Source organism: Miscanthus floridulus, chromosome 11 (genome assembly GCF_019320115.1).
Source record: "Miscanthus floridulus cultivar M001 chromosome 11, ASM1932011v1, whole genome shotgun sequence".
NCBI classification, from domain to species: Eukaryota; Viridiplantae; Streptophyta; class Magnoliopsida; order Poales; family Poaceae; genus Miscanthus; species Miscanthus floridulus.
The window spans coordinates 79073842-79145930 of record NC_089590.1 but is presented as its reverse complement, the minus strand read 5'-3'; the positions used below and the strand labels follow the sequence as shown (position 1 = coordinate 79145930).

The window sequence follows — 72089 nt, the reverse complement described above, 5'->3', positions numbered from 1 at the left end:
CACAAAAATTCCTACAAATATTAAGCTAAATAATGCTAAATTTTCTAAATGAATTAATGAATCTATCATTATCACAGATAACTATAAACTAACTACACCAACAGATAGATCACATTTTTGTGAACCTAACAAATTTTGTTTCACTATTTTTAGGACACCTATAGAATTTACTATACTTTTCCAAAGATCATCTCAAAACTAAATTAGAAAAGCGTTTACTAATTCCCCTAGAAAAAGGAAAACCGAATTCAACCCGCGCGGCCCACTAACAAGCGGCGCGGCCCTCACGCGCGCAGCGCATGTGCACTCTCGGCCCTCGGGTGCGGCCCACGCGGGACGCGGCCCATCCGAGTGGAAATGGCCCGCGACTGGGAGGCCCACGCCCGCCGACATCTTTTGCGAAAACACCCTTGAGCTACCTGGTGATTCACCTCGAAGTATGCAACACTATTCCTACGGTCTGCGCTTATACAGATAAGCCCCTCCCTATTTGCTTCTTTACCACGGGTGGGTCCTCCGACCACCCCCATGCACACCAGCGTGGCAGCGATGGCACTGGACCACCACGTCGGCCATCCAAGACAATGATTTAGACAGGTTCGGGCCATCTGATCAACGTAATACCCTACGTCCTGTGACACAAGACGTAGAGACAGCGATTTAGACGGGTTCGGGCTGTCTGATCGACGTAATACCCTACAGCGATTTAGACAGTTAGCGCGCTAGGTAGGGGTGTGCGCTTGACCCATGGCGAGCCAGATGGACCTCAAATCAACTAGCGCGTTCTCAGTCAACAATCCCATAGAGATCCATGTCGGTCCACGACGATGATTCATCACTGGCTACACTAGCCCCCGTGACAGTAGATCCGATCTCGGAACCACCTCCGAGGTCGCCTTCACCAACAACTCACTGCCCGCCAGGAGCTCATCGTCAATGCCGACCTAGACTTTCTGTCTAAAGCTAAGTCACGTTTTAATATTCTTCTAAATGTTCTCCAATCTCCGTATATCGCCATAATATTTCTCCGAACTGTTTTCTCCATGTTTGCTCTCCAAATGATTTTCCGAACCTCCGAACAGTCCTGTTGATGCTCGGACGCCTCCAGAGACGGCCTATCTCTGGCTCCTCCCTACACATGCACGAGCGTCTACCCTCTACGTTATGGGTGGTCGGCAGCGGCTCCTTAGCGATGCTTGTTCCTCCTACACGTGCACGGGCTCTGCGCTTTGCGTTATGGTGAACAGGCTAGCTAGGGCTGGAGACTCAGCTACACACTAACTAGTTCGGGTGGTTTATATTAAATACATCTTCGCTCCTAACTGATCGCCAAGCTACTATACGCTATTTTTTCTCCAGAGTTCATATATCTTTACATCATGTACTACCCGTTCTACATGTTTGTATTGTAGGATCATCGTCTAGGTGATTGGATCACCTGGTGCTCGGACTTCTCCACCGATCAACTGGTCAGACCGCTTGGTTCATGGACTCCGTCGCCGACCAGTTGATCAGACTATTCAGCGGTCGCTTCTACTCAATGCTCACTTCGCCGCCAACTAATTAACCAGACTGTTTGTCGCTCGTGCTTCATCGCCAGCTACGCCGGTTACTCCTCAACGCATGGATACTCTGTGCTCGAGGACTAAGTGGGCACACTTCACCACATGGGCATCGTCAGCTACATCGGTGCTTGGACCTCGCCAACTTCGCCGGGAACTCCTCGGTGCTTGGACATCACCGCCTACGCTAGGGACTCCTCGGTGCTCGGTGCTCGGACATCGCTAGCAATGCCGGGGACTCCTTGCTCCTTGGTGCTTGGACATCGCTAGCGACGCTAGGGACTCCTCGCTCCCCGATGCTGTCTCAATGCTCACTTCGCCACTGACTAGTTGACTAGACTGTTCATCGCTCATGCTTCATCACCTGCTATGCCAGTTACTCCTCGACGCATGGATACTTCACACTTGAGGACTAAGTGGGCACACTTTACCGCATGGGCGTTGTCACCTATGTCGGTGCTCGGACCTTGACAGCTTCGCCTAGGACTCCTTGGTGCTCGAACATCGCCACCTATGTCGGGGACTCCTTGCTCCTCGGTGCTCGAACATCGCCAGCGACGCCGGGGACTCCTCGCTCCTCGGTGCTCGGACATCGCCAGCGACGCTAGGGACTCCTCGCTCCTCGGTGCTCGGACATCGCCAGCGATGTCGGGGACTCCTCGCTCCTCGATGCTCAGACATCGCCAACGACGTCGGGGACTCCTTGCTCCTCGGTGCTCGAACATCGCCAGCGACGCCGAGGACTCCTCGCTCCTCAGTGCTTGGACATCGCTAGCGACACCGGTAATTCCTCGCTCCTCGATGCTCAGTCATCGCCAGCGACGCCGAGTACTCCTTGCTCCTCAGTGCTTAGACATTGCCAATGACGCCGGGGACTCCTCACTCCTTGGTGCTCGATCATCGCCAGCGACGCCGTGGACTCCTTCGCTCCTTGGTGCTCGGTCATCGCCAGCGATGCCGGGGACTCCTCGCTCCTCAGTGCTCGGTCATCGCCAACGACGCCGGGGACTCCTCGCTCCTCGGTGCTCGGACATCGCCAGCGACGCCAGGGACTCCTCCCTCCTCGGTGCTCGGACATCGCCCACAACGCCGGGGACTCCTCGCTCCTCGATGCTTGGTCATCACCAGCGACGCCGGGGACTCCTCGCTCCTCGGTGCTCGGTCATCGCCAGCGACGCCGGGGACTCCTCGCTCCTCGGTGCTCGAACATCGCCAGCGACGCCGGGGACTCCTCGCTCCTCGGTGCTTGGTCATCGCCAGCGATGCCAAGGACTCCTCGCTCCTCAGTGCTCGGTCATCGCCAGCGATGCTGGGGACTCCTCACTCCTCGGTGCTCGGTCATCGCCAGCGATGCCGGGGACTCCTCGCTCCTCGATGCTCGAACATCGCCAGCGATGCCAGGGACTCCTCCCTCCTTAGTGCTTGGACATCGCCCACGATGTTGGGGACTCCTCGCTCCTCCATGCTCGATCATCGCCAACGACGCCGGGGACTCCTCGCTCCTCCCTTGGTGGTCAGACATCACCAGCGACGCCGGGGACTCCTCGCTCCTCGGTGCTCGGTCATCGCCAGCGACGCCGGGGACCCCGCGCTCCTCGGTGCTCGATCATCGCCAGCGACACCGGGGACTCCTCGCTCCTCGGTGCTCGGACATCACCAGTGACGTCGGGGACTCCTCACTCCTTGGTGCTCGGTCATCGCCAGCGACACCGAGGACTCCTCGCTCCTTAGTGCTCGGACATCACCAGTGACTCCTGGGACTCCTCGCTCCTTGGTGCTCGGTCATCGCCAGCGACGTTGGGGACTCCTCGCTCCTCGGTGCTCGATCATCGCCAGAGACATCGGGGACTCCTCGGTGCTCCCTTGGTGGTCGCATCTTGCTATGTCTCGTCAGGGTGCTATCAAGCTGCTCCATGCTGTTAGGATCAGGGTGCTGATCTTGGGCAGCACGTCTGGGGTCTGGATACGCGCATGTCAGACGACGTTAGTAAGCTTTTAGACTTCTTTTTCTTTGACCCTGCTACAAGATTCATTCTTCATCTTCTAGTAGGCTCGGGGACTAAGTGGGCACACTTCACCTTGCGGTGAATGTGCTTGTTCTCATCTCGAGGCTACGCTCGGGGACTGGCTGCCTGCTCGGCTAGTCTTCTACTTTCTGACCCTGGCACCACGTGACTATGTCACCTACTGTTAGGCTCGGGGACTAGCTGTGGGGGTATGGCCCCCGGTATCCACAAGACAAGACATGGGCCACACCATCAGAGGTGGCCTAGCCCACAAGATCAAGGCGTGCACGGTGCTGCTCGGTGTGCACCGCAAGCTATTGTATAGTACCAAATAGGATACTTTCCTTATAACCCTGCCCCTCTAGACTATAAGGAGAGGTAGGGGTCCCCTAGCGGATAGATCTATCTACTACATCTCAATATAATACACCAAAGACACAGGACGTAGGGTATTACATCGATCAGACGGCCTGGACCTGTCTAAATCATTGTCTCTATGCCTTGTGTCACCATCCGGTTCCTGATTACGCGCACCCCCACCGACAAATCTACCATCGTGGGATACCCCTCGGTGGACTGTCGACGATATTCTGTTGACACCGATGCTACAATGCTGAGTGCCCGAGGCACGGTGACCGCGCCCATGCGATGAAACCGGCCGAGAGCATGCCGCGCACAATTTTTAAAGCATTCTAAAAATCTAACCCTTTCATCCAATCACCAAACCACCTTTTCTATACTTAAGAGGGCATGTCAGGCTACTAAAACAAGCCATAAAACAACACCACTCCTTAACCAAATTACTCTACAAAAATTTGCAAACATAGCTTTGTCAAACCATTTTTCAGCCTTAGAAATTCGACTAAGTCTTGATCGGATTCGCGTCAAATTCGATTTCCAAGATATTAGACCAGTTAGCTAGTGAATTCATTTTTTGACCGTAGGTATTTCATCGTCATCTACAAAGTTTGTACTTCTCACTTTATTAAAGTTCTGTATATACATTCTATAGTGTTTTCGTTCAATAAAAATTCATGAACATCCTTACTTGATAATTTCATAAGTCACGAACAACCTTTCATTTTAAGTTTTTACGGTTCGTTTTGAGTTACAAAACTTGATCTACACTCCATATTTCATGTACCAACACACAAAACTTGATGCTCATGCAGTGTTTTAGTAAACGATTTACGGTGTAACACCAAGGGTGTTACAAATCTACCACCCTAAAACAAAATCTCGTCCCAAAATTTCATGTGACTAGAGTGGTAAAAGAGATAAGAAATACATTCCGATTTTTAAACAATTACCTTGGTTAACTAGAAAGAAGGTGGGGATAATGCTTCAAGTTATAGCTTTCTTGTTCCCACGTTGCTTCGTCCTCCGAGTGATTTTGCCACTGAACTTTATAGAATTTCAGCACACTGTTTCTAGTCATTCTTTCTTTCTCATCTAAGATCTTGATAGGATACTCAATATACGTCAAGTCAGGCTGGAGGGGAAGTCCTTCAATTTCCATAGCTTCTTTAGGGACCCACAAACATTTCTTCAACTAAGATACGTGAAACATATTGTGTACCGTCGATAAAATATCTAGAAACTGGAGATAATAAGCAACCGAACCACACTGCTCTAAAACCTTGTAAGGGCCCACATATCGAGAGGCTAGCTTGCCATGGACACCAAATCGACGCACCCCTCTCATAGGAGATACCTTGAGGTACACATGATCCCCAACTGCAAAGGCCTTCTTCGCTTGTCCGCATAAACTTTCTGTTGGCTCTGAGCTGTCTTCAAATGACTCTGAATAATACTGACTTTCTCTCGAGCTTCTTTGATAAAATCAGGCCCAAAATATCCATGGTCTCCCACTTCAACCCAGTTAAGTGGTGTCCTATATTTCTTTGCATACAGAGCTTCAAAGGGTGCCATACAAATGCTTTCTTGGTAGCTATTATTGTAAGAAAACTCAGCTAAGTTCAAGCATTCATCCCACTTCTTAGGAAAGGAAATGGCTCAAGCTCTCAATATATCTTCGAGTACCTAGTTTACCCTTTCTGTTTGGGTGTCAGTCTGTGGATGATAGGCTGAACTTCAGAGGAGACTAGTACCAAGACATTCCTAGAGTTGCTCCCAAAAATGAGAGACAAAGACTGACCCTCTATCAGAGACGATAGTAAGAGGAACTCCATGCTGGGTCACAATCCGATCAAAATACAACTTGGCATACTTTTTGGCTGAATATCTGGTATCCACCGGGAGAAAATGGGTGGACTTGGTAAGGCGATCCATAATGACTCAAATAGAGTTATAGCCCTTGGAAGTGCGGGGTAAACCCACAATGAAGTCCATGGAAATATCTTCCTATTTCTAAACAGGAATAGGCAAAGGCTGCAAATATCCTGGGATACGCATATGGTCTGCCTTAACTCTGCCACAAGTATCACACTACGCAACATACTTGGTGATATCCTGCTTCATATTGGACCATCAATACAAGTCACGCAAATCATGGTACATCTTGTTACTGCCAGGATGGATGGACAACTTGGAATGATGAGCTTCATCCAAAATCTTTCTTCTAATCTCCTCATTTGTCGGAACCACCAATCTGTTCTTGAACCTTACTACACCCTGCTCATCAATACTAAACTGAGGACCACGCCCTTCAGCAATTAATTTCTTGATGTGAGGAATTTTTGAAGTGTCTTGCCTTTGCTCTATGATAATCTGCTCCAGTAAATCTAAGACTAAGGCAATGTGAGCTAGCACCTCAGCATGGTTGAGAGACAAAGGTGTTTCTTCAATCTGATATGACTTCCGGCTCAAAGCATCAGCTACCACATTAGCTTTTTCGGGGTGATAATGAACCTCCAAGTTATAATTCTTGATTAATTCCAACCATCTCATTTGCCTCATATTTAACTCAGACTGAGTGAAAATATATTTGAGGCTCTTCTGATCCGTAAAAATGTGTGCTTTATTTCCCAACAGATAATGCCTCCAAATTTTTAGAGCGTGCACCACAGCAGCCAACTCTAAATCATGGGTGGGATAATTCACCTCGTGCTTTTTAGCTCACGTGAAGCATAAGCTATCACACGCCCATCCTGCATAAGCACATATCCCAACCCTATCTTCGAGGCATCACAATATACATCAATAGGTCTATCAATATCTGGTTGTGCAAGAATAGAAGCAGTGGTAAGAAATTTCTTCAAAGCTTGGAAAGCTTCTTCACAAGCCAGGTTCCAAACAAACTTGGCATCTTTCTAGAGCAGCTTGGTCATCGGCTGAGCTATTTTGGAGAAGTCAAGAATGAAACACCGATAGTATCTAGCATGACCAAGGAACTAATGAATCTGATGCACTGACTTGGGAGACTTCCAATTTAACACATCATGCACCTTGCTTGGGTCTACAGAGATACCATCAGGGGTAAGAACATGTCCCAAAAACTGCACTCGATCTAACCAAAACTCACACTTGCTGAATTTGGCATACAACTTGTGCTTCCTTAATCGAGTTAGTACTATCTGAAGGTGTTGGGCATGCTCTTCCTTGTTCTTGCAATATATCAAGATATCATCAATGAACACCACTACAAACTTATCCAACTCTAACATAAAGACTGAATTCATGAGATACATGAAGAATGCAGGAGCATTGGTGAGACCAAAAGACATGACTAGGTATTCATGTAGCCCATACCTAGTAGAAAAAGTTGTCTTTGGTATATCTTGTGGTCTAATCTTAATCTGATGATAACATGAACGAAGGTCAATCTTGGAGAACACCTTGGCACCCCACTAACTAATCGAACAAAGTATCAATACGAGGTAAAGGATACTTGTTCTTAATGGTTATCGCATTGAGAGGGCAGTAATCTACACACATCCGAAGAGTGTCATCCTTCTTCTTTACAAAAATGGCTGGACAACCCTATGGTGAAGAGTTAGGACGGATGAATCCCTTTTTCCAATAATTCCTCTAACTACTTTTCATTGCAGCCAATTCCTTTGGGACCATGCAGTACTGGTGCCGAGAGATAGGAGCAGTGCCAGGTTCAAACTCAATGGAGAACTCCACATCTCTATCCTGGTGGCAACCCAGGTAGATCTATAGGAAAGACATCCGTGAACTCACATACCATAGGAATAGAAGCAAGATCAGGAGAAGCTTCAGCATGAGCAGCAATAGGAAAGGCTGGATCTGAGGGCATAAGAAGAGGCATCCTATCCTCAGAAGAAGGAAGCCGTAACTCAACAACTCTCTACTTTAGATCCAAGACTACCTCATATACACGCAACCAGTTCATTCCTAGAATTGCATCAATGCCTTGCACAGGCAGCACCATGAACTGGAGATGGTAAGTGTGAGTGGCTAACACTAATCCAACTGTGTCTGTCCGAGTATTAATGCACAACTACGCACCTAGAGTACTGATTCTATAGGCAATAGGTATAGCCATATGAGGTATATTATGTCTGTGTGCAAATCCCATGCTCATGAATGAATGTGATGCACCAGAATCAAACAACACATACGTTGGGTGGGAATCAATGGTAAACATACCATCCATCATTGGTTCATTCTGTAAGATTTCTTCAGCCTCTGTGAAATTAACTTGCCCAGAACAGCTTACTGGCACTTTCTTCTTGATAATTGTTTGCTTGATTAGACGGGAGTTGGCTGAGGGCTGAGCAGACTGGGTAGGTAGGTTTTGCGGACACTCCTGGGCATAGTGGCCTTCCTTGCCACATTTGAAACAAGCACTAGGCTTGTTCCCCTATCCTTGATGAGGTGGGACCTGCTGTCTCTGGGGCTGCTATTGTTGCACCTGCTGAGTAGGTGCATAGTACTAGGTGGAAGGTGCCTGGTAGGTCTGTTGAGGCTATCGAAATGAATGCCCACCCAAAGACTGATAGGGCACCCGCCTGACAACTTGTACTTTCTGAGCCTGGGGGTGACTAGAAGACCTAGTAGTCACCTGCTTGCACTTCCACTTAGCCTGAGAGTCATGCTGCAGTCCCTCCATGGCAATAGCAGCATTCATGATATCACCAAACGTCTTGTAGTTTCCTATGTATAACTCTTTCTATAGACTGCAAGAGAGGTTGCGATAGAAACGGTCCCTCTTCTTCTCATTAGTATCAACGTTAGTCCTAGCATACTATGATAAATGGTTGAACTTGTTTACATAGTCTATCATAGACATGCTCCCTTGCCTCAGGTCCAGGAACTCTGTCAACTTTCTGTTTAGAACACCAGTTGGAATGTAATATTCTCTGAAAGCTGCAGTAAACTCCTTCCAAGTCACACGGTGATCCACCAGCTACATGGCATTGAAGGTGTCCCACCATGCACTAGAAGAACCCAACAGTTGTTGTGCTGCAAAGCGCACCTTCTATTCCTTAGTTACAGTGAGCAGCATAAACTTCTGCTCCAGAACACGAAGCCAATGCTCCACATCTAGAGGCTCAGTGGTCGACGTGAACATGGGTGGGTGTGTCTTCAAGAAATCCTGATAAGAGTAGGGTCCCTCAGGACCGTGGACACCACCCCATTCCTACCATTTCCTCTGTGGCCTCCATGGTTGAAGCCACTGATAGCCTATGCTAATAGCTCTATGGCACAGGCTAACTCGCGATGAGCAGCCAATATCTCCACCATTATCTCCGCATGAGTCATCGGAGGCGGCGGTGGTAGAGCAGGAGGAGCTAGAAGTGGGGCCACATGGCTCTCCCCATTGTCGTTCTCATTGCCCTAGCCACTTTCACCTTGGCCTTCGCCAAGACCATGGCTCGCTCTGGCACTGTTGCTCCTGCGACCGGATCTCAAGTTCATCTAAAAATAGATAAGAGCCAACCATTTAGGACAACCCTCTAGATCAAGAACAAGAGATTAGAGAAATGATAAGACGTTTATTAAAGCATTCTTTTAAATTATCCTATCAATTCACTAGTCCAATTTATACGTGTAGGGGGAAAATTTAGTTTACACGAGATTCTCTTTTCATGATGCATGCGTCGGCCTACCCGTTCACTCAAGCCAGAATATAGCGGCATTCACAAAAATTTTCGGTGCATCGCACACTCACTTTTCGTACGTCAAACAATTCTTATGCAGCGTAAGTTAGTGTATCTGTAGAAAACTGATTAGATAAAACTAGTGCTGCTATCCTAGATAGACCATATTACTAGGGCTTATACATAATTTTATCGCATCCTACTTTTCACAAAACTTTTCTTGGTCAAATTTTAGATATTGAAAAGAGTTATGAAACTCGTAGACTCATTATTATCTCTGATACCACCTGTGGTAGAACTGCCCGAAATAACACACCTTCGGAGGCGCTCGTCTTCCACCAGACACTAAGCACCCCGAAAGCAAGCTACATCGGGTGGATTCCGTCGAGCACACCCCAAGGGAGATAACTGTAAACTAACTACACTAACAGATAGATCACATTTTTGTGAACCTAATAAATTTTGTTTCACTATTTTTGGACACCTACAGAATTTACTATAATTTTCTAAAGATCAGCTCAAAACTAAATTGCAAAAGCGTTTACTAATTCCCTGGAAAAAGGAAAACCAAATTCAACCCACGTGGCCTACTAATGAGCGGTGCGGCCCTCACGTGCACAATGCGCGCACATGCTCGGCCCACGGGCCTAGCCCATGCGGGACGTGGCCCATCCGCGTGGAAATAGACCGTGACTAGGAGGCCCGCGCGTGCCGACATCTTTTGTGAAAATACCTTTGAGCTACCGGTGATTCACCCCGAGGTCCATAACACTATTCCTATAGTCTGTGCTTATACAGATAAGCCCCTCCCCATTTGCTTCTTTACCACGGGCAGGTCCTCCGGCCACCCCCGTGCACACCGATGCGGCGGTGATGGCACTGGACCACCACGCCGGCCATCCGAGACCCACCCCGACCCTGATAGTGAGCCAAACAACAACTACAACCCTAGCGCCTACCCTAGCCGAAGTTACTGGGGTGGTGGACCTCAAGGAAGTGGTGGCCATGGCGCGTGGCCATGCACGACGACAGCACGACCACGCCAGCCACCCTAAGCCACCATGAGGAGAGCTAGCTAACTCTAAAGCACCACTATCGTACCCTGGTTACTTCTGTGGTGATAGTTTGTCCGAGGATTCCCTGAACCAAGCTAGCCACGTGTGATGGTGGAATGTGGTGGCGCACTATGTTGACATTGTCGCGCCAACGACCAAAGCGGGCTAGTAGTAGCTAGGCTGAGGTGTGCAGGGTGAAGGAAGGATCTAAGCGAAGGTAGTGCTGTAGCTAATTGGGCAGTGGGCGATAGGCGAGTGAGTTGTCCGCACCCACGGCCAAGCGTGGCCTTAATGACTCGCCGAGGTGGAAACGCTAAATTAGCGCCCGGCCGACCATCATCAAGGTTGCGGGTGGCATAGGCGGTGAGAGGACAAGAGAGCATAGGTGCGGTCGAGGCAAATTAAATAGCAGTGACTCCTCCTAGGAGCACTCATGGCCGCAAGGCGACGGCGACAGCAGAGAGAAAGCACGGGAACGTGGGCGGACGAGACAACAGCGGGGCTCAGTCAGACTTCGATTGAGACGCGTCTTGGTGGGGTGTGGGTGCCGTGGCTGAGTGACCCTCATCCCAAAAGTAGTGGACGAGCGAGTGCGTCGGCAATAGGCCGTGGCCCACGCGTTGCGGCACCATTAATGGCGTATTGACGGTGTGGATGGCCACGTGCGGAAGGCATCCGCCCCGTCAGAGAGGAACAGCTCAGCGCAATGCAGACACGACACGATGCAACGCAAGGGCAGCGACACGGCAAGGCAGAGCGGCCAGGCGGCAGCGTACCGAATAGGGCTTCAGGCCCACGATGTCAATGGCAGTGACACGGCAGGGCAGAGCGGCCAGGCCAACTGGCCTCAGCGTCCCACCATGCATGGCGGTGCGTGTGTGTGCATGCATGCGTGCGTCGGACTGCCAACGCTGCAACGCCGAGTGCCCGAGGCACGGTGACCGTGCCCATGCGATGAAACCGGCCGAGAGCATGCTGCGCATGATTTTTAAAGCATTCTATAAATCTAACCCTTTGATCCAATCACCAAACCACCTTTTCTATACTTAAGAGGGCATATCAAGCTACTAAAATAAGCCATAAAAGCACACCACTCCTTAACCCAATTACTCTACAAAAATTGTCAAACATAGCTTTGTCAAACCATTTTTCAGCCTTAGAAATTCGACTAAGTCTTGATCGGATTCGCGTCAAATTCGATTTCCAAGCTATTAGACCAGTTAGCTAGTGAATTCATTTTTCGACCGTAGGTATTTCATCGTCATCTACAAAGTTTGTACTTCTAACTTTATTAAAGTTCCGCATATATGTTCTATAGTGTTTTTGTTCACTAAAAATTTGCGAACATCCTTACTTGATAATTTCATAAGTCGCGAACAACCTTTCGTTTTAAGTTTTTATGGTTCATTTTGCGTTACGAAACTTGATCTACACTCCATATTTCATGCACCAACACACAAAATATGATGCTCATGCAGTGTTTTAGTAAACGATTTATGGTGTAACACCGAGGGTGTTACAGTCTTGCTTGTGCCTGGGGTACAGGCGAGGCATGTGTTTCGGGATAACTAGCTGGGATACATTAGTTCACGAATCATCGTGTGATACGGTATGGCTTGGCTATGACCTAGCACCATAGTAAGAACTGGAAGATGAAAGAGAGTGAATAGATCTGATTGCTCAACTCTTGCTTGAAAGTAGAATAGGTGCTTACATAGAATGGTTAGCTATAAACTAATCATGACTGCTAATAAAATACATACATAAGGATTCACTATTAGTAATGCTTTTCGCAAAAAGGAAACCCAACAAACCATAAAGCTTACCATATCCTTTGGAGTCGAGAAACTATTCCCACTAGTCGGATAAGTCTTACGAGTACATTGTGTACTTAGGATTTATTTACCCCTGTTGCAGGTGCAGCTTGAGGAGTGACTGTTGTGTGGAGGATTCTTCTGGTGGGCACAGATGAATTCTTATATCTTATCGTTAGATGTTTATTTCAATTTTGCTATTTAAATTCCGCACTATGAACTTGGTATTGTAATAATGTATTTCTGAGAACTCTTGTTGTATAAAATAGACTAAGTATTATAAACTTGTTCTCATTATTAGATCCTGGATGAAAAATATGGATTGTTCGAGTTCTCCCTTGGGGTGTGCTCGATGGAACTGTCTGATGTAGCTTACTTTTGGGATGCTTAGTGTCTAGTGAAAGACGAGCGCCTCCGGAAGCGTGCTATTTCGGGCGGTTCTACCACTATGTAGCTCTGAATTTCTTTTTTATGATTATAACACATGTATACTTCCTCCATTTGAAATTACAAGGCTCATTTTGTTTTGAACATAGGCCAAAAAAATATTAAAGATGACTACACTACCCATGCTTTGCTTTATAAAAAATACTATAGTTGCATCATGCAAGCATGATAATCAAGAAGTGAAGTAATCACTATGAGTCAGGGAAGATCTCACACATTTTCTTAAAAAGTATGAAAGTATATATTTGATACTCCTTCAATTCACAAAGCGATGCTCTAGCTTTGTCCCGAGTCAAACATTTATGGCCATTAATATCTATAAATATGAATGGTCTAACAACATAAGGATTATATTATGAAAATATTTTTCATGATGAATAAAAAACTTAAATACTATGATGTTAAACTATACATATTTCTAGAAATTTATGGTCAAATATAGAAATCTTTGACTTTGACAAAAATAAAACTGCAACCTTTTTAAAATGGAGGGAGTATTATACTGTAAGCTTTACATCGATGAATAAAATATTCTCTCCATCTAGTTGTGTATAAGTCAAACCCCTTTTTTCAAATTTTACCAAAAGGGCATTGGCATTTATGACATCAGATATGTATACTATGAAAATACATTTTGTAATAGTTATAATGATACTTATTTATATATCATAAATATTGGTATCTTATGTATAAAGTTGGTCTAATTTAGGATTATTATTTACTTATGCTAAAAATACAATGACATTCGTTTTAGTAGTCATGAAAATAGGATGGATATTTATCAATATTCGTCTGTCTAAAAATATTCAAATACTAAATGAATAATTTGTATATAAATTTAGACATTTAATATCCATATTATATCCAAATTTGATACTAAGTCAAATTTCTAATATGCATGTTGGATGGGTATGAATATCCTACACTATCCTCATCTGACTTTAAATCCTAGAAAGAAACAAATACCCATATTCGTATATGTGGTCGTATTTAATCTCGTTCCGTCCTAGCATTTTAGGACGGAGGGAGTTTCATATTTTTCAAAAGATGGTAGCAGTAACTAATGCCCATTATACAATTTTTTGTCCCCAAAAGTATCTCAAGTGGAATAACTAAAGGTATATTAGTTTTTTACCCAATTTCTACCCTCTAGTCCATTTATATTCAGATCAACTTAACCATTTCTTATCCCTATAAAACCCATGAATCTTCTCTTTTATCGGTTCTCACCACAACCGCCATATGATAACAAGAATAGTCATGGACATTATAATATATAATATCTCCATTGAAATATCAAGTCTAAGACCATGCTTGGTCAAACCTTACCTTAAAGAAAAAAAAATGAGAGTACAAGCACATTTTATCTCTTGCACATGGACCAAAAAACTATTAAAGATGGCTACAATATCCCTCCTTTATACTATTTAAAAACACTATATCTAGAGCATGCATGCAAAGTATAAAAAATGAAATAATCATTGCGAGTATATATATACAAAAATTGTATCTAATACATGGATGCAAAGTATAGAAGTGAAGTAATTATTATCAGGATATATGGAAGATCTCACACATCTGTGTTGATTCTATGATGTAAGTTTCTATTGATGAATAAAAATGTGTCTTGTGTTTGCAGTAATAGCAGGAGTAGTAGCAATTGTCCACGATGACCCTATTTTTGGGATGTGGTTTTAGTAGAGATTTTTCTGAGAAGCTATCTATCTAGAGAATCCGTTGGCTAGACAATCTCAGTGTATTGGCGATCCTAATTTTCTATTTAGGAGATTGTCTGTGCTAAGTATGAAATGACCTAAATGTCCTAGAGTTGATGATGTCTTACTTTGCTAATGAATAAGCATATATTGCATTTTTGGACTATGTTTTTAGGTTGTATAAGGGTTATATCATTTTTCCTTTAAGAAAATGATAGGTCTCCACATTCATAAGTGTGTGCAAAACAAGTTGGTCCACAATAATAAGTTTGCAACATTCAATACTATGCTACCAAAGTTGTTGCAATATAATCTTGCAAAGTTCCAATATCCATGTCGTCAACTAAACAAACATCCAATATCTTGTGTAGCTTGGCCAGCTTGATCCCCATCTCTGACACATCTTTCAAAATTTGCATCATGCATGGCACCGTCTCTAATAAAGTTGTGAGGAGCCATATAGGTAATTATATTTGTTTCTTGCTTCTCTATTGGATAAGCAAACAATTTTAAGAGAATACACCACTTCATTTAAAAATGAAACTTCAAAAGAACTCGGTCACATTTTGAAGTGACAAATGTGCATGTTAAACACTTTCTTTGCTCCCATTGGATGATATCCATGATGGCCATGTTGCCATTCACTAATATGCATCCACAAGACAATTCATGCACCAATCTATAAAATGCTTCCTCTTATTCTTCTCCTTAGGGGTGTCATGTCAAAGCACCCTTTTCTCCTTCACACGGTCAGGACCAATGGGTGAGATATCCTCATCCAAATCATCAGGCTCAGGAGTTGTGTTACCTCTATTAACCACCAGAACAACTGCGTTTGATTTGTAATTGGTGAAAAATATTCTTAGGTCTCCGTCATTTTTCATGCAGTTTAGTTTTAAGCATTGTACACCCAGGCATAGTCTCAATAAAGAGACAAAACAACATATGTTTGAGAAATACATATCTAGATAAATTCGTATGTAAAAAGGTACAAAGAATTACAACTTGCCATATTTTGTTCATCCCTGCCATTCACCGCCAACACTCATACTATAGACAATCAAGTGGACTACATATAAACAAGATGCAAGCGATTGGGTGCACATGGGCTGAATATAAATATTTTTCCAAATGGCCCAAGAGGGGTGGGGAGGGGTGAATTGGGGTCTAAAAATTAAGTGCAAACAAACCTTGGCCTATGCAAGTCTACTGAACCACTTGCACGGAGACTCCTAGGACTATAAAAGATCAGACTAATGAGAAGTCCTTAGGGTCATGAAGCTAATCATGTCCTTAGTAAGGTTCACACTAAGAATAAGGTCCTTAGTTGTGGAAGATAAACCTAAAGCTAAGTGCAATCTATCTTGGAATCCTAGTTTTCACACAATTAAACTTGCACAAAACAAAACTAAAGCACAAAGCTAAGACATGAAAGTAATGCAGGAGTGAAAGGAAGGTAAAGTGACAACCAAATTTTGCGCCCCTCCTATCCACATTGAAGCACATAATCCACAACCCCCTAATCTATGTTGGAGCACCGAAGAGTCACCAAAAATTAGTTTTGTCCCCTCATTGAGTCAAAGCCTTAAAACTCCACTAGTGAATGCCCCTTCTCCACTCTGGAATGGTGGGTCAAATCATGAACACCAATCGGAGCCTCCCCGTAAGAAACTTCATAGGGAATGTCACATAATCCTTCGTTAGGCTGTCTAGGTGCTAGAAAACACCAAGAGTGACAAACCTCCAATATCTTCTTGATGAAAATCTAAGTCGAGAAGACTAGGTAAACACTAAGAACACTCTCCCATCTTGCATTTTAGGCTTGGATGGCCCTCACAGACTTCACAAGTCCCTCTATATGTGCCACCATATGATTCATCGGTGAACACATCCATGCTCCAATGTGGTGGACCTGGTGGTTTTGATGATTGATTAACACAAGTGTTGTGAAAAATAACATGTGCTTTGCTGCAGGATACACATTTGAGTTCGCAAGCAACAAGTGTCTTAGGCCCAAAGATTTGGATTGATGATTGAGGTATGGCACAAAGGATATTCTTGAGGACTAAGCACACTATAAAGCGAATGTAGACCAAAACATGTGTTGAGACATTCATTGTAATGTGCATTAGAATTTTTTTGGTCGTACTATATTAAGGTGTTCTAATGCATTCATCTTGATGGAGTCGAAGAAAGATCACGTGAATGATGATGATGGACGATGACAGAACCCTATAGACATTCACACTATACATAGTAAGGTAGGCTGAGTTCGACTGCACTTTAAGTCGGCTTGTTCGGCTTATTTTTCAGCTGGAACAGTGTTTTTCTCTCACAACATTTCAGCATAAAAACAGTGTTTTCCAGCATGAACATTAAATAATCCAGCTCAGTCGAACACTCCCGTAGTGTTTGGTACAGGGGGGCTTTGGCTCTGCAAATGTAGCATTACTGTAGTGCAACAGCAGCGGAGCCAGGAGGACCCTTCAAACTGCGGCTCCTCTAGCTCCTCTTTTGCCTGTGCCGGAGCCGGAGCTCTTTTTTTTATCCGCTACGGTAATGTCGGTAATGTAAGGACAACACAATGCTCATTAGTGATGAAGGAGCCGAGGCCGGAGCTTGTTTGAAGGCAAACAAACGGCCACAAAGTGTGATCTCGACAAAAAAAAAGTAAAAAATAATCCCAATAGTACGTGCACCCACTATATGAACTTCATTTCGGATTATGGATTCGCCACTGCTCCCATATAACAAGAGCCGACGATTACTCGAATTTTCGTGGTGACTATGTGCCTGTTTAGTTTCTAAAATTTTACAAAATTTTTCAAGATTTTTCATCACATCGAATCTTTGGAAGTATGCATGAAGCATTAAATATAAATAAAAAATAAAACTAATTACACAGTTTAGACGAAATTCACGAGACAAATCTTTTAAGCCTAATTAGACTATGATTGGACACTAATTGCCGAATAACAACGAAAGTGCTACAGTACCATTTCTTAAAAAAATTCGCCAACTAAATGAGGCCTATCTGATGAGCTGGTTAACAGAGCACCAAAATGGTCTCCACTGTATATACGCTCTCGAATACTCCGTCAAACAAAATGGCGTGCATAAAAGGAAAACAAATGCCTGGCTTTTTTTTTTACCAACAAAACCGGGAATAGCTGATTAGCTGTGTCCTGCAAAAGAAAAACCGCGTAGTACGTCGCAAATGGGGCAACGAAATACCCAAATTCCAGCAAAATTCAGGCTCCAATCCACACGAGCACCAAATCTTCCGTTTCTTTAGTTCAATTACCAAATCTCCGCTTCGATTTGTTTTTACCAAATCTTCACAGCCCAGGTTAATAACGAGACCAGTTACATCCTCTCCCTTCTCTTCACACACGCATGGTTCAGTGAATGCTGGATGCGACCAAACTTAGGCCTCGTTTAGATTGCGAAAAAATTTCAACCTGATGAATAGTACCACTTTCGTTTTATTTGACAAATATTGTCCAATCGTGGACCAACTAGGCTCAAAAGATTCATCTCGTGATTTCCAACTAAACTGTGTAATTAGTTATTTTTTTTACCTACATTTAATACTCCATGCAAGCGGCTAAAAATTAATGTGATGGAGAGAGTGAAAAAACTTGGAATTTGGGTGGCATCTAAACAAGGCCTTAGGCTCCGTTTAGTTCCATCCAAAAACCAAAAATTTTTGCGTAGTATCCGTCATATCGAATCTTGCGGCACATGCATAGAGTACTAAATGTAGACGAAAAAAAAAACTAATTGCACAGTTAGATGAGAAATCGCGAGACGAAACTTTCGAACCTAATTAGTCTATAATTAGACACTAATTGCCAAATAAAAACGAAAGTGCTACAGTACCCCAAACCCAAAAATTTTTTGATCTAAACACGCCCTTAACGATACCAGCGTCAGCAGCAAATCTCCAGGCCGCGCTAATAAATACTCTCTCGCCATTAGTATTAAGCAGCAGCAGCAGCAGGCATGCAACAGCTGCAGCGGCACGGGGAGAAAAAGGTGGGCAAAAGCGGGCACGAAACCGAAGCGCTCGCCGACCCACCCACCGCTCCGATCCCCCACCCAAATCGCCGACCGAGAGGAGACAACCCGAGCTGAGGAGAGAGAGGGCAGCAGGCGGCGGCGCGGAGCAACATGTGGAGGGGAATGCGCGACCCGTGTGAGCCTCTCGCCCCCGCGAAATCCCACCGGTTCTGATTCCGCCGGCGAAATCGGGCGCCTCGCGGCCCGGCCGGCCAACGGGCAAGTAAGTGGTGGACGGCGGCGTCGAGGGGTTCGTTCGAGACGGTGACGGTGAGGCCGTGAGGAGCAGCAGCCACGGCGACGGGGATGGTGAAGGGAGGGGGCGGGAAGGAGACGCTCACCGCCTCCTTCCTCCGCTTCCTCTTCCTGCTCCTCCTCCCCCTCACCGCCCTCTACTTCTTCTACACGCTGCACCTCCTCACCTCCGCGACGTCGGCCGCCTCCAACTGCGCGCCTGACGCCGCGTCGGTCTCCCGGGTGTCCGCCAACCTCACGGCGGCGGCGGCGGCGACGGCGGCGGAGAAGCAGCTTCCCCCTTCCGCCGCGGCTGTGTCCACGGCGACGACGCTGCAGCACGTGGTGTTCGGCATCGCGGCGTCGTCGCGGTTCTGGGACAAGCGTAAAGAGTACATCAAGGTGTGGTGGCGCCCGCGCGGCGCCATGCGCGGCTACGTGTGGCTGGACCGCGAGGTGCGCGAGTCCAACATGTCCACGGCGCGCACGGGGCTCCCGGCCATCAGGATCTCGTCCGACACCTCGGCGTTCCCCTACACGCACCGCCGCGGCCACCGCTCCGCTATCCGCATCTCCCGCATCGTCTCCGAGACGTTCCGCCTCGGCCTCCCCGGCGTGCGCTGGTTCGTCATGGGCGACGACGACACCGTCTTCTTCCCGGACAACCTCCTCACCGTGCTCAACAAGTTCGACCACCGCCAGCCCTACTACATCGGCTCCCTCTCCGAGAGCCACCTGCAGAATATCTACTTTTCCTACGGGATGGCGTACGGCGGCGGCGGCTTCGCCATCAGCCGCCCGCTGGCCGAGGCGCTCGCGCGGATGCAGGACGGCTGCCTCCGCCGGTACCCGGCGCTGTACGGCAGCGATGACCGGATCCAGGCGTGCATGGCGGAGCTGGGCGTGCCGCTCACCAAGCACCCGGGGTTCCACCAGTACGACGTGTACGGCGACCTCCTGGGCCTCCTCGCGTCCCACCCGGTTGCGCCGATCGTGACGCTGCACCACCTCGACGTCGTGAAGCCGTTGTTCCCGGACGCGAGGTGGCGCCCCGCGGCGGTGCGGCGGCTGTTCGACGGACCGGTGAAGCTGGACACGGCGGGGCTGATGCAGCAGTCCATCTGCTACGACGGCGCCAACCGTTGGACGGTGTCCGTGGCGTGGGGGTTCACGGTGCTGGTGGCTAGGGGCATAATGTCGCCTCGGGAGATGGAGATGCCGGCGCGCACGTTCCTCAACTGGTACCGCCGCGCCGACTACACGGCGTACGCGTTCAACACGAGGCCCCTGGCGCGCAGCCCGTGCCAGAAGCCCGCCGTGTACTACCTGTCGTCGGCGCGGCGCCAGGCCGGGCGCGGCGGCGGGGAGACCACGGTAACGCGGTACGAGCGGTGGCGCCACCCGAACGAGACGCGGCCCGCGTGCCGGTGGGACATAGCCGACCCGGACGCGCATCTCGATCACATCGTCGTCCTGAAGAAGCCTGACCCCGGGCTCTGGGACAGGGTAATCTTTCGTGCCACATCATTCCTTCTCTTGCATAGCATCCAAATAACTACAACACATGATGCATTGCCATTTTTAGAGAGGACAGACAACTGGCCAATGCACAAACTGGCTGTGGCATTGCTGGACATAGCCAAACTCTTTTAAAGCACGGAATCACCAAAACTGTGCCGTAGACCATTAGGTTGCTCCGTAAGAGGCAATCTCGGTGTTTGGATAAACTTCAGTCGTCTTTGACACCTGGAGTATCGAATATTGACTAATTACGAAACTAAATGCACAAATTTAAATAGTTTTGCGAGACGAATTTTTTAAGCCTAATTAATTCATGATTTGACAACGTGGTGCTATAGTAAATATATGCTAATGGTTGATTAATTAGGCTTAATAAATTCGTCCGGTGGATTACCGACGGATTCTGTAATTTGGTTTTTTATTAGTATCCGAACATCCCATGCGATACCCACACGATACCCTCTAAACTTTAGTCACTGGATTCAAACATTAGAATGCAATTTCGGGACAGTATCATGTTTTAGTATATCACCTAAATATTTATGATATAAAATAAATACCATTAGATTAATTACAAAATGTATATTTAGGGTGTGTTTAGTTCGCGAAATGAAAATTTTTGGATGTCACATCGGATGTTTTGGGATGTCGGAAGGGGTTTTCGGATACTAATAAAAAAACTAATTACATAGCTCCTCTGAAAACTACGAGACGAATTTATTAAGCCTAATTAATCCAGCCGAACGGGGCCAGGCAACTCCGATGTTTCATCTCTAAATAAATGGGTCACTGATTCGATGTAACATGATTTGCAGTCCCCCAGGCGAAATTGCTGCAGAGTGGTGTCTTCGCCCAAGGATGGGGAGAACGGAGAGAAGACGATGACCATCGATGTAGGCGTATGCAGGGAAGGCGAGTTCAGCCAAGTAGCAGGAGCATGAGCTTTCATTAGAGACAGATGAAGCTAGGAAGATTCAGATTCTTCTTCTTTTCTTGTACGAATCCATTCTTCTTCTTGGAGGACATGAACTAGTCTCGTTTCAGACATCTCTTCTCCATCGCGCTTTGCGCCTCACGGGCGTGTAAAGTGTAACTACAGCTCGCAAAGCGACAGAAGACCAGGACTCGAAGTTTTGGCCGGGCGTTCCGCCATGGCGACGAGTCATCCCGCTGCCCCCACGCCCAACGGCTACGGTGGTGGTCTACGCATTGCTGTTAGACTTGACGGAGACGTGGCACGGGCGCACGGCACCGGCACGGGGTCAGGTCAGTGAGACAGCGTCACTGTGAGCCTGTGTCGCAGCCTCGCAGCACTGCAGTGGGGCTACTGTCGAAGCGTGGCTCGGCATCCGCGCGAGCAGGGCGGCCATCACTCATCATCTTTCTCAGGACATGCCCGGTTCGGTGGCTTTTTCGACGTTCTGGCGAAATGGGCGACCGCGTTTATCGGCTAGATGCTTCATTTCATTAATCAGGGTTCTCTTTTTAGTACACTATAGTAATGATCATTGACAGCCCCGAACCGTCAGTAGCAGGGTTGTAAATGCTCATTGATGGCAACCTCAACAGGTGGCAGCGTTACAACGCGACATGCGACGGTCTGTTCGCCGCATGCCGCGCAGGTTGCAGGCACTAGGGCCATGTTTAGTTCCTCCGTTTTCCAGAATTAATCAGGGTTCTCTTTTATCAGGGTTCTCTTTTATGTGTTGGTTTCCGAAAGCAAAGCTGGATTCAGCATATGCACATGCACATGGGCAGGAAAAGGATGTTTCCATGCTGACGTCCTAATCTCGTATTAGAGCAAGTATAATAGCAGGCTGTAAGCCGACTAAATATTAAGGTGGAGAAGAGGGGAGGAGAGAGAGGAGAAGCGGGCTGTAAGCTTACAGTCGGCTTGGGCACAAGAACCAAAAAAAGTCTGTGAGAGAGACAAGTGGGCCATGTATTAACTGTAAAGAGCTAACTACTGTATGAGTGGGCTGAGAGAAGGCTGCAAGAAACCTTACAGCCAGCAAGCCGACTGTATTATTAGCCTTGCTCTTACGTGATAGCAAAAAAAACTACCTAGCTGATAAAGTACCATTACTAATTTATTTTAAGAGAAAAATATTATTCGTTGCCTAAAAAAATTAGGCTCGTAAGCAAGCTAACAGGACGATATAGCCTCACCGACTACTTTACGCTGACGGGCATGTGTCAATTTCAGTATTCCTGCCGTTGCGCTTGCGGGCATGCAAACCCAGAAGCCTCCATGCTGCCGTACGTATGAGTGCGTGTTTAGTTCAAATTTTGGAATTTGGGGCTAACGTAGCACTTTTGTTTTTATTTGATAAATAATGTTTAATCATGGACTAATTAGGCTTAAAATGTTCGTCTCGTAATTTTCAACCAAACTGTGCAATTAGTTTTTTTTCGTCTACATTTAATGCTCCATGCACGTATCGCAAAATTCGATGTGATGAATACTGTAACACTTTTTGAGATTTTGGGGTGGAAACTAAACATGCGCTGAATCTATGAGACTGACATTGGTTTCAAACTGTCCGCCAAAGAATACAATAATAAGGAGTATGCCATGTCCGAGAAAAAATACAAATATAGCTATCCTATGTACTAGTAGCTTAACTTAGGAGAATGTTTGTTACATGGACTAAAGTTTAAAAGATGACATATTAGATGTCACATGAGATGTCGTGTGGGGCATTTGCATACTAATAAAAAAAACAAATTATAGATTCCAGTTGTACTACATGAGACAAATTAATTAAACATAATTAATCTATCATTAGCACATGTTAATATAGCACCACATTATTAAATCTTAGACTAATTAGACTTAAAATTTTCATCTTATAAATTAATCTCAATCTGTACATTTAGTTTTATAATTAATCTATATTTAATACTCTATACATGTATTAAATATTTGATGCGATATGAGCTAAACTTTAACAGCCGTAACCAAACACCCTTACCCATTTAGTTGCCAAAAAATTTTGCATAGTAACTATCACATCGAATCTTGCGGCACATGCATGGAGTACTAAATATAGATGAAAAAAAACTAATTACACAGTTGGTCGAGAAATCGCGAGACGAAACTTTTAAACCTAATTAGTCCATAATTAAACACTAATTACCAAATACAAACGAAATGCTACAGTGAGCCAAAATTCAAAATTTTTTAGATCTAAACGCACCCTTAGTATGCATGCTGTCCATTCACGTAAGGATTGATTAAAATATTGCTAGTGTGTGGCTGATATGCAAGGGACTGCATGGCTGTGCATTAAATTGTTGCTAGTGTGTGCTTTGGTACTGGTAAGGCTATCTCCACCCGTCGCGGAATTCCCCGTTTGGTATAGATTCAGCCGGATCCGGCTCCTTCTGACACAAGCTTGCAGGAATACTGTGCGAGCACTGTACACGAAATCCGTTTTTCTCTCTCATCTCCCTCGCTCTCACTGACACACGTAGAGCTGCGGGAGCCAAAATTTCCTGCTTCACCGCTGGCTGTGACGGTCTATGAGAGGGAGAGGGAAGGAGAGAAAACCGGCTCTAGCTACAGTAAATGAACAGTGAAATTGCAGCAGGAGCCAGAGCTGTCTGGAGCCGTGCCAAACGGGCTGGGTCTATGACTCAGCGTGTTTGGCTCGGCTAGTCTCAATTTATTTCAGCTTATTCTCTCTCACAGAACACTATTGAATCAGCCAAAACCAGCCGGAACAAACTAGTACACAGTAGTCTTGTGTGTCAGCCGAACGAGCTGAATATCTATAGCCTTTAATAGAGTACCTATATGGAAGACATGTTTTAGATGTTAGAAGAAATATAACATAAATCTGAGTATTCTCTTTTCTTAAAACCCATTTATAAAAAGGGTTATTTTTAGGTTCTTCTTGTTGGAGAAGACCAAAATAGGTAGTAAACCCTTTGTCTATAGCGCCAATGGGTCTTATATTTTGGATCACGGTTCCTAAAGACAGTCATTTTCATGTCTGACGGTGCCTGCTACAGTGTGCACTGAAGCGAATGTAGCAACGGCACATGCATCATTTCTCGGTTCCACTAATTCTTCCTCGGGAAACTAGGGCTCGTTCGCTTCGTCGAAAAAACAAGCTGAAATACCGTTCCGACTGATTTGTTGTGAGAGAAAAATATCGTTCCGGCTAAAAAAATAAGCCGAAAAATACGAATTATAAGACAAGCAAACAGCACGTAGGATTGCATTGTTATGCTGACGGAGGGAGTACATCTTGCACTCGTATCTATCAACCTCGGTTTGAAAGATGAACCACTCTTTGTTAGCTCATGGAAACGATATGAAGAGAAGCAGGCAAATGCCACTAGGCAAGCGATCCCAGGCCGGACGCTGCCTGGTGCCAGAGCTTCCTGGGAGGCAGCATGTAAACAGGTTTGTTTGAACTGGATCCCTTTATTCCTTTATGCAGGCAATGCCACTACCAGTCTACCACTAGTTCCCAGAAGTTTGAACTAGATCCTTTTATTCCTTAATTTCTCAATCTAGACAGAGTTCTCCTTTATTTCTCAATCTAGACCGAGTTCTAGATGCGTGTGCTCGGGGTATTTCGGGATACTTGCAGACAGAATCAATTCCCCAAATAACCGTACTTGGCTTTACTCACCAAACCTCTTGGCTTCATTGGTTTGTCACTAATAGTAGCTGAAAATATTCTACCACGTTTTTTTTGTCAACCAAAACAGAGTATTGCATGTAAACAATCACGGTAAGAAGCGTGTCCCGCATTATCTACGACAGACTTTGAGGAGCACTGCGACCACGCCACATTTTTTGTGAATTAAGGTGATATACGTGCCGGCATAGTGAGTTCCGAGAATTAAAGAAAAGGTGAAAGTAGAACAGTTGAAACATGCTGATCATGGCAGGCAGCAGTACTCTACGTTCAGCATGGTAAAACAGCGTGAAATCTATCCTGTGGCATGCAAGTCCTCAGAAATGGGCTGTCAAACATCAATTGCTTCGAGATGGTCGACTATGAAGCTAGACAGTTTGAGTACTATGTCAAACACTTAAAATTCGAGGTTAAAACCCAATATTTCACAGAAATGAGCAATAATCCTCTCACGGCTCATCCACACGGCCCGCGGAGCAAACGTTCACCAGTGTACATTGGATAACGAAGCTCCCCAGAAACGGATCCAAGCACCAACCAAAACGGTAGTTCCAAAGGAAAAGGCAGTAACAAAACAGTATTGGTAGTGGGTGTCGATGGTCTGTGAAGACATAAAACACTGATGTCTTTACCTTTGCACCCCGTAAGCAAAACTCCTAGGTGTCGTCTGTATGTATAGTTCTAGACTTCTGCAGGCTAAAGGTATTTACCTGCGAATAAATGCAATCCCTCTTCAAAAAAGTGAGAAAGTGGAGATATACACGAAAAGTTGGTACTGATAAATCAAAGCTTCGAGACGAATATGCCTAACATGCAATGAAGTCTTTAGCATGCAGGTTACAATGAACCAACAAGCAAACTGTTCAATAGCAGTTGCAGAAGTTTGTGAGAATTAGGAAAACCATAAACCATACGATGTTCTCATGGTTCGGCATAAACTTAATAACTGAAAAAAAGTACTTAACCCAGGGGCCAAAGAAGAAACGTTACATGTAACTTAACTTGATACAGCTTACAGCTTCATGGATTTTAGCATAGCAGTCATGCATCTACAAGTTAAAAGAGCCAAATATTGATGTACTTACCCTACTTAAAAGTCCCGGATGCTAGAATTAACAACACTGCATTGTGCTTCCCAATTCAATGCCATGTGACTTGATAATCCTGGCAGCTCCCAAAAGAATTTCTTGTTGGGCAGATAGCCACTCATCTTTTCTCTGTAAAACATACAGAATATTGTGTCAGGCTTCAAAGACGAAAGGACTATTCCAAACTTGCAGTGAGTTAATAGTAACAAGCTAGCATAGTTTTATGCACAAGACTACCATTGTCATGATAACCAACAGTGACAAGTCATACTCCCTATGATGCAAAACAAGCGTGTTCCAAGAACGTGTTTAGTTAAACAATTTTAACTTCAAACATAATTATTTTTATGAGAACAACATACTAAAGTGACATGTGTAATAATACTTTCATATTGTCTTACTAAACTTTTGACACGTGCTTAAGGAGGTAAGATGACAGACCATAAACCCATGCTAATGCGGCACTAAGCGGCATAACTTTAGAATAAATCAAACATACCATGTTTTTTAGGTTGCATCCAATGGTGAGCTCTCCATATGAACTTTCCAATCTCGAGAGATAGCAGTAAGGAACATCACTATCAAAGGACACATTTTGATTAGACCTTAACATATTCTTTATCTCCTCTGATGCAGAAGGAATCTTCTCAATATCCTCGATTCGTATAGGAATCTTTGTCACACTAGCTCGCCAATTAGCTCGTGATCTGTTAACTATCATCTGCAAGTTATTTAGAATACCGTGTCATTATACAAGGTATGCCCCCCTAGGCCCCTACCAATCATGCCAAAGAACAAGGGACACAGCAGAACAAATCCTCATGGCATCATTCCGAATATATTACAACTGAATGAATTTTCAGAAATTTTTCAATCAACAGAAAAGCATTTGACGCAATATTTATGTTTCCTCAAACTTCCACTAGAAAAAATCTTTCCAAATATTTCAAAGAATATAAAATCATAAATCATACAAAATTCATATGCTGTTGTGCATTCCAATTTGGAGTGGCTTTAGCAGTCGTGCATTCCAAGTTTCCAACTAGAAGTCTAAAATCAGTTTCCAAAAAAAAAATCTAAATTCAAATTTAACTAGGAAAAAGAATGTGAGTAGCTTTTGCAGTTAAAACGCATTTCTGGGTCAACAGTGATTCATGAACCATGGCTGGTAGAGCAAATCATTAAACAGATGCATATGCTAGAGTAAGGACCTGTTTGCTTGGTTCCTAACCAGCACTGCCTGGTCCAGGCAGTTCGCTCAAGCGTTAGATTTTGAATGCCTGCAGCTGGGTCTGCTGCCTGGCCGGAGTTGCCTGGCTCAGGTTCTGATCCAAACATGCCCTAAAAGTGTGCACATTTGGGGTCCCGTTTGTTGTCCTATAGTGATTACTGCATTAACTCAATATAAATTCAGGGGCCAATAACCCAAGTAGGGTAAGTCCATGTTTTCTTCATTGCATGATATATTATATATACAAGATAATGCACACAGCAAAATTAGGATATGAAAATGCACGCATGTAAAAATGGCGTAACAAATGTGTTACTGTATATTCCATAACTTGTAAGCCACCATGTAGGCACAACACAAAGGACTAATTTGTAGATGACAGCATGTGCAATGATGGGCATCTTTGTCCACACACTTGTTAGTTTAAGAAATATCCACAGAAACTGTTACCATACCTGACTGGAGAACAAAGAGTTGGGTACTATGACAGGGAGCTTCTCTGGATTGATCAATGAAGTAGAAGTGAGTCCAATTTCAACCACCTTACCTTCTATTGGCCCCGCCTAAAATGTAAAACTCCTATTAGCAAATGCGATACTGCAACTTCAGAACATAGTGAGAACATAAAAAGGGATGGAAGATAAGCATCACCAGCCCAAATTGACCATTTATTATTGTTTGCAAACACAAGAGGGAAGGTTGGTGTTTCTTGAAATTTCTCGTGCATATCGACTAACATGTGAAGGGCGGGCCTGGTGCAAGCGGTAGAGTCTTACCGCCTATGACCGGAAGGTCCCGGGATCGAGTCGCGGTCTCCTCACATTGCACAGGCGAGGGTAAGGCTTGCCACTGACACCCTTCCCCAGACCCCGCACAGAGCGGGAGCTCTCTGCACTGGGTACTCCCTTTTTATATAGACTAACATGCGCTCACAGCATAAACACATGAGAAGCATTAATCAAACTAGCAATTTAGGAAAAGCATACGGCATCCTGTATGAAGGGCGGGCCTGGTGCAAGCGGTAGAGTCTTACCGCCTGTGACCGGAAGGTCCCGGGTTCGAGTCGCGGTCTCCTCACATTGCACAGGCGAGGGTAAGGCTTGCCACTGACACCCTTCCCCAGACCCCGCACAGAGCGGGAGCTCTCTGCACTGGGTACGCCCTTTATACGGTATCCTGTATGCCCACAATTATATGGACAGTTCCCCACATCTATGTTTTCTTCTTATAAAGCTCCTTAATAACCATCAGTGGCATCCATTAGGTTGAGACATCTTTATGAATTTTCAGTTTGGATGCTTACTAACTGTGCTTTATCTCAGTACAAACCAAATTATAGTTTACATAATCCTCCAAGCAAAGTATGTATTAAGATGGCCACATCCTAGCAACGAGCAATGGCTTACCCTGAAATCAGGATATCATTCCGTTGACTAGTAATGTTCCTTCTTTTCTCATCCATTACAAATTAGAAATTACAACACGTCTTTTTACTCCACTATCCCACAAGTAATTGCTTGAGAATCTCACAGTACTTGCGAGTCACAGCACAAATTATCATCTATCATGAAACAAGAATTTAATATTTTATCCATAGTTACATAGTGTCCACAAGTGAAATGAATGAAATTTAGAACTCATGAATCCATCATTTCAGCAAGTGTCAAATAAAAAACATCAAATAAATATGAAGGCACCTTTATGTAGTCGTTAACTGAGAATGGCTTAGAAAATTGCAAGGAGAACCCACTCAGAATGTTACCAAGGACATCTCTAGCAGCAAAAGCAGTAGCAACACCTAGAGTATAAGAAACACAAGATAATTTCAGTACTGTTAAAAATATAAAAGTATTATCTACTTCAGTAAAAAAGTAATAGGTATAATTATACAGAGCAGTCAGCGTACATATAATATTACTTGCAGGCTACTGAACAAAAAAATTCAAACCACTATTTTTGCATTTTGCCCATATAGCTATATAGGAGTCAAAACTCAGTCCACACAACTACTACTGTTTTCCTTCTGCAGTAACTAATTGAAATACTGTAATAGGGAAGAAAACAAAAGGATCATTTGCTTAAAAATGTACTGTACTCGAGTAAGAGATTCTTTCAGAAACAAGGGCAACACAAGTACAATATTTCCCTGAGCACAACGTTTTTTTTCTCGACTAATGCAGGAGAGTTGCGTGTCATTTCAACAACAATAACATAGCCTTTAGTTGCGTGTCGTTTCATTAAGAAAAAAAAAATAGTACGAGAGACCAAGAGGCCTCTCCATGACCCAACCCCTTACAATACATTAGCACCTATTACAAAAATGAAATATAAAACGACCTCAGCCAAAAGACATCTCAGGACAGAAGGTCCGGGGGAGCAACCTAGAGAGGAGTTCGCTGAGAGCCGAGGCTCCAGCAGAGCACCAAAGGACACATTCATCTCCCACTTCGTGCAACGCACCGCGTGGACACGAGCTAGCTCCTTCAAAGACACAAGAATTCCTATGTTCCCAAATTTCCCACGCTACCATAATGATCAAAGTATTGAGTCTTTTTCTCAAGACTCTAGGTAGCCCCATGATAGCATTGCACCACCAACTAGAGAAACAAGAGACATAAGGTTCAGGCGCTAAAGCAATTAGACCCAGCCTCTGGAAGATGACTGCCCAAACCTGCCTTCAAAGAATGCAAAGAGACGAGCGTGTGCTGAATTGTTTCATCCATTTGATCACAGAGGAAGCAGGCTGCCAGATGTGGTAGCCCTCTCTTAGCAAGGCAATCAGCTGTCCAACATCTGTTGTCAATAGCAAGCCAAATGAAGAACTTGCAGCGCAGCGGGTACCAACTTTTCCAGATGTGTTTCCAAGGTGCAAATCTGATAGTCCCCATGCACAACATTAACGTATCGAGCTATTTACATTTCATGTGTTCTAAGTTGAAAAGATCTAGGAATTATTTAGTGTAACAAAATCCTGAATTCTTGATTTACCAATGCAGGCAGTGAAATGGGCACACTTTTGGTTGGAAGAGCAGAGATATAGCTAAATTCCAGCGGTAAATAAGGAATTTACTTGTGAAAGTTAGTATATTACCTCCCACACCACCAACAGTTAATATTGATTGAACAGCTACACCACAAGCTTCAGCAAGACCCATTACTCCTAGTCCAATCAGTCCCAATGAAGAAACCTTATCAAATGCAGAAATCCTATCGCGGTCAACACTTGAGGCATCTGGTTTAGCCATAGCTTTAGCAATGAAGTTGGTTTTCCACCTCTGAAGGAACCATACAAAAGACAGGACAAATGCACCCCTCCATGCCTGCGGAAGATAAGTTGATATGCTTGGTGCAATAAGTGTGGCCCTATGGAAGAGAACCACCACAAATATAAGCATCCAGAATACAACATTATATGTGACACTTTTTCACCAGACCATAATTACTAACACCATGGTAGAGAAAAAAAAAAGCATTTTGTCCTCCGGCATGGCAGCATTAATAAACAAACAAGAATCAACAACATAAAAAAAAGCAATGTATATTGTGATGGAACTTAGACAACATTGAAGAAACATCGATATTTGAAATGCTTATTCTAGTAAGTAGTAGTTGCATATCTCTAGTTTCTTCAGAAAAGAACAAAATGACTGCAGCACTACTGAAACCACTATAAGTTTTTTTTCTAAAATAAGATATGAGACATTCAACTAGCTCTAAAAAGCTAATGTCTGAAGAAAATATCTTTAGCACAGAACACAACTATCAGAAGTTCAGGACACAGAAAAGATAAATTTCTTTCATAAAGTTAAGTAGAAACCTACATTTCTGAAAATGCCATGAATGTGATCAGATACTTTGCAGGATCCTCTAATGCACACCAGAGACTAGTTTGGTATGAAACATCATTCTTGGTTGAGTTCCCCAGAAGTGCTGCTATAGGACGTTGTGATGCATACTTGTGAAGCCTCCTTAGAATGATAGGCATGACCAACCATGCCATCATTGTACCACATAGTGTTCCGCCAAGTGGAAGAACTACCTTTTCAAGATTTGGATATGTATCAAATAGCTGCTGAACATGAGGTGCAACTGCATCAGTCAGCTCCTTGACTTTCTTGCCTGCCTCAGTGGTAGCATCTACAGTAGACTTGCGAGCATTATCCAAGATCTCAATCCATGAACCCCCACCACCACCTGCAGTGCCAACCTCAGAGCTTTCTGTAGAAGGAAGATTAGAGACAGCACTCTGTGAAGCTTCTGGCTTGATTCCAGTATCTGAGGAGTATCCACGATGGAAGCTTGAAACACCTAAGAATCCTGGCAATGCACCATGTCTGGACTTTGAAGCAATCAACCAATTAGTGTCCATACGGCGTGAAAGGGGCAACCTTCTGATCTTTGACACATCATTAACTGCAGAATACCAATCCACCACCTTAATCTGGTTAGCAACAGAAAAGTCAGGTTTTCTTGAGTGCTTAGCGCCACTGCTGAACCACCTCACAGCACCAGAAGATACAGACGGGCCAAAATATGTCTCCATTAGAGTCTGACTAGCAGCTGATTGACATGACCGACGCCAAATTGTTGCGATCCCTGACATAGTACTTTAGTACCAACTTGACACAAATACTTCTGGAAAAAAAAAGATGCCAGAAAATTCTTTTCCTGAAATGTGAAATCAAATTAATATGCAAGTTTCATAGGCCCATATAACAAAAGCGTTAATATGGTTCAGATGTTTTTCTTTTCGTACAAATGAAATTTATGCTAGAAAATGAGGATAATATCAAAATTGTTAGCAATGATGACAAACAAAGGATGAACCATATCTCCTTATCACTTAAATTTTCACTATCCTTATAAATACCTATAGAAGCATACACCTGAAATTTCCTCTAATGGCAATTGCTCTTGAGCACTTCCATGGATCCAAGGACGCCAAGCTGATAAACTAAGGGATGCAAAATCTGGCTACACAAATTTCAAATCAAATGTTCCTCCATCTGCTTCAGGAAATAACCAGGGTGTCAACTACTGCAATATAACAACAGATTCTGTGGTTGGCATCCTAAAACTGGATTTGAACTTCTACTGAGCTAACACCAAAAATAACTACCACACCAAGTGCCTGGACACAAAACTACAAAAGGAAACCGCCACAATTCCATTCAGCTGCAAAACGAAAACATCACCCAAAAGTTTATAGGTTCAAACAGCATACCCATCACGCCCAGCATACAGAACAGCGACCGCTCCAGCTGCTAAGGAGCAAGGACTAGTGCCGCCAGCCCGCCACCCCAGCCACACAGGGGCGGACCCAGTAAAGCGACATTGATGTGTACACCCGATAGTTTTTGCACAAAGTTCTACGCTAGTAGGGATCATCAATCAAAGGAAATAGCCAAATAGCTTTTAAGTTAGGGTTTGGGTGCTCGGTTTCGCACGCAGGAAGGGAGTAGAAGGGGTGGGAATACCTGGTGAGTGCTCGTCGCCGGTGAAAAGACCGACGAAGGCCTCGCCACCTGGCGTAGGGCGGTGGCCGGAGGCGGCGCAGGCCCAGAGAGAGGGGGTGGGTGGCGGAAGAGAGAGAGAGAGAGAGCGCACGCAGGTCGCGGCCTCGCTGGATAAACCCAACCGTGACTCCGTGAACGCATCCGTGTGTAGTCGTGGCCTCGTGGGGAGAGACACAGCGCACGCGGGCCTGCGGCGGACGGCGGTAGCCCAGTCCGGCGTTGTTCGGTCCAGGACTCCAGGGAGAGAGGCAGCCGCACGGGCCTTTTCACGCATTTCTTTTGTAATTTTTCGCAAAAGAAAAGGTCCATTCTACCTCATTAAATATTTAAACTATCATTGTAATCTAAACTTCTTCGGCTGCTTACCGAACGGATCCCTGTAAGTCGCCCACTCGCTTTGAGCATCGCCCGCTTTGCCCCCGCCAGTGCCGTGTGCTCGCTCAGCGTGTTGCTTGCCTCTGCTCCGGGATGGACCCTACCCTTGCCGCGCCGCCCAGCCTAGACCCACATCTCCCATCGCGGCCGTGCTCTATCCACCTGTCTTTGTCGAGGTCTGTGTCACTGACAAGCTCTACACCGACGAGCCTCCACTTATCAAGCATCAAGCAGATGCTACGCTGAAATCGTACGTTGTAATAGTATGTTTTCAGTGTTTCAGATGTTTCAATGATATGTTGCAAGTGTTGTATATTGATGTTGTAAAATTATATCGGGATGTTGCGCATGTTGTAATGGCTATACACGTATGTTTAAAGTGTATATTCCAAGTGTTTCATCTGTTTGATACAAATGTTGCAAGTGTTTTATCTAGATGTTGTATATACACGCATGTTGCAAGCATATGTTTTAAGTGTTTTCAGGTGTTTCATATGTATGTGTTGTGAGTGTCTCATTTTGATGTTGCATATGTTTGCAACAATTTTCAAATGTTTTTTCAAGCGCTTTTGCAAGTGTTTCAGCCACTTGTTAAATGTTTCATTTGTCTTCTTTTGTATGTTGCAACTCTTGCATCCGGATATTTTAAAAGTAGATCAAGTTTGCATATGGGAAGCGCGTGGAAAGCGGCCGATGACGCGGACGACGTTCAGAGCGGTGTGGGCGACGTCCAGGCCCATTGCTGGTGCGCTCTCTTGCTCTACACAACAGCGCCCGGACGCTAGCAAGTCTGAAACTTTTTCCTCGACCCAAAAACCACACATATGAGCTCCTAAACTTCTCTCTATTTATGAGTTTTCAATGTGGTTTTGCCCTTTTTATTAAAAAAAATCTAGTAAATACTTGATTTTTATATCACAAAAATGCCTCTAAAATTCTAAAAAATCTGATAAAATCCTAGAAATAGATTGGAATATGTTAAACTCAAATAGAATATTTAAATGTAAAAAAAATCTTTATGAGCCTCAAAAAGTTAGATTTAGCACTAAAAATAGAAAAAACTAAAAAAACTTAAAAATTCCTAGAACATTATGATCGATGCATAAACATGTTTTAGAAGCTTTTCATAGCAAACTAAAAGATTGTAGGGTCGAGATGATAGACTAGCGGAGAGTGAATAGTTCTTTCTAAAATTAATTATGTCGGCTAACTGTAACAAATGCGGAATTAAAAACTATCGGTCTAGCCAAGACTATACCCCTCTATCTAAATTACAAGCACCTTACAAAGATTCAAATTAGACAACAAAGGTGTCGGTCTAGCTAGAACTCACCTAATCAATTCTAGAGTAAGCTCACACAAACCTATGCACTAGTACTTTAGCAACCGAGAGCTCATACACAAACTAGTAAGTAAAAGCACAAAGCCACCTAAGCTCACTAGCAATGCTCAATAACAAGGGTACACAAAGTTAAATTATAGAGCATAAAATACTTAACTACACAAACTAAACAATGTGACTAATAAGGTTACTTAAACCAAATTAGTCACGTAAGAGAGCAACTTCTAGGCTACACAAGCAATAAGGTAACTAGCAAGCTACACAAGCTAACTAATTACAAAAGCAACTACACAAGCATAATATAAATGAAGTAAATACAAGCTTATGTAACGAGGATGCAAACCAACGGGAAGACAAGGATGACACGATAATTTTTATCCCAAGGTTCACTTGGTTGCCACCAAGCTAGTTCCCGTTGAGACAAGCTCCAAGGTTGATGCTGGTCCTCTTGCTAGTGGTGACCCACAAGTCACACTCTCCCACGTGGAGTGCTTATCACAAGCTCTAGCACTTGACATGGCCAGACCACTTGTTGCCCTTCGCGTCTCGCTCTACTAGAGTTGCTCTTTGTGGCTCCCATAGGGTGAGCACAATCCCCCTCACAATCACTTCTTCAAAGTACCACATAATCTTCTTTGTGTGCTTTGACAGAGACCACCACCAAGCCATCTAGGAGGTGACAACCTCCAAGAGTAACAAGCATCGCCGGCTTGTAACTCGATCACCTAGTGCCACTCGATACAAGCTCATAATGCAACGCACTAGAATCACTCACTCAAAATAGATTCGAACTTCTCGCAAGCACAAGTGAGTTAGAGGCTTATCAAACCAAGCACACACAAGGGCAACATATCCCAAATGTGCTCAACCAGCCAAATGCCCGAGCTCCACCTTTATTTATAGCCCCCAAGCCAAATAGAGCTGTTGGAGTAAAGCTGCACTTTTTGCGAGGGCACCGGACACGACGGTGTGGTCATCGGACATGGGGTGGCGGTGCCCCCTAATGGTCGAATCCAATGGCTAGTTTGACTAGCCATGGTCACCGGATAGGCGGCGGCGGCACCGGACATGGGATGGCGGTGCCACCCCGGCCAACAATCCGAAAACCCTTCTCTCTAGAAAAATAGGGCGGTGCACCGCCATCACCATGGCGATGACCGTGGCGGTGACCCCCTCGCCTCAGCATCGAACTCACCACCCTCGGGGAAAAAGTGGTGGTGCCACCGAACAACACCTGGCGGTGCATCATCACGTCCGGTGATAGCCCTTCTGCTGCTGCTCGAAACCAAGTCCAGGTGGGTATCTCCCTAAGGGTGGCGGTGCCACTGGACAAGGTATGGTGGTGCTAGCTCTAACCCCTTCTCTTGACCTCGACCAGCCGGTCACCGCCACTAGGTGGCGGTGCACCGGACAGGGGTTGACGGTGCCCCTAGGACATCATCCTTAGCATCATGAGTAGCTAGACAACAAGAACATTAGAAACCTCGTGAGATCAACATTATAAGTAAGGTTCTAGTACCACGTGTAGAAATACAAGTCTAGCTACCAACCTATACATGCTAGTTATCATATCATCAATCAAATTCTACAACAAGCATACACCACACAAGCATGCATTTCAAGTTTAAAGACTTATGCTAATGTAAGCAAGCACATGAATATGCACATATCAAATGCAACCAATCAAAGTTCATAAGCTTGCTCCCCCAATGTGGTAGAACCGCCTGAAATTTAGAGTGCGGAATATTAAACAGCGGAATGAAAATAAACACCAAGTAAACATCTATCGATAATAAGCAAGGATCCGTCTGCGCCCACCAGAAGAATCCTCCATACAACAGCTACGTCTCAAGCAGTACCTACAATAGGGGTAAGTAAACTCTGAATACACAATGTACTCGCAAGACTTATCCGACTAGTGGGAATAATTTCCCGACTCCAAAGAATATGATAAGCTTTATGGTTTGCTGGTTTCCTTTTTGTAGAAAGCAATACTAATAGTGAATCCTTATTTCTGTTATTATTAGCAGTCATGATTCTTTCATTACATAACCATTCTATGTAAGCACCTGTTCTACTTTCAAGCAAGAGTTGAGCAAATAGTTCCATTTTATCATCTTTCATCTTTCAGTTCTTACTACGGTGCTAGAGTTTAGATAAGCCATACCAGATTGCCCAGCGATTCATGAATCAATGTACCCAGCTGGGTATCCCAAAACACACGCCCTGCTTGTACCCTAGGCACAAGTAGGACCAACCCATCACTCTCCTATCACGGGGTCCAGGTCCTCGTCCAAACTTGGACTCCAAGCCCCCGCTCCTGAGTCCCGGACTCAGTGCGATGCTTAGACCTCCACCATTCCGGCCTCTAATCAGTCAGTCCAAAAAGAGCCGAAAGCCACGATAAGAGAGCAATAAGCCTTCCCTGCGCCCATACCCAAGTATGTGCTCGGGATAATAAATCTGTGACTTGCCTAGCATCCATTGCAATGGCCGGTCCTTAACCGACACAGACAGAGAAAAAGTGTAACCAAGCTATGCCCCATTGGCCGTAGGACACAACCTCTTACACCCACCAATACCCAAACCATATCCCTGCTCGGTCTCTATTTTCCTTTCCACAATTTTATCATGAGTGATAATAATCACCTATTGTGAGTAACGATAGGTTACTCATGCTATCGAAATCCTGAGCATAGCAGCTACTCGACCTATACTAGTAGGACTCATACGTAGATATATTTATGCATGTAGTTTCCACTCAATAGACGAGGACAAGGTCACACACAGGAGCTACACGTGCGTGTATGGAGTCAACATGGTTTGTGCAGCCGTAGCGCCTTAATTTGCAAGCCGACGGCGACACGACCATGTGTCGGTGTCGCAGGCGTGCGCAACAGCGGCAGTGGCGATGCGACGCAGCAGTGCGGGTGCACGCGAAGCGACAACATGACACAGAGGAAACATGCGTGCTGACGAGGACGGTTGTGGCCCTACGATGCCACACACCCAAGCGGATGGCGATGGTGACTAGTAGAGCAGGACAGGCAATAGGGCGACTTAGGCAGATCTAGAGCACCAACAGTGGCGATAGCATGCATCACGGCGGTGAGGCGGGCCCGCTACCAGCTAGGGCTGTCAGCCACCGCAGCCAGCCGAGCACGAATGGCACGCACGCGTGCAGCCGACGTGCCGATGATGGCACCAGAGCACGGTGACCACATCTAGACACTGGCACCGGCCATAAACGTGCCATGCAAGCAATTTAAAGCGCCCCAAAAATCAAACTCATTACTTTAGGCGCCAAACCACCTTTTCTATCCTTCAAGAGGGTATGTTAAACTACTAAAACAAGCCCTAATACCCAACCATTATTTAACCCAAATCTCCTACAAATATTGCCAAACTTGACCTCGTCGAACCAATTTCTGACTTAAGAAATTTGACTAAGTTTTGCCCGGATTCGCGTCAACCTCGATTTCCAAGCTACCAACCATGCTAGCTAGGGAATTCATTTCTCGATCGCAGGTATTTCATCGTCACCTATGAACTTTGTACTACAAACTTTATTAAAGTTTCATCTATGCGTTTTATAGCATTTCCGTTCAATAAAAATTCATTTACAACCCTAAGTGATATAACACGACATTGAAAGTAACTTTTGTTTTGCGTTTTTTATGAACGTTTCGGATCACAGAATTTGATTTACACACTATTACATACACTATCACATAAACATGATGCCCATATAGTGTTTTAGCAAAAGATTTACAGTGTAACGCCGAGGGTGTTACAAATCTACCCCCCTAAAATAAAATCTCATCCCGAGATTTTTTGTGCCTAGTGTGGGAAAGGAGATAGGGATACACTTCAATGTAAGCAACTAGCTCAATGAACCAGAAAGAAGATGGGGATAATGCTTCAAGATATAGCTCTCCTACTCCCACGTGGCTTCATCCTCTAAGTGGTTTTGTCACTGAACTTTGTAGAACTTCACCACATTGTTCCTTGTCACTCTTTCCTTTTCATCCAAAATCTTGATAGGATGCTCAATATACGTCAAGTCAGGCTAGAGAGGAAGCCCTTTAATTTCCACAGCTTCATCAGCCACCCGCAAACATTTCTTCAACTAAGATACATGGAACACATCATGTACCGCCCATAAAATATCTAGAAGTTGGAGATGATAAGCAACTAGGCTACACTGCTTCAAAATTTTGTAAGGACCCACGTATCGAGGAGCTAGCTTGCCGTGGACACCAAACTGATGCACCCCTCTCATAGGAGACACCTTGAGGTACACATAATTCCTAACTGCAAACTGTAAAGGCCTTCTTCGCTTGTCCATATAAGCTTTTGTCGACTCTGAGTTGCCTTCAAATGAGTCTGAATAATGCTGACTTGCTCTCGAGCTTCTTTGATGAAGTCAGACCCAGAGTATCCACGGTCTCCCACTTCAATCTAGTTCAGTGGTGTCCTATATTTCTTTCCATACAGAGCTTCAAATGGTGTCATACGAATGCTCTCTTAATAGCTATTATTGTAAAAGAACTCAGCTAACTTTAGGCATTCATCCCACCTTTCAGGGAAAGAAATGGCACAAGCTCTCAATATATCCTCGAGCACCTAGTTCACCCTTTTAGTTTGGCCATCAGTTTATGGATGATAAGCTGAGCTTCTGAGGAGACGGGTACCAAGACATTGTTGTAGTTGCTCCCAGAAATGAGAGACAAAAATTGACCCTTTATCTGAGATGATAGTAAGGGGAACTCCGTGTAGATGAAAGCTCTAGTTTGGTTTTGTTAAATTGATGAAACCCTAAGTGCTAACCTAGTTTATCAAAGTGATTATGAGATAGGTAGCACATTCCAAGTGGTGAAGCAAATGAAGATCATGACATGATGATGGTAATGCCATGGTGATGGTCAAGTGCTTGGACTTGAAAAGAAGAAAGAGAAAAATAAAAGGCTTAAGGCAAAGGTATAAATGGTAGGAGCTATTTTGTTTTGGTGATCAAGATACTTAGAGAGTGTGATCACATTTAGGTTTGATAGTTGTACTATTAAGAGAGGTAAAACTCGTATCGAAATACGGTTATCAAAGTACCACTAGATGCTCTAACTTATTGCATATGCATTTAGGATCTAGTGGAGTGCTAACACCCTTGAAAATATTTGTGAAAATATGCTAACACATGTGCACATGGTTGTACACTTGGTGGTTGGCACATTTGAGCAAGGGTTAGGAACTTCACCGATGGAGTGTCCGCCCATAGAGTGTGGACAGTCCAACGGTGCCACCGACGCCCTAGATAGAAAAGATGGAGGTCACTGTAAGTGACCGGACGCTGGTCTCGGTTGGACCGGCGTGTCCGGTCAGTGGTAGTAGAGGGAGCACAGCGTCGGTCTCTGACCGGATGCTAGGTCACTCAGTGACCGGACGCTGACAGGGTGCGTCTAGTCTTGCTGACATGGCAACGCATAGGGGAGTCGCCGTGTGACCGGATGCTGGGTGTGTCCGGTCGAGCATGACCAGACACGTCTAGTCATGAAAAGTCATCTCTGGATGCTTACTGGAAATGACCGGACGCTAGGGTTTAGAGTCCGGTCACTTTGAGCTGCTGCGTTCGATCGTCACTTGACCGTTGAGATTGGGCAATCAACATTTAAAGAGAGGGGACACGTGGCACGCATCATGTGACCAGATGCTGAGGTCCAGCGTTCGGTCAATATGACCAGAGCATCCGGTCACCCCGTGTTGTGCCTAGTGAAGGGGTACAACGGCTCTATTTTGTGGGGGCTTCTATTTAAGCCCCATAGCCAGCTCAAGCTCACTCTCTTGGCCATTTGCATTGACATAGCAACTTTGTGAGCTTAGCCAAAGCCCTTCCACTCATCTCCATCATTGATTCATCATCTTTGTAAGATTGGGAGAGAATCCAAGCGCATTGCTTGAGTGTTTACATCTAGAGACACTTGGTGTTCGTGTTTCGTTGCTGGATTCACTTGTTACTCTTGGTGGTTGCCACCACCTAGACAGCTTGGAGCAGCGAGGATCATCGAGCAGAGGGTGGTGATTGTCTCTGACTCCGATCGTGGTGATTATGAGGGGTTCTTGACCTTTCCTCGGCGGAGAGCCAAAAGGTACTCTAGTGAATTGCTCATGGCTTGTGCGATCATCATCTTATGTTGGTTGTACGGCACCCTATTGAGGGTTTGGCATGTGATGCCAATTAGCGCATGAACCTCTAAGTGAGTGAATCGCCACAACGAGGAGTAACTTGCTGGCAAGCAAGTGAACCTCGGTAAAAAAACATTGTGTTCATCATTTGATTTTGAGGTGATTGGTCTTTATTTGTATTCATTCTTGTGATTGATTGGCTCCTTCCTTGACACGGCGGTATAAACAAAATGCTCACTCTGTTTACATTACTGCAAACTAGTTGTCAAGCTCTTTAGTGTAGCTAGTTGTGAGAGCTTGTTAGTTTGGTTAGTGTGGCTCTTTAGTTAGCCTTTGAGAGCATACTAACTTAGTGTAGTGACATAGCTATTGTGTGGATAGAAACTATATAAACTAGAATTGTGGTAGGTGGCTTGTTATTTTAGTGGGCTAGTGCAACACTTGTTTCGCCTCATAATTGTCTAACCGGTTTGTTAAGTGTTGTTGTAGAATTTTTTAATAGGCTATTCACCCTCTTTCTAGCCATTAGGACCTTTTAGTAGGGTCACAACCCGGCCAAAATATATCTGGGCATACTTCTTGGCTGTATACCTAGTGTCCACTGGAAGAAAATGAGCAGACTTAGTGAGACGGTCCACAATGACCCAAATAGAGTCATAGCCCTTGGATGTTCGGGGTAAACCCACAATGAATTCCATGGAAATATCTTCCCATTTCCAAACAGGAATGGGCAAGGGCTGCAAATATCCTAGTGTACGCATGTGGTCTGCCTTAACTCTCCCACAAGTGTCATACTCCACGATGTACTTGGTGATGTCCTATTTCATGTTGGACCACCAATACAAGTGGCGTAATTCATGGTACATCTTGTTACTGCCAGGATGAATAGACAATTTGGAATGGTGAGCTTCATTCAAAATCTTCCTTCTCAGCTCCTCATTTGATGGAACCACCAATCTATCCTTATACCTCACTACACCTTGCTCATCAACACTAAACTGAGGGCCACGCCCTTCAGCAATTAATCTCTTAATGTGAGGAATTTCTAAAGTGTCTTGCCTTTGCTCCATAATAATCTGCTCAAGTAATTATGAGACTAAGGCAATATGGGCCAGCACCTCTGCATGGTTGAGAGACAAAGGTGTTTCTTCAACCTGATATGACTTCTGGCTCAATGCATCAGCTACCACATTGGCCTTTCCTAGGTGGTAATGTACCTCCAAGTTATAATCATTGATCAATTCCAACCATCTCCTTTGCCTCATATTTAACTCAGAGTGAGTAAAAATATATTTGAGGCTTTTATGATCTGTAAAAACATGTACTTTATTGCCCAACAAAAAATGCTTCCAAATTTTTAGAGCGTGGACAACAGCAGCCAGCTCTAAATCATGGGTGGGGTAATTCACTTCGTGCTTTTTTAGTTGGCGTGAAGCATAAGCTATCACACGCCCCTCCTGCATAAGCACACATCCCAACCTCATCTTTGAGGCATCACAATATGCATCAAAAGGTCTATCAATATCTGGTTGGGCCAAGACAGGAGCAGTGGTAAGAAGGTTCTTCAAAGCTTAGAAGGCTTCTTCACAAGCCGGGCTCCATGAGATACATGAAAAATGCAGTAGCATTCGTGAGACCAAAAGATATGACTTGGTATTCATACAGCCCATACCTAGTAGAAAAAAGTTGCCTTTGGTATATCTTATGGTCTAATCTTGATTTGATGATAGCCTGAATGGAGATCAATCTTAGAGAACACTTTGACACCAGCTAGTTGATCGAACAAAGTATCAATACGAGTTAAAGGATACTTGTTCTTAATGGTTACCGCATTGAGAGGGTGGTAATCCACACACATCCGAAGAGTGTCATCCTTCTTCTTCACAAAAATGGCTGGACAACCCCATGGTGAAGAGCTAGGATGGATGAATCCTTTTTCCAATAACTCTTCTAACTATTTTTTCATTTTAGCCAATTCCTTCAGGGCCATGCGATACGGCGTCGAGAGATAGGAGCAGTGCCAGGCTCTAACTCAATGGAGAATTCCACATCTCTCTCCGGTGGCAACCCAGGTAGATCTCCAGAAAAGACATCCGGGAACTCATAGACCATAGGAATAGAGGCAAGATCAGGACAGGCTTCAGCATGAGCAGCAACAGGTAAGACTAGATCTAAGGGCATAAGAAGAGACATCCTATCCTTAGAAGAAGTAAGCCATAACTCCACAACTCTCTGCTTCAGATCCAAAACTACCCCATATACGCGCAACCAGTTCATTCCTAGAATTACATCAATGCCTTGCCCAAGCAGCACCATGAACTAGAGACAGTAAGTGTGAGTGGCTAATACTAAGCCCACTGTGTCCATCCGAGTATTAACGCACAACTACACACCTGGAGTACTGATTCTATAGGCAAAAGGTATAGCCATAAGAGGTATATTATGCCCGTGTGCAAATCCCATGCTCATGAATGAATGTGATGCACTAGAATAAAACAACACATAAGCTGGATGGGAATCAATGGTGAACATACCAGCCATGACCGGTTCATTATGCAATATTTCCTCAGCCTTCGTGAAATTAACCTGTCCAGATCGGCTCACTGGCACTTTCTTCTTGATAACTGTCTGCTTGATTAGCCTAGAGTTAGCTGAAGGCTGAGCAGACTGGGTCGGCTGGTTTTGCAGACACTATCGGGCATAGTGGCCTTCCTTGCCACACTTGAAACAAGCACCAGGCTTGTCCCCAATCCCAGATGAGGTGAGACCTATTGTCCTTAGGGCTGCTGGTGTTGCACCTGCTGGGTAGGATGCATGATACTGAGTGGAGGGAACCTGAAAGGTCTGCTAAGGCTATCGAAACAAATGCCCACCTGAGGGCTGGTAGGGCACCCACCTGACAACCTATACCTTCTATGCCTAGGGATGACTAGAAGACCTAGTATCCACCCGCTTGCGCTTCCATTCTGCCTGAGAGTCACGCTGCAAGCCCTCCATGGCAATAGCAGCGTTCATCATCGCCCCAAAGGTCTGATAGTTCCCTGTATATAACTCCTTCTGTAGGATGCAAGAGAGGCCGTAATAGAAGTGATCCCTCTTCTTCTCATATGTATCAACATGAGTCCCAGCATACTACGAGAAGTGATTGAACTTATTGACATAGTTCATCATGGACATACTCCCTTGTCGTAGATCTAGGAACTCCATCAACTTCCTATTTAAAACACCAGCAGGAATATAATACTCACTGAAGGCTGCAGTGAACTCCTGCCAGGTCACACGGTGATGCACCGGCTGCATGGCATTAAATGTATCCCACCATGCACTAGCAGATCCCAACAGCTGTTGCGCCGCAAAGCGCACTCTCTGTCCATCAGTTATGGTGAGCAGCAGAAACTTTTGCTCCAGAATACAAAGCCAATGCTCCGCATCTAGAGGCTCAGCCATGGGCGTGAACATGGATGGGTGCATCTTCAAGAAATCCTGATAAGAGCAGGGTCCCTCAAGACCGTGGCCACCACCCCCATTCCCACCATTGCCCCATGGCCCCCACGAGCGAAGCCACCGATAGCCTGTGCCAGCAGCACCATGGCACGGGCTGACTCACGATGAGCAGCCAACATTTTTGCCATCATCTCCGCATGAGTCATCGGAGGTGGCGGTGGTGGAGGAGGAGCTAGATGTGGAGCTTCATGGCTCTCCCCATTGCCGCTCCCATTGCCCCAACCACTTTCATCTTGGCCTTCGCCAAGACCATGGCCTGCCCCCGCACTAGTGCTCCCGTGATCGGACCTTAGGTTCATCTATAATAGATAGGAACCAACCACTTAGGACAAACCTCCAGATCAGAAACAAGGGATTAGAGAAATGATAAGATGTTTATTAAGCATTCTTTTAATTTATCCTATCAATTTACTAATCCAATTTATACGTGTTGGGGGAATTTAGTTTTAGCAATATTCTCTTATCATGATGCATGCATCGGCCTATACGTTTACTCAAGTCGGAATATAGCGGCATTCGCAAGAATTTTTTGGCACATCGCACACTCACTTTTTGTATGCTAAATGATCCTTACGCAGCATAAGTTAGTGTACCTGCAGAAAACTGATTAGATAAAACCAGTGTCGCTATCCTAGATAGACCATATTGCTAGGGCTTATACTTATTTAGATAATTTTATCGCATCCTACTTTTCGCAAACTTTTGTTGGTCAAATTTTTAGGTTTTGTAAAAGAGTGATAAAACTCGTAGACTCATTATTGGCTCGGGTACTAACTGTGGCAGAACCGCTTAAAATAACACACTTATGGAGGCGCTTGTCTTCCACTGACACTAAGCGCCCCGAGAGCAAGCTACATCGGGCGGGTTCCGTCGAGCACACCCCAAGAGAGAGCCCGAATAATCCACATTTTCCCATAGGATCCAATAATGAGAATGAGCTTACATTGCTTAGTCCATTTCATACATCCAGAGTTCTTAAAAATGGTATTATTACATTACCAAATTCAGAGTGATGAATATTAAATAGCGGAATGAAAATAAACAGCAAGTAAACATCTATCAATAATAAGCAAGGATCCATGTGCGCCCACCAAAAGAATCCTTCACACAATGGCTACATCTCAAGCAGTACCTGTAATAGGGGTAAATAAACCCTGAGTACACAATGTACTCGCAAGACTTATCCGACTAGTGGGAATAATTTCCAGACTCCAAGGAATATGATAAGCTTTATGGTTTGCTGGTTTCCTTTTTGTAGAAAACAATACTAATAGTAAATCCTTATTTCTGTTATTATTAGCAATCATGATTCTTTCATTACCTAGCCATTCTATGTAAGCACATGTTCTACTTTCAAGCAAGAGTTGAGCAAACAGTTCTATTTCATCATCTTTCATCTTTTAGTTCTTACTATGGTGCTAGAGTTTAGACAAGCTATACTGGATTGCCCAGTGATTCACGAATCAATGTGCCCAGCTGGGTACCCCAAAACACACGCCCCGCTTGTACCCCAGGCATAAGTAGGGCCAACCCTTCACTCTTCTATCATGGGGGTCTAGGTCCTCGTCCAAACTTGGACTCCAAGCCCGCGCTCCTGAGTCCCAGACTCAGTGCGGTGCTTAGATCTCCACCATCCCTGCCTCCGATCAGTCAGTCTGGAAAGAGCCAGAACCCATGACAAGAGAGCAACAAGCCTTCCTTAACCGACACAGACAGGGAAAAAGTGTAACCAAGCTATGCTCCATTGGCCGCAGGACACAACCTCTTACACTCACCAATACCCAAACCATATCCCTACCCGATCTCTATTTTTCTTTCCACCATTTTATCATGAGTGATAATAATCACATATTGTGAGAAACGACAGGTTACTCACGCTACCGAAATCCTGAGCATAGGAGCTACTCGACATATACTAGTAGGACTCATAGGTAGATATATTTATACATGCAGTTTCCATAAAATGCCTATAACATAAATGCACATCATATATATCCAGCGATCATTCAAAATAAGTGTTATGCACCGGGGCTTGCCTTGGGCAGGCGGTGTGTCAACAAAGTCAGCAATTGATGCCTTTGGGGCTCCCTCCTGAATGAGAATCTCCTCATACTCTTCAATGATCTCCTTGAAGTCCTATTCGTCCATAGGCACGAACTCTACCAACTCATTACCTACATGTATGAAATGATGATGCAACACTTAGTAATACGGCAACAGCAACTCTTAAAATACGAACACACCTATCAAGTTACTAGGCTAGTTCTACCAACTGAGGTGCTAAGTTACCTATTGTTACCACTAACAAGTATGAAACATGGCATGTACTATCTTAGCAACTAAAGGCATTCTTACTCTTAATATTGATTTACTATATGTATACTAAAACAAGGAGTACTAGCTACTCTATTTATCAACCTACTCAAGGGCTACAAAAATTACAGTGAGCACATAATAATCTAATGAACTTACTGTAAAAAAGTTCATGGCTAACGCTATCACCAATTTGTCACAAAAAATCCTATAAATATTAAGCTAAATAATACTAAGCTCTCCTAAATGAATTAATGAGTCTTTCCTTATCACAGATAACTGTAAACTAACTACACCAACATCTAGATAGCATTTTTGTGAACCTAACAAATTGTGTTTCACTATTTGTGGACATCTATAGAATTTACTATAATTTTTCAAAATTCAGCTCAAAACTAAATTGAATAAACCTTTACAAATTCACTGGAAAATGAAAAACTGAAATCCATCGCGCGGCCCACGAGCGAACAGTGCGGCCCACTCCCGCATATCGCACGCGCACTCGACCGACCAGCGTGGCCCACGTGGACACGGCCCAACCACGCGACGACGGCCCATGATGGGGAGGCCCGCGCACATCGATCACAATTGCGAAAACATCCTCAAATTACCGGTGATTCACCGTGAGGTTTGAAGTACTATTCCCACAGTCAGCGTTTACGCAAACAAGCCCTCGGAGAAAACCGTCTTTACCATGGCCATGTCCTCAGGCATCCGCGCGCGCATCGGCGTGGTGGTGCTGGCATAGGGTGGTTACGCTGGCCAGACCAACCCCTCCCCACCCCCAAAAGCGAGCCGATGCTCACCTAGACGCAAACTCGAAGCGATGGGCGGTGAAGCAGTGAACAGAGACGCTATCCCGAGCTCCCTCCACGATGGTGGACTCCTCCCTGCGACGGTGGCCATGTTCCCATGAGCCAAGGCACAGACGACATGAACGAACTCAAGAATGGGCATCAGCGACTCACCCTAAACCTACCAGACGTGGTGGCTTGACCGAGGATAGACCGGGTGCGTCCGACCACGCGCGCACGGCAAGCCTCACGATGGTGGCGATGGCACGACCGAGCCAACAGCGCTGGGAAGGCAGTGGTGGTGGAAATTGGTGCGCACAGGATGGAGGGGAATAAGGCAAAGACACAGTGCCAAATAATTGAACGGAGGTGGATGGTGCAAGGTGAATTGAACGGGCACTGCCGTGGGGTCTTAAGATGGCCGATGGCGAGGGAAGCTTCAAATTGGGCCTCATCATGGTACGGTTGCAACAGTGGTCGAGCTCGGTGCGTAGCTAAGATCCCACTCAACCATCAGGTGCACACAATTGCATGGATTTGACTGGCGCTGTGAGCTGGCCTTGGTGCTGCTTGGTGACTCCGGCGCGATGCCATTAAAGACAGAGGTGACCCGGGAAGGCAGTGTGGCGCTTGCCACTCAATAGATGAGCACAAGGTCACACACAGGAGCTACACGTGCGCGTATGGAGTCGACATGGTTTGCATGGCCACAACGCCTTAATTTGCAAGCCGACGGCGACACGACCATGTGTCGGTGTCGCAGGCGCGCGCAACAGCGACAGTGGTGATACGACACAGCAGCATGGTTGCACGTGAAGTGACAACATGATGTAGAGGAAATGTGCATGCTAGCAAGGATGGCTGTGGCCCTATGATGCCATGCACCCGAGCGGACGGTGACTGGTAGAGCTAGACTGGCAATAGGACAACGCGGGCGGATCCAGAGCACCAACAGCGGCGACAGCATGCATCACGGCGGTGAGGCGAGCCCATTGCCAGCCAGGGCTGTCGGCCACCGCAGCCAGCCAAGCACGATCGGCATGCCCACGTGTGACCGTCACGCCGCCGATGGCATCGAAGCGAAGTGACCGCGTCTAGACGCTGGCACCGGCCAGAAACGTGCCATGCACGCAATTTAAAGCGCCCCAAAAATCAAACTCGTTACTTTAGGTGCCAAAACACCTTTTCTATCCTCAAGAGGGTATGTTAAACTACTAAAACAAGCCCTAATACCCCACCATTACTTAACCCAAATCTCCTATAAAAATTGCCAAACTTGACCTCGTCGAACCAATTTCCGACTTAAGAAATTTGACCAAGTCTTGCCCGGATTTGCGTCAACCTTGATTTCCAAGCTACCAACCATGCTAGCTAGGGAATTCATTTCTTGATCGCAGGTATTTCATCATCACCTATGAAGTTTATACTACAAACTTTATTAAAGTTTCGTCTATGCGTTCTATAGCATTTTCGTTCAAGAAAAATTCGTTTACAACCCTAAGTGATATAACGTGACATTGAAAGTAATTTTTGTGTCGCGTTTCCGATGAACGTTTTGGATCACAGAATTTGATTTACACACTATATTACATACACTATCACATAAACATGATGCCCATGTAGTGTTTTAGCAAAAGATTTACAGTGTAACACCGAGGGTTACACCCTACTTGTGTGTATCTCTTGTCCAAGAATTTTGATCCTTCTCAATTCTTCAATGTTGCTCCCTCTTTGTCCGTGTCCAACTTCTCCTTCTCCCCATGATGCATTTATATATCTTTGTTCCAACTTCTTTCCCTTTGTCATCAATTTCCATAAAAGGCATGCTCCTTATTGATACAAAGGATTGCATTGGGTAGATGGTTGACACTTAAATCTTGCATTTTTTATGGACACTACTTGTATAGCTCTTTAGACACCATGTGTAGAATATTTGACCTTGATACCAATTGTAGTGGGGCTCCTCCCCCTATGTCCAAGCATGGGTCATTCACTTGATAATCTTGAGCTCTTGAATGTGAGGAAACTTTCTTCATTTGATGATCACTTAAAGTTGATGATCACTTGTGGAACCACCTTCTTGTATGGTTGATACCATGTGTAGAGATGTGATGCCACGTGTATGATTGATTTGTCAATAGAAATCATTTCTTGAACAATTGCTATCTTCATGAGTACCATTTGTAGTATATCACTTATGAGTTGATCTAGACACTACTTGTGAATTCCACTTAAAGAGATCAATTGAGTCTAGATACATCTTGAAAAACTAGATATCCATTTGTATTGTTGCCATGTGCTTGTACTCTTGTCACTATCATTATCATGAGCCTTTAAAATGACTTGAACTAAATTGATTTACCTAAGCTTCCAAGTCCGGTTTGAACCAATAACAAGCTTCTTCACACCTCTTACATGGGTTATCTTGCTAATGTTGTACTTGTCACTTGTTAGCAATCCAAATTAAATCAAGTTCTTAGGTTCACTATGTGGCAGAACCGTCTAATCTAATGCCTTCTAGGAGTACTCATCTTCCATTAGACACTAACTACCCAAGGGAGGACACCAAACTATGTAGTTCCATCAAGCACACCCCAAGGGAGAACCCAAAGATCTATATTTTTCCATCAGGATCACAAATTAGAGAATAAAGATTACAACATTCTTAGCCATCTCTTACATTACTTTCCATGCAACATCAGAGTATAACATTTATTGTTTATAATAGCGGAATATAACCATGTTATTAGAGTTTCAGTGGAAATAAAATCATTTACGGACAAGTTAAACATTAAAATGATGGTCCGTTATATACATCATAACAAGTTATAAGTTTTTCCATTTGTAAAACATTTTGGGTGGAAATTTCAAATAAACTCTAGGTCCGCAACGTAAAGGAAATCCTCGCTGAGCCCACCAGGAGGTTTCAACACACAAGTGTCAGCTCCATATGTTCCTGCCACCTACAACAGGGCAGAACAAACCCTGAGTACTCAATTGTACTCCACAAGTCTTACCTGTCAGGAGAAAAAAAGACTAAGGGTATGCAAGGCTATCTGGCTTGTGGGTTTATTGCATCTACAGGGGCATTACTAAACGTGCGTACTTATATTCAATTTTATTAGCAATCATCATTAGTTCATTGACTAACCATTCTATGTAAGCACCTGTGCTACTTTCAAGCAGGTGGTAAGCAATCAGAACCAGTTTTCCATCTCTCATATTCTAGTTCTTACTACGGTACTAGATTGTAGACAAGTTGTACCAAATTACCCAACGATTCGTGAATCAATGTGCCTAGCTGGGTACCCTGAAACACATGTCATGCTTATACCCCCGGCATAAGCAAGACCAACCCACCACTCTCCTATCAAAGGGTCTAGGTCCTCATCCAAACTTAGACTCCAAGCCCCCACTCCTGAGTATCGAACTCAGTGTGGCGCTTAGACCTCCACCATCCCCGCCTCCAATCAGTTGGTCTGAAAAGAGCCAAAATCCATGACAAGAGAGCAACGGGTCTTCTCTGCTCCCATAAACAAGTATGTGCTCAGGATAATAAGTCTATGACTTGACTAGAACCCAATGCAATGGCCAGTCCATAACCGACATAGGCGGAACAAGTGCAATCCGAACCTCGCTTGAATGCCAAACCAAGTCCAGATGCAAAGTACCATTCCGCCTGGTCTCTAATTATCATTCATATATATATATATATTCCATGTGATAGTAATATAATAACAACAACAATATATTTTCTATCTCTCATGAGTGACAGGCAATCACTCGACTTCTACCGGAGTCCTATAGCATAGCCATCTACATGATCCTGCATACTAGTAAGACTCATAGGATAAGGATATATATATATATGCAAGTGGATTTTCATTCAACTCCTTAAAACTTAATGCACAAGCATAAAATAAAGTGCAGAATAATAGGGGTTATGCACAGGGGCTTGCCTAGGTAAGATATAACCAAATATTAGCATTCCATCATGGTGACATGATCAATAAGGCACCATCTTTTCCGCTACTCTGGTCGACTCCAGATCCATCATTGTTTCTATTATGACATTCGTGGATACACGCTGAAAACGTAATTAATCAACGGCAACCGCAACACTTAAAATACAATTACACCGCTAGGCTAACGGCCTAGCTCTAACGACTAACGTACTAGGCCACGTATCTACGTTGTCGAACAAGGCGCTAATTTCCCACAATGTTTTAGTTATAAAATTCCTAGGTGTATCATTATTTCCTTTTATTTACTATATGTATAAACTAAGGCTCATTAGTTACCTCAGCAAACTAATTATTCAGAAGCTACAAAAATTACAGTGAGCACCTAATAATACGAGAAACTTACGGTGAAATTTCTAGGGTCAACACTATCACCAATTCATTACAACAATTCCTACAACTTCATATTTAACAATATTAAGTATCTCAAATTAATTAGCTAACTCCTAGAAATACCATGAAACTATGTGAACAAGATATACTAGCAGATAGATCATGATTTTAGGATTCTAACAAAATTAGTTTCACAATTTTTGAATCTCTACACAAATTTATATTGAATTTATAAATTTACTCTAGAGACTAAATTGAAAAAGGCTTAGAAAACGAAAAGGCCTGGCGGCGGCAATTCTAGCCCAGCAACCCAACGCGGTGAAGGGTCAAGATGGTGGACTAGAGGGGGTGAATAGTACTTTCTAAACTAAATCGCGTCGGCTAACCGAAACAAATATGAAATTAAAACAATCGGTCTACCCAAGACTACACCCCTCTATCGAAGTTCACAAGCACCTTATAAAGATCCTAATTAGGCAACAAAGGTGCCGGGCTAGCTAGAACTCACATATCCAATTATAGGAGCAAGGTCACACAAACCTATGCCACTAGTATTTTACACACTGGGGAGCTCCTACACAATTCTAGTAAGCAAAAGCACAAAGCTCCTAAGCTCACTAGCAATGCTCAATAACAAGGCAACCAATGCCAAATTAGAGAGCGCAAATACTTAGCTATATAAACTAAGAGATGTCACCAACAAGGTTACACAAACCAAATTAGCCACTCAAGGGAGCTACTTCTATGCTACACAAGTAAGAAGGTAACTAGTGAGCTACACAAGCTAACTAATTACAAGAACAGCTACAAAAGCACAATGTATATGAAAGTAATTACAAGCTTCTGAAAGGGGATAGCAAACCAACGGGAAGAACAATGTTGATACGGTGATTTTTCTCCTGAGGTTCACATGCTTGCCAACATGCTATGTCCCCGTTGAGACAAGCTCCAAGTTTGCCGCCGGTCCTCTTGCAAGTGGTGACCCACAAGTCACACTCTCCCACGTGGAGTGCTTACCACAAGCTCTAGCACTTGACCCGACTGGACCACTTGTCGCCCTTCACGTCTCGCTCTACTAGAGTTACTCTTCATGGCTCCCGTGGGGCGAGCACAATGCCCCACACAAAGCTCTTCTCTAGAGCACCGCACAAGCTTCTTGCGGGCTTCGACGGAGACCACCACCAAGCCATCTAGGAGGTGGCAACCTCCAAGAGTAACAAACACCACCGGCTTGCAACTCGATCACCTAGTGTCACTCGATGCAACCTCATGATGCAATCGCACTAGAATCGCTCTCTCACATAATCGGATGATCACTATCAAGCATATGTGAGATGGAGGGCTCATAATCACTCTCAAGCATGGACACAAAGTCCCCCAAGGTACTCTCCCTCTGCCATGGCCGAGATCCCCTTATATTTATACCTCCCACAAAAATAGAGCCCTTGTACCCCTTCACTGGGCACTCATCGGGGTGACCGGACGCGCCGGTCTGATCGACCGGATGCACCCTTCTAGCGTCCGATCGTGCTACATCATCCATGTGTCACTCTACATTCAACCAGAGCTGCTCAATCTCAATGGTTAAGTTGCAACCAAACGCGCACCGTGAGGATGACCGAACGCTGCTACGCCTGAGTCCGGCCATTTCCAGAAAGCTCCCCGAGCCTCAGTTTTGCGACCAGACACGTTCGCTCCTGCACGACCGGACGCGGACCGACCAAAGTTCGATAATTTCTAGAGAGCTCCTCGAGCCTCTATTTTTTGTGATCGGACAAGTCAGGTCAGTCACGATCGGACGCAGAACTCGAGTCTGGTCGTTCTCCGACTGCCACGCGTCACTGTTGTTCCTCATGCCACCATGTCAGCGTATGTCAGCACTGACCGAATGCGGCTCCTGTGTGTCAGGTCATTCTTTGCGCTAGCATCTGGTCACAAGACTAAGACCGCACGCTCTCAGCTGCCACTGACCGGATGCGCCGGTCTTGTCGAGGCTAGCGTCCGGTCACTCACAGTGACACCTTCTTGCCTCTGTTTCTTCACCGAGTTGATCCTCATCAACTCTAACTTCTTCTCCTTTAAATGTGCCAACACCACCAAGTGTACACCACCATGTGTATGTGTGTTAGCTTTTCACAAATATTTTCCAAAGGATTAACCACTCAACTTGCCACGCCACTCGATCCTAGAGACGATGCAAAGTTAGATCACTCGAGTGGCACTAGATGACCGATATGCAAACAAGTTTGCCGCTCTTGATAGTATGGCCATCTATCCTAAACCCGGTCATCAACTTCTCTACACACCTATGACCGATGAAATGAAATACCCTAGGTTATACCTTTGCCTTGCATATTTCATTCCATCTCCTCCAATGTCAATGCAACACATGCACCAACACGATCAACAATGATATGATCTACTTCATATCATCACGTGATCATATTGGTTCATCGATCTTGACTTCACTTGCTTTTCACCGTTGCCTTCATCCATCGGCGCCAAGTCTTGCTCAAGCTTCACCGCCACACAGTCCATCGCTCCAAAGCCTCCAACTTGACCTTCATGCTTGCAATCGGTCCATCAAGCCAAGTCATGTCTTGATCCTCTACACCTTGATCACATAAGTCAATGTCATGTCTCATGTGCAATGAGCTCCTTCATCATTACATGTGTGAGCTTTGCAACATCTCTGAGCCATTTCCACCTCCATGGGATATGTTGCTCACACATATGTACGTGTGGACTAATCACCTGTGTATCTCACATAAACTCAATTAGTCCACCTAGGTTGTCACTCAGTTACCAAAACCACACAAGGACCTTTCACATGGCCCGCATGGGCTGGCCACGCGCGCAACCGACAGGCCCAACCAACGGTCCATGGAGGAAGCCCGCGCGCGCCCAACACATTTGCAAAAGAGGGCTCATAATCTCATGGTTTCAACTACGTCGTGCTACACTATTCCATTAGCCTTGACTTTTGCACAAAACACCCTAGGAAACACCGTCTTCGCAATGATCGGGTCCCCGTTGCGCCCACACACGCCGGTGCGACTTCGGCTAGCACCGCATGGCCACGCTGGCCTATAGAGACCCCCATCTACATGCCTATGAAGCCGACCAAGACATTTGGACCTACGCGTGACAGTAGAAACCGGTAGCATGTCCAACTGTGCACTAATTTCACCTACCCATGTCGACGGGGAATCCACGTGGTGGCGTGACTGCTCTGGTAGACCTACGCGCTAACAGAGGAGTAACGGTGGCGAAGAAGCATCCAGAGCTTATTGTGGTCCATGCTGTGGTGGCGATTGAAGCTAGGAAGGGTTGAGGTGACCTGGCCACGTGAGCCCAAGCACGACAACGATGTTCCACGGTGGTCCTATCATGTCACCACATCACCGATGAGGGTCCTGGCTAAGACAATGTGAGCAGTGGCTAAAGGTGGTCAAGGCAAGCCTAGAAACGCCCCCAATCAAACCCTTACCTCTGAGTTGGGGACTAACCCCTGAGTGGTGCTCTGTTCTAGAGATAAGATGGCCGGCAGCGAGCAATTCATCAAATTGACGGTAGGTAGGTACTCGGCCGGGAATGGGGAATGTACGGTGTCTAGCTGGCTCCCTAAGCCACGCACTAGTGCAAGCAATCGGGCCAAGGAACCGCAAGCTAGCAAAGCCTACCAGTGGTGGCACATAGCTCTGGCCATGGTGATTGCGTGAAAGAGCAGGCGAACAAACGCAAGAGGGTTAAGATGACGGCCCCGGCCACTAGCTACCACCAACACGTGCACCTAGGCGATGCGATGGGCAGGCTTGGCGTGGCGTGCATGACTTGAAGCAGACAGACCCAAGTGGCCCACCAACATCGGCTAGCTGATCAAGGCGGGTAGGGATGCATCCCCACGACACTGCGACCAGGGTCATCAACCACGTCACGACGGCAGATGGACATGCTCGGGTTACGGTGAGGTAGGTGAAATGAGAGGCGGAGGAAGCGCCACAATGACCACACAAGGGTAGCCACGGCCTCAGCTTAGACCTTTGCATGGCACAATGGCTGACCTCCCAAGCGTGATGCCCACGCGGTGGAGCAGGGCAGGCCATGTGTGGTGGTGGTGTGTGCGCAGCATTGTAGCATGGCGACGCACGAGAGCGTGGTTGGGCGCAGCTGACAGCAATGCATGGCACAGCAGCGGCAGCGCAGCGCTATGACACGGCGAGCAAGGTAGCCCACGAGCGCCAAAGCATGCGGTGACCGCGCACACCAGGCCAAATGGCTAGAATCGTGCGTTGCACGAATGTTAAAGCGTGCCCAAATTCTAATCCAACTCGGTTAAGACTAAACCATCTCGACAAGGCTCAAGAAGGTATATATGGCTACTAGTAGTAGCAACAAACTCAGACAAAGATGAACTAGAGAGGAAGATAGAGATGTGCCAACTTGGGACTGCCAACCAACGCCCAAGGTCAAGAACTAACTAGCCAACAGCACGTTCTAGCTATTTAACAGCATTTAACTAGTGATCAAAACAAGCACTAACCAAACCAACCCCTATACCATCACAAAGCACTCACTTTGATACAATCAACAATACCAAAACATGCAACTAGTGTTTAAACATTTTGGTTAGAAATTAAATGCCAAAATAGCATTGCCTACCACCCTTCATGCTTAGAAACGTTAAGGTTTTCAGTTAGGACTAAGTAACCATTAACTCTTTTGTCGCAATTTTTAATAGATCTAAACCTTGCTAGCCTCAACCAACAAATACTTCATGCCATAGTCCATACCTTATACTAACCCATAGGAGCAAAACATGTAAGCGCCATTTAACTAATTCGCTCAATATAATTCGCCACAAATGGTATTTTAAACATAAATTCAAGCGTTTGTCGTCTTAACAAAAAAGGCTTATCTTAATTTCCTATTTGATCTTTGAGCTCCCAAAGCACTAGTTAACAACATCTATTTCCCAAAAGTTAATGTTGCATTTCCATCTACTAAACTTGCACTTCAAATTTTATTTAAATACTATATACAAATTATATTTAATTTTTGTTTATAAAAATTGCCTCCGTGCCAATGGTTAGAACTACTTATTCTACTCTTCACATTATGATTTTTCATTAACACATATATGCATTTAAGTAAACTAACTCACTAAATTTATTTGACCCTCTCTCTCACAGAGAAGTGAGCTACATAAGATTTGTGTATCATTTCAAGTGTGTTTTTAAATAAAAAATCTAAGAAACTCGTTTCGGTGATTTTTCTTAGGCCTAAATCATGGTGCTAAACAAGCTCGTAACACCTGAGGTGTTACACACTGGCTCATAAATAAATTCATATACTAACCACTAGATCAATTAATCATTCGAGCAATAGTGGTAGGCTATGAATTTCAAAGATTTTCATTTGTCATGCATGATCATAATAAACATGTACTATATACACTAACCGCATACTAGTAAGGGATGAAATGATCATGCACATTACAATGATATCTTTGCTATATTGGAGTAGAGGATAGTCACATAGATTCTAATTCATTACTCCAATAGCATTGTGAAGTCCAATTATAAGCTTGGTGATGACCAATCATCAAAGATAGAGTCCATTCTTCACCCATATGAATTGAGAACCACTAATATGATTAAGTGCACTATCATGGTGTGGTTGACTTACTTCACTCTTTGATCAATGCTTGCATGAGCGAACTATTTGGAGTACCACTTGAATTTCCATGACTAGTTCTCTTTTGTGTGTTGCTTGCTTTTTTTTATTAACCCTTTTGATTGCATCAAATAAGCATCTCAAATATTCCTCGGATTGTCACTTCTATGTTAGCCTTCCAAGTACCACACTTGGTTTACCTACACAGAGGTGGCAAGCCCCGACATTAGGAAGAAGTGACCCCTCTCCAAAGAACCATTCTTGACACTCACTTGAAATGAATTTGTTGATTGATCCTAGTGCTGGACTTATCTTGATGAATAATCTTGAATCCTTCTTTAAGTTCTTTTCTTTCTACATGTTTAAGTTCTTTTCTTTCTACCAAATGATTTCCAATAACCACTAAAACTTAAACTTCATCTTGAGCTTGGTTTTGATCTTCAATTAAGTACCCATTGTGTGCCAAGTACACTCCATAATTAAATAGCCTTGTACTTCTTTGCTTGTCATGCTTCTAGATCATCTCAAAACCAAACTTAGGTACCTCAAATACTTATAAACATGATTCCAACTTGAGGACTTTTCAATCAAAGTGACTCTTGATCAATCCAACGATTGTCACTTTTTTGGTAGATTCTATACCCTTCAAAGAAAAATGCATATCTCCCAATATACAGACCCAAATACCACAAAATTTGATGGAGATGAGTCTTACTAAGTCGTCTAGCAGCTATAAAAATTTGAGCTTCATTTGACTTCTAGATTGCTACCTATAACACCCCAAGTGTTTACCTAATTAGCGATAGATTAAAGATAATAAAACTTGATTAGTAAGTTTCATGTGCTATGTAATGATCTTTTGTTTGTAATACTAATAATGTGGAGTAAAAGTTCTTTTAAATTATAGCCAACTCAATTTTTTTAGGGAAAGACAAATCTTTTGCCAGTAATAAAAATGTGCATGAATAGTATTGCTTAAGTGCTTTGCATGAACCTAAGTGTATTTTGATCGTATGTGGTGTTTGCATAATGTTTGAAATCAAAAGAGCACAAAATGACAAGGCTTTCTTTGTTTGAATCACCATTTGTTAATATAGGGCCAACATATGTGATGTCAACCAACTTTATTTTTGTGCCTAAACATCTCTTAATGAGTTTGTGAACAAAAGTTATTTAGGGTTCATGTTGGAAAAATGTGGAGAAAATGATTAAAAATGCCAAAAGCCTTATCTTGTTTTAATTGCTCAATAGCTTTTTGGAGGATAAAATAAATAATTATTTTATATAGAAACTGTAAAATATGTTGGTGTGAAAAACTTAGATAAAGTTTTGTACTTTGTGGTAGAGTGCTTGTTCATGCCTAGTTTAATTGTTTGATAGGTTAATTAGTGCTTCAAAATTTGGATAAAGTATTGTTTCTAGGAGACTTAGAAACTTTCTAAGTGCCTAGTGTTTTCGCTGACACTGCTAACTTTGGCGCTAATTACCCGCTAATCTGCTGCTCTAGTGACCTTGGTCCCTTAATAAGAGTGGAAGTTTAGCATGAGGTGAAGATCTTTTGTATAGGACGTGGGACCTAGTTCTTGACCAAACTCGCTACACTGGACGTCAAAGAGGGGCACATGGCCACTGCCGCGCCCACGCCCTGCTCTAACCTCGCCCATGCCCTACCTCGCCCATGTCACGCCCTAGCTCGCACCCATGGCCACCCATGCTGCGCTGCTCCCCCTTCCTGCCTTGTTCTGCATGCCTAGCTCGCCCTACTCACCCTCCCCCTCCCTTCCTTGGCCTTTCCCTTGCTCTGCTGCTCACAAGCACACGCCATGGCTACACCAAGATCCAGCTCGAGCTCCTACCGCTGCCATTTTCACCGCTCTACCCTGCTCTATACTCGACCACGGCACCCCCTCCTCCTCGTTGAGTGCGCGCACCATCGCTGTGCAACCACCGCACGCAGGAGGGTTGTCGTGTCCCTCCACGCTATCACTGCCACACCACTGTCGCCATGGCACGCGCACGAGCAGCCGTGCTCTGCCCGATGTCATTGTCCTGACCGTGCGTCACTGCCGTGTGGACCTCATGGGCACCGCACCCTTGCCTACCGGCTGCTCCACCACCGCTGGCAGCATCGGCGTCACCTACCGCCATCACTACGCCTATTGTGGCTCACGGCCCCATCACTAGGAGCTATGGCCAAGCATGCCGTGGCCTCCTACACCTATGGCCAGGACCGCCGCCACCCCCGCGTGCCTCTCTGGCTATCAAGTCACCGCCGTCGTAGCTCCACTGGCCGGAGGCGAGCCGCCCGAGTGCGTCCTCTGCTCCATGCAATCGCGAAGTAGAAGGACGTGAGAAGAGAAATAGAAAGAATGCCAGGGTTCTAGTTGTTAAGGTACCAGAGACAAAGTTTTGGTGGAAGGACAAATATAGATTTGGAGAAAATCTAGGGTTCCCAATGCAAAGCGTGTTTTCCTTTTCATGTTTTCTTTTTCTTTCATGTGTAAATAGGATGAAACTTCTATAATTCATAGTAAATCACATAAAATCATAAAAATATCAAACTAGTTTTGTCGCATGCTTTAGTGTAAGGTTTTTGTTGTATAGATAATCTAAGTTTTTATGTGTATAATTAATAGAGGATGTTTGGGTAGTGCAAATATAGTGAAATTTTTATGGTAAACTAGTATGGATGTGTGTGTGCTGTAGTAAAAATTTCATGTCCAATGAATGTTTATTTACTAAGTTATTGATTTATCATGTGTAACATGCTTTTATTACCATTAAATCTTAATCAACTGTTAGTAAATAATCTGCTTATACAAAAATTATGAAATTTCTGTAGTAGTTATGTTTAGTTAAGATGAATCACCCATAAATTTTTTATGTCCAAAAGAGATGTTTGGTGCATCACCTTTTTATTCCTTGGTTATAATTATTAAAGCTTTTATATATGTTAAGTGTTTAGATTAGGGTTAATATACGTTGTCTATACTACTTGTTTTACATGATGACTAGGCAAAGTGTGTTGTGTAAGTAGAAGTGTGTTTGGCATGTTATGAGAAGCTTTCACTTGTATGTTTGAAACACAAATGGTTGTTTTGCTCGCTTGTGTGATAATAGTAACTCGCAAGTAAGTCGCTAGGAGAGGATGAGAGTCAAACCTCCAACATTTAGTTACCCTTCACTGTGATGACATGTTGCTTCTCTTGTAGTGTTTTGTAAATATCTTGTTATGCTTGTTTGACTGAAGCATGCATTGCATCTATGCATATCACTTAGGTCGATGATGGTTGATGGATCAATTGGTGGATTATGAAGTAGAACCAGAAGCCAGTGTAATGGTGGTCAAATCAGAAGATGGAGGATGTTGATCATGTCCTGAATATGGAAGAATACTAACATAGTATAATGATGGTTTACCCAGACAAGCGGGTGCATAACCCCTATTTTTAAAAGCACTTATTATTATGTTGCTTGTGCATTATTAAGTTTCAGGAGTTGCTTGAAACCCACCTGCATAAATATTATATCCTATGAGTCCTACTAGTATGACAAGAATCATGTAGTATGCCTTGCTATAGGGCTATGGTAGGAGTCGAGTGATGGTCGGTCACTAGCGAGAAATAGGTGAGGGTTATAATATTACTACTATCACATGAATTCAGAGATGGATAATAATTGGAGACCGGGTGGGAAGTGGAAAAATAGATTTTTGTTGGGGAATTGGTGGGTAAAACAGGGCGCGGCCCTGGGTACACGTTTCTTGCCTGCATTGGTTAAGGACTGTACCGTTAGTAGCGATGTGGCAAGTTTGAAGGTACCGAACACATAATAGGGGCCTGAGTTACAGTTGATCGTGAAGCTAAGTACTTCCCTATGACTCAGGGTCCCTAAAAAGTTTATTGGAGTTTTACACTGACTAATTGAGGAGTTGTTAGGAGGCGAGGGATGTCCATGGTAAAACTTATGAGGGGAAAACCCGTCGATGGTTCGTGAGACTGGCCTCATAGGGTGGGTTCCCTAGGATGGTCAGGTCACTTGTAGACCTAGGTCGTATGAGAGGAAAGGTAGCCTTGTACTTGCTCCTTCGAGAAGTACGGGCATGTGTTTGGGATTGCCCAGCTAGATGTACATCGATTGCAATCGCCACCCTCCTCAGATATGGATACGATTTGTCGCACCACTGCTATCGTAGTTAATGCAACTAGAACACGGAGATGATGATGAGGCTACTATCGGATTATGAAGTATGTTCTAATTGCTTACCACATGCTTGAAAGTAGATCAGGTGCTTACTTAGAGTGGTTAAGTAATGAACTTGATGTGACTGCTAAAACTTTGAATAAAGGGTGCACTATTAGTAATGCTTCTATGCAGAAACAATGAAACAGCTAGCCAAATAGCTCCTACATATCCTTGAGAGTCGGGAGACTACTCCCACCTAGTCGGGTAAGTCTTGCGGAGTATATTGTGTACTCAGGGTTTAACCCCCTGTTGCAGGTAGCAGCTAGATGCTGGAGCTGACGGTTGTGTGTGGATACCGCCAGGTGGGCGCAGTGAGGAAATCCTTCCACTTCTGTTGCTTTTGTAAAAAGATCTTTCTTCTGCTGCTTTTATGAAGTTGTTCTATCAAACTCTGATTTTTGTAAGCTTGTGATGTATAAAATGGTTAAGAATGTTGTAAGCTTTATTCACTTGTTTATGATCCTGATGAAAACATGGATTTTCGAGTTCTCCCATTGGGTGTACTCGACAGACTACTGGGCTTAACTTGATCTCTTATGTACTTAGTGTCAAATGGCTAACAAGTACACTTGAGATTAGGTTAAATTGGATGGTTCTGCCACACTACCAGATTTCAATTCTTCCATCACTGCTACATGCTGAAAGCTGCTACACTATAGCTGACAAGATCGACTCGAAAACTGAAGCAATTCTTATCCAATTCTCATAAAATTTGTATGGCAACTTGTACCATAAGTCTAGAGCATGCATACCAAACTTTAAGCCAATCCAAATAGATTTGATCACTTAAACTCAGACTTGATCTCAACTAACTTAGTTTTTCAATTTTGGACAGATTTCAACCAATTAAGCTACACTTCTTCAAATTGAATCAAACTTAAAACAAACTTGTTTGAATACTTTCACAAGACAAATCCATTCAATCCACTTACTAAAGGTCATCTTATGAATTTATACAACACAAATCAATCCAAACTTGATTACTAAGCATTTATACATTCAATCATCTTATAGCAAGCAACATATGCATATATTTCTAATTAAACCAACTCATATGCATCCAAATAAAATGATCAACAAGAGATATACCTTGGTTAGCTCATGATCATCCAATTAGCAAGCTTCAACTCATATCTTTGCAAGCCATCAAATATATCAATAAATCATCCACGATATGAATGTTGCACTTGTATGTTGTAGCACTTGGACTTCACTCAATTTTCACTTGGCATTGGGTTTGGATGTGCACTAAGCTTCATAACTTGACTTAACATATGATGAACAATGTGATATCAATTGAATCAAGCCTCTAATACCACGGTACCTACATACATTCATCCATATTTTGATGGTACCTAAACAAGTTTGGGTCCTCTCAAGTTAGGAGCAACATACTTGGGTATTGCCTTAGTATGAGTAGCGGGATATTTTGCAATTGCAACCATAAGGTACCATTGCCATCCTTTTTAAGCATATTATTATCAATAATTGAAATAGGCTTAGAAAAGTTACCTAGGGGACAAGAATATGTCATGTGTCCCCTTTCCCGGTATAAGTAGAACTTTCTCTTTGACTGAGCCTTTTCTTCATTGCTCATATGGTGCTTCTTGTTGTCTTGCCTCTCATGAGTTGCTTGAGCTTTCTTCTCAAACTTGGTAGGACACCTTGAGGCAAAGTGTCACATGTCTTTACACTTGAAGCACTTGATGTGAGCATACACCTTCTCATCTTTATTCTTGCTTATCATCTTAGCATCTTGAATATGCATTGGATGCCTTGCTCTTCCACCCCTTCTTGTTTTCTTCTTCTTCATCATCAAGTCACCACCATCTTCATGGTTGATATTGATTTGCTCTTAGGGTGCCTTTTCTTGCTCATCTTGTGGTTTTGGTTGAGGCTTCACTTGTTGCTTCACCACTTGCTTGGTGAGCACATAAAGGTGAGATGACCCCATGTGCGGCTCTTGAAGCACTTGACATGCTTTAGTGTCTCTTCTTGTTTCTTCAATTTGAGCTTCTCTTCATTGGGGAAACCATTTGCAAGATGTCCCACTTCATGGCACTTGAAGCACATGAAATATGATAGCCTCTTGTGTTCTTGCTTTTTTATCTTTCTTTCTCTTTTTCTTTCTCCTTTGGTCATGCTCTTGTTGAATCTAATGCCACTCATGTCACCATAGATTCTTTGAGTCTTCATCATATGCTCAAATGTGACTTTGGAGTTATAGCACCTCTCTAACTTGTGGCTCAAATTCTTCACTTCGCTTTTGAGCTCAATGTTCTTCTTCAAAATGTTAGTCTCACAAGACATAGAAGTAAAACAAGCATCTATATGTGAAGAACATAGCATAGCTAATAAAACATCACAAGAGGTGGATACATGCTTCTTGTCTACATCACAAGGGTTAGCAACAATATGTGATTGATCAATTGACCCATGTGATGAGCTCTCACTAGTTTTAATCTTTTCATTAGAAAGCTCTTTAGTGAGAAAAGCATGGTCTTGTACCAAGTTATCGTGAGCAACACTAAGTTCCTCATGAGCTAATTTTAGCTCCTCATGTGAATAAGTAGTAACATAAAGTAGATACTTTTATTGTTCACATGTGTTCTTTAGAAAAGAGTTTTCAATTTTCAATTTCTTGGTTTTAGCCATCTCTTTTTCCAAAGCTTTAATCATGCAACCATATCTATCTAGAAGCTTCTCATATGAATCAAGATCAATCACATTTGCATTAGATGCCTTGGTGTCACCTTGTGACATAAAGCAATGTGATGTAGTTGGAGAGCTTGTAGAAACATCACTCTCATAGCCCTCATCATCATCATCAACAAGTGTGCATGGAGTAGCATCATCATTTGCATCACTTGTGGCATCATCATCAATCTTGTCAAGTGGTCTTGTGATTTGATCATCATCATCATCACTTGAATATGAGGTGGAGCAATCTTCCACAATCACCAAATTGTGGCTATGCTCAAATTATGCAATCATCCACAGATCTATACATGAAGTTAGTAGCTTGGATGTCGAGATCTAGACATTTCTCTTGTGCTTGAGTTAGATTCTCTTTATCCAACACATGAGAAAAGCATACATCTACCATCCACCACATTTGAGGGCAAATAAACTTAAAATTACATATCATCTAATTTTTCCATCGTGCAAAGTGTGTGCCATAAAAAATGTGTGGACAATCAACATCTAGCTAATAAATCGCCATCCTTTCGGGTCGGCGAAGACCACAAATGAGAGACCAAGCTCCGATACCACGTGTAGGGTCGAGATGACGGACTAGAGGGAGGGTAAATAGTCCTTTCTAAAATTAATCCCGTCGGCTAACCATAACAAATGCAAAATTAAAACTATCGGTCTAGCCAAGACTACACCCCTCTGTCTAAATTACAAGCACCTTACAAAGATCCTAATTAGGAAACAAAGATGCCGGGCTAGCTAGAGCTCACCTAATCAATTCTAGAGTAAGGTCACATAAACCTATGCACTAGTACTTTGGCAACCGGGAGAGCTCCTACATAAACTAGTAAGCAAAAGCACAAAGCTACTTAAGCTCACTAGCAATGCTCAATAACAAGGCTACACAAGCTAAATTATAGAGCGTAAAATACTTAGCTACACAAACTAAGCAATGTGACTAACAAGGCTACTCAAACCAAATTAGTCACGCAAGAGAGCTACTTCTATGCTACACAAGCAAGAAGGTAACTAGCAAGCTATACAAGCTAACTAATTACAAGAGCAACTACATAAGCACAATGTAAATGAAGTAAATACAAGCTTGTGTAACGAGGATGCAAACCTATAGGAAGACGAGGATGACATGATGATTTTTATCCTGAGATTCACTTGGTTGCCACCAAGCTAGTCCCCGTTGAGACAAGCTCCAAGGTTGCCATCGGTCCTCTTGCTAGTGGTGACCCACAAGTCACATTCCCCCACGTGGAGTGCTTACCACAAGCTCTAGTACTTGACCTGGTTGGACCACTTGTCGCCCTTCACGTCTTGCTCTACTAGAGTTGCTCTTCGTGGCTCCCGCGGGGTGAGCACAATCCCCCTCAGAATCACTTCTTCGAAGCACTACACAATCTTCGTTGTGTGCTTCAACGGAGACCACCACCAGGCCATCTAGGATGTGGCAACCTCGAAGAGTAACAAGCACCACCGACTTGCCACTCAATCACCTAGTGCCACTCGATGCAATCTCACAATACAACGCACTAGAATCACTCACTCGCAATGGATTCGCACTTCTCACAAGCACAAGTGAGTTAGAGGCTTATCAAACCAAGCACACACAAGGGCAACACATCCCCAAGGTGCTCAACTAGCCAAATGCCCGAGCTCCACCTCTATTTATAGCCCCCAAGCCAAATAGAGTCGTTGGAGCAAAGTTGCACTTTCTGTGAGGGCACCGGACACGACGGTGTGGCCACCGGACATGGGGTGGCGATGCCCCCCAACGGTCGAATCCAACGGCTAGTTTGACTAGTCGTGGTCACCGAACAGGCGGCAGCGGCACCGGATAGGGGATGGCGGTGCCACCCCGGACAACACCCCAAAAACCCTTCTCTCTGAAAAATAGGGCGGTGCACCGTCGTCACCATGGCGGTGACCGTGGCTGTGACCCTCTCGCCTCAGCACCGAACTCACCACCCTTGGGAAAAAAGTGGCGGTGCCATCGGACAACACCTGGTGGTGAACCGCCCTGCACATGGCGGTGTACACCATCACGTCCGGTGATAGCCCTTCTGCTGCTGCTCAAAACCAAGTCCAGGTAGGCACCGCCCTAGGGGTGACGGTGCCACCGGACAAGGTACGTCGGTGCTAGCTCCAACCCCTGCTCTCATCCTCGACCAGCGGGTCACCGCCAAGAGGGTGGCGGTGCACCAGACAGGGTGTGGCGGTGCTCCTAGGGCAGCACCCCAAGCTTGGTTTTGCCTCGTTTCTTCACCTTTCAACTTCTCCTTTGTAAAGGTGCTAACACCACCAAGTGATCACCAACTTGTGCTCGTGTCTTAGCTTTTCACAATTATTTTTCCAAAGGATTAGCACTCTTTTCTCAACGCCACTAGATCCTAACACGTATGCAAAGTTAGATCGCTCAAGTGGCACTAGATGACAGATATGCAAACAAGTTTGCTCCTATTAATAGTATGGCCATCTATCTTAAACTCGACCATGCACTTCTCTACACAAACCTTTGACCGGTGAAATGAAATGCCCTACAAATGTACCTTTGCCTTGCGTATTCCATTCCATCTCCTCCATCGTTGATGCAACACATGCACCAACCAATCACTAAATAAAATGATCCACTTTATATCATCACGCGACCGTATTGGTTCATCGATCTTGACCTCTCTTGCTTTTCACCGTTGCCTTTGCCCATCGGCGCTAAGTCTTGCTCAAGCTTCACCGCCACGCAGGCCATCGCTCCAAAGCCTCCAACTTGCCCTTCACGCTTGCAACCGGTCTATCAAGTCAAGTCTTGTCTTGATCTTCTCCACCTTAGTCACATGACTCCATGTCATGTCTCTATGCAATGAGCCTCTTCATCACATGTGTGGGCTTTGCAACATCTCCAAGCCATTTTACCTCTATGGCATATGTTTCTCACACACATGTACCTATGAACTAATCACCTGTGTATCTCACATTAAACACAATTAGTCCACATATGATTGTCACTCAATTACCAAAACCAAACAATGACCTTTCAAAGATGTTTTGGCTTAAATAATCAAAGTGACGCTAAACTCCCACTAGGTCAGATGTCACAACTGCTCACTTCTATCACTGCTAACATGTAAAAAAGTAACTTAAATACGCACACATAATCGATAAATATATCATCGACATACTAAATATCTAGTTGAGATAACATTTCCTTAAAAGTGACAGCAAAATCAGTTTATAATTCTTTGTACTAATGTCACATGATAATAAATTATGTAATTTGTGACTTTATCAAATTTATGCATTTTTATTGGCACATTATGACATATCTGTGTTGATAATATAATTGTAGGTACTCTATTATTTATAAAAAGAGTACTACTACACATAATCTTGAGTAAATTCAATCCAAAAGTGGTGATAGCCTTTTTGGTTCTTTAGAGTAAATAGTTACTATTAGGTTTAATAAATATTAATAAACTTCTAAAGTTAGTGTTGTAGGATCTCATTTAGCTTCACCGGCAATCTTGAGGGACGTGATACATGTTTAAATAATTGTTAAATTTAGAGTGCAATCTATGATTTAGAATTCTTATTTCTATACTACGTAGCTTCAAATAAAATATACATTTAGAACAGTTGTTTGAACTGAACATGCAGAATGCATCTGCAACCATCACCAATAAGATCAAAACTAGAAGATAAAAATCAAGACATGTCATGAGACATGGATTACATAGTAAGAGCTATCATAACTTAAACTAAGGTTTTAACTAAACATATTAAGACACGTGGAGGCGCGATGCACTAGGACAAAAACTATGGATAGCTATCAATACAACTTCTCAGTCCGAACTCCTTACAAATTACAAAAGTACTCCCTTCATTTCAAAGTATAAGACGTTTTGCCTTTTCAAGATGCATTGATTTAACTATGTCTTTAAGAGACCAAGCCTCAGCTCGAGTGGCTACGCAGCCGGCGCAGGTTCGATTTCTGGAATCGACTTGCGTCTCTAAACCGGGATTAGCTCCCTAAATAAAATCTACAACCTCGTCTCGCGTGGTGCCACAAAGAGACTGCGACGTTCCCGTCGCCTACGAAGCTACGATGGTTTCGGTGATCTCTAGAAGGACACGGTCTTCTACTCTATGTGTAGCTGTAGGTCTGATCGTACACGTGTGGTGTGAGTGTGGTATGTGTGGATGCGTGCGTGTGTGTGCTTGAACAGATGCTACAACTGTACCCAGATGAGAGGCTTTAAAAAAATTGTTTTTAGATATACGGAGTAGTGTATATCTAAGTACATAGCAAAAATTATGTATCTTGAAAACCGAAACGCTTTATAATTTAGAATGGAGGGAGTAGTCACCAGATCAGTCACTAGTTGATAACTAACAGTGCAACATATTTTGTAAAAGGCCTAGATCTCTTGATGGGGTTGTTCAGGGGAAGATCAGCCCCTCATGGCTCACGCGAACCTTATGTCCACAGGGTATGGTGCAAACTAAACAGACAACAAGAAGCTATTTGTATTGCCTGACTCATTTGTTGTCTTCATCACCGGATGACATTTCGAAAAACGAGAGCACGACCAAGGGACCAAGAACTGGAGGCAAAGGAGGTGGCCTGCTAAAGGCAACCAGGGGCTCAACGTTTTCGTCTTTCGTGACGACAGATTCACTGGAAGTGTTTTCGTTCCCATGCCTCTGAGGAGTAGTAATTGTCATCATCCCTGTATAATTTTTCAAAGAACAAACAGGATAAGAAAATGTCAGGCATTCAGGAAAAGGACTGTACAGTTCGAACTTCAATCAAAATTCAGAGGAAGGAGTTGCCATACTTGCTAGTCCATTGACAGGTTTGATTTGCTTGGTCTTGGTTGCACTCTGCACCAGAAACCTCGCTGTGTCCCGCATCGGACAGCAACTCTGCAGCCAGTAATCTTCAGATGAAGAAGCAAAAAAGCTTAGTTTCTCCATACTTGTTAAACAGGTAATTTTGCTATTCAATTACCTTTCATTGTACAGATAAATTCCCATTGTTTATCCTAAAAAAGGTTCGCAATGCAGTTAGACCTAGTGTGAATTTTTTCACAATTTACTCTGTTTCTATTTGATTAATACTCCTATTACCGGCTGAATCATGTTCAGTTAACTCATATTACCGGCTGTTCAATTGCATAACCTGAAAAGTGTTTGGCTCCTCGATCTTGGCATTCTACAAATTAAATATAGCAATGCAGCCATCAAGCCACGAAAAGGATTACTGAATCGAATTTGTTTCTGGAGTATATTGTGCTACGCATCAGCGGAATTACGAAACCCAATCCACGGTTTTGTAGCTAAGCAGAGAAGGTGATTTACTTCTCATGTCAAGGACAGAGAAGCTTCAGTTTGCAAGCTAGACCATCCGTGAAAACCTTTTCTGCCTCGTCCACGGATCATCAGAAATAGACCACACAATATGTTCAGGCAACGATGAACCACGATGGGGGACAAGCTCGCGTCATATTCCTGGTCACATGAGAGAAGGAAAGGGAAAGCGAGAAACAGAGACCCCGAAGGTCAGCAAGACGTACCTTGAATCCCGATCGCTGAGCGGCTAATTCGTGCGAAGGATGGCGGCTTCGGAGGAGAGGAAGAGAACAGACGCGCTGCTTTGGCTCGGGTCGTTCAGTTGTAGACGATGGGCGAGCGCTCTGGAAAGTTCTCGCGACGAGCACCGGAAGTCCGGAACCATCGCCTATTCGCCTCAGTGTCTCGACGACGCCGGGTGAGTACGTGGGCCGTTCCCCAAAAGCCAAATGGGCCTTAGATCCGATTTTAGCTTGCTGGTAGGCCGGCTCCCCAAAAGCCTAAAAAGGAGATAGTGTGAGACTGACAATGGAACAGGTGCGTGCGTGAGCTGTATTTTTTTTTACAACACGTGCGTGAGGGTACTGATTAAGGGCATGTTTGGTTCACATCCAAAATTTATCGTGTTAAAGATTTAACAAGCTAAAACTTAGGCAAAAACATTATCATAGATTTAGCAAACCAAATGTGAGAGTTTGATAAGTTTTAATAGCAAACCAAATACTAGCCAAAATTATGGCTTGCCAAATCATTGGCATGACAAATTTTAGAAGAGAATCAATCAGGCTCTAAGCTAAGATATACTACATCTACCCTAGAAAGAATGTAATTCCAGTGTCACATTTTAGTACCTTAACTTTAATCAATTATAGATAAAAAAATATGAATAATTATGATACCAAATAAATACTATTAGATTATTTATGAAATGTATTTCATAATAAATTAATTTAAAAGCCATAAATATGAATATTATTTACTAGAAATTTGGTCAAACGTGAATAACTTTTTGTGACATGCAACCTATAGTTATATTCTTTTCAGAATGGAGGTAGTACATACAAATGTACTCAAATGAACCTATTATATCTCCGACTAGCATAGTTCATGCTGACATCGTAAGTTACGTTCTACTACCTCCGTCCCAAAAAGAATGCAATTCTAGCATAGTGTCATGTTTTAGTACCTTAAGTTTAACCAATTATAGATAAAAGTATCTGTGTTTATGATACCAAATAAATACCATTAAATTAATTACGAAATGTATTTTCATAATAAATTAATTTAAAGTCATAAATGTGAATATTATTCACTAAAAACTTGGTCAAGCATGAACCATTTTTCGTAGCACGCAACACATAGTTACATTATTTTTTAGGACGGAGGTAGTACCTACTAACATACATGACCATCGGTTGGTGACTTGGTGCTATACAATTGATGTTCTTTAGTTTTTATAGTTTTTAGAATATCTCATTTTGACACGTTGGTCAAGCCTCCGGGTGGCATTCCTCGTGACTACAGTTCAAATCCTTGGTCAGACGATTTTTCTGGTTGACGGTGTGGGAAAAAACTCCTTACGTAATGGACCGGCCCTCTCACCGGGTAACGGGTCCCTGTGTGCGGACAGGGTATGGGATTCAAGGGTTTTCTCGAGTTGGGTGAGAAGTCCTAAGCTAAAATAGCTCAGGGATGTCTACCCCGCAGCCTGAGTTTTTTTTCTCGACGTGCACAGGCATTTTGTGCAGCATTAAAGAATTACCGGAGTCTCAGAATTCAAACGTGGAGGTGTATAGTAAAAGCAACTTATTAGAATTTAAAAGTTTTTCATGGATTCCAGGATAGGTATTAAAATTTAGATTTGATTGCACAATTTGAGAAAATGCAACTTTTGTGCCGTACGCTAAAACTTGGGGTGGGGGGGGGGGGGGTGGAACCGTGGAAACAAGAAAAGAAAAGGCCCTGTTATCCAGCCCAAGCTAGAAGGGTTTCTGGGCCTTGTGGTGCACCCTTATCAGCCCATGGCCAACTGCAATCGCCACGCAGGCTGGAGCCGCCAACAAGCCTATGGGCCTTTTGGGAGGGAGTCTCCCCGGCTCGGGATCCTCTGACACTGAGCACGGTTTTATCTACTATTCATGAAATCCGTTTTCTCTCTCTTTTTCTCTCTCTTGCTGCACGAAGGAGCTGCCGGAGAAAAAAAAATTTGGCTTCTCCGGCTCCTACCTACTATCTGAGATGAGAGGAGGAGGGGAGAGTGAGAAAATCAGCTCTGATGAACAGTATCACTACAGTGTTTTTGCTGTAAGGAGCCGGATTCG

At 44.0% G+C, this 72089-nt stretch overlaps 3 protein-coding genes across 6 annotated transcripts; 1 reads left to right on the top strand and 2 right to left on the bottom strand.

Annotated features, from left to right (window-relative positions):
• Nucleotides 1–18618: 18618 nt before the first annotated feature.
• Nucleotides 18619–21490, top strand: LOC136491317 (uncharacterized). Its single transcript, XM_066487588.1, has 2 exons — nucleotides 18619–20430; nucleotides 21261–21490. The coding sequence occupies exons 1-2, from the start codon at nucleotides 18997–18999 to the stop codon at nucleotides 21384–21386; spliced, it is 1560 nt and encodes a 519-aa protein (XP_066343685.1). The 5' UTR covers nucleotides 18619–18996; the 3' UTR covers nucleotides 21387–21490.
• A 4013-nt stretch (nucleotides 21491–25503) lies between these two features.
• LOC136491316 (mechanosensitive ion channel protein 1, mitochondrial-like) lies at nucleotides 25504–33181 on the bottom strand. Of its 4 annotated transcripts, none has more exons than XM_066487585.1 (8): nucleotides 32897–33181; nucleotides 31241–32015; nucleotides 30511–30782; nucleotides 29117–29217; nucleotides 27875–27982; nucleotides 26688–26909; nucleotides 26186–26317; nucleotides 25504–25810 (listed from the first exon to the last, which is right to left on the bottom strand). In XM_066487585.1, the coding sequence occupies exons 2-7, from the start codon at nucleotides 31960–31962 to the stop codon at nucleotides 26213–26215; spliced, it is 1530 nt and encodes a 509-aa protein (XP_066343682.1). In that variant the 5' UTR covers nucleotides 31963–32015; nucleotides 32897–33181; the 3' UTR covers nucleotides 25504–25810; nucleotides 26186–26212. The 4 variants fall into 4 exon arrangements, with proteins under 4 accessions (XP_066343682.1, XP_066343683.1, XP_066343681.1 ...); XM_066487586.1 differs by having other exon boundaries at nucleotides 31241–31979; XM_066487584.1 differs by having other exon boundaries at nucleotides 31241–32087; nucleotides 32897–33178.
• A 35556-nt stretch (nucleotides 33182–68737) lies between these two features.
• On the bottom strand, nucleotides 68738–70153 carry LOC136493587 (uncharacterized). Its single transcript, XM_066489686.1, is given in 4 exon segments — nucleotides 68738–69146; nucleotides 69255–69356; nucleotides 69993–70071; nucleotides 70073–70153. Coding segments are annotated over 4 exon segments (453 nt in total). The 3' UTR covers nucleotides 68738–68955.
• Between the last annotated feature and the right edge of the window lie 1936 nt (nucleotides 70154–72089).

Bases quoted from the DNA above. Each gene is read 5' to 3' on its own strand.
- LOC136491317 (XM_066487588.1), top strand. From the start codon at position 18,997: ATGGTGAAGGGAGGGGGCGGGAAGGAGACGCTCACCGCCTCCTTCCTC. The intron at 20,431-21,260 runs GTAATCTTTCGT...CATGATTTGCAG, and splicing joins ACCCCGGGCTCTGGGACAGG to TCCCCCAGGCGAAATTGCTG.
- LOC136491316 (XM_066487584.1), bottom strand. From the start codon at position 32,022: ATGTCAGGGATCGCAACAATTTGGCGTCGGTCATGTCAATCAGCTGCT. The intron at 27,983-29,116 runs GTGCCTTCATAT...TTTACATTTTAG, and splicing joins CAGTTAACGACTACATAAAG to GCGGGGCCAATAGAAGGTAA. The intron at 26,910-27,874 runs GTATGGTAACAG...AATAACTTGCAG, and splicing joins ACTCTTTGTTCTCCAGTCAG to ATGATAGTTAACAGATCACG.